This window comes from Anopheles moucheti, chromosome 3, assembly GCF_943734755.1.
Source record: "Anopheles moucheti chromosome 3, idAnoMoucSN_F20_07, whole genome shotgun sequence".
NCBI lineage: Eukaryota > Metazoa > Arthropoda > Insecta > Diptera > Culicidae > Anopheles > Anopheles moucheti.
Window position 1 is genome coordinate 69,718,596 of NC_069141.1, and position 59,127 is coordinate 69,777,722.

At 45.2% G+C, this 59,127-nt stretch overlaps 7 protein-coding genes across 7 annotated transcripts; 3 read left to right on the forward strand and 4 right to left on the reverse strand.

Moving 5' to 3' along the window:
- Nucleotides 1–19,282: 19,282 nt before the first annotated feature.
- Nucleotides 19,283–21,041, reverse strand: LOC128305309 (uncharacterized). The gene is made up of 3 exons (XM_053042690.1): nucleotides 20,997–21,041; nucleotides 19,580–20,857; nucleotides 19,283–19,492 (listed from the first exon to the last, which is right to left on the reverse strand). The coding sequence occupies exons 1-3, from the start codon at nucleotides 21,039–21,041 to the stop codon at nucleotides 19,283–19,285; spliced, it is 1,533 nt and encodes a 510-aa protein (XP_052898650.1).
- Nucleotides 21,042–22,120: 1,079 nt separating this feature from the next.
- Nucleotides 22,121–23,804, reverse strand: LOC128305119 (uncharacterized). Its single transcript, XM_053042423.1, has 3 exons — nucleotides 23,766–23,804; nucleotides 22,432–23,703; nucleotides 22,121–22,324 (listed from the first exon to the last, which is right to left on the reverse strand). The coding sequence occupies exons 1-3, from the start codon at nucleotides 23,799–23,801 to the stop codon at nucleotides 22,121–22,123; spliced, it is 1,512 nt and encodes a 503-aa protein (XP_052898383.1). The 5' UTR covers nucleotides 23,802–23,804.
- A 1,211-nt stretch (nucleotides 23,805–25,015) lies between these two features.
- LOC128305143 (uncharacterized) lies at nucleotides 25,016–26,714 on the forward strand. Its single transcript, XM_053042458.1, has 3 exons — nucleotides 25,016–25,060; nucleotides 25,141–26,406; nucleotides 26,502–26,714. Exons 1-3 carry the CDS (start codon nucleotides 25,016–25,018, stop codon nucleotides 26,712–26,714), a joined length of 1,524 nt encoding a protein of 507 aa, XP_052898418.1.
- A 607-nt stretch (nucleotides 26,715–27,321) lies between these two features.
- Nucleotides 27,322–29,015, forward strand: LOC128305073 (uncharacterized). Its single transcript, XM_053042362.1, has 3 exons — nucleotides 27,322–27,369; nucleotides 27,443–28,732; nucleotides 28,806–29,015. The coding sequence occupies exons 1-3, from the start codon at nucleotides 27,322–27,324 to the stop codon at nucleotides 29,013–29,015; spliced, it is 1,548 nt and encodes a 515-aa protein (XP_052898322.1).
- A 5,822-nt stretch (nucleotides 29,016–34,837) lies between these two features.
- LOC128302956 (uncharacterized) lies at nucleotides 34,838–35,628 on the reverse strand. The gene is made up of 2 exons (XM_053039808.1): nucleotides 35,587–35,628; nucleotides 34,838–35,527 (listed from the first exon to the last, which is right to left on the reverse strand). The coding sequence occupies exons 1-2, from the start codon at nucleotides 35,626–35,628 to the stop codon at nucleotides 34,838–34,840; spliced, it is 732 nt and encodes a 243-aa protein (XP_052895768.1).
- Nucleotides 35,629–37,946: 2,318 nt separating this feature from the next.
- LOC128302957 (uncharacterized) lies at nucleotides 37,947–39,601 on the reverse strand. Its single transcript, XM_053039809.1, has 3 exons — nucleotides 39,554–39,601; nucleotides 38,222–39,478; nucleotides 37,947–38,144 (listed from the first exon to the last, which is right to left on the reverse strand). The coding sequence occupies exons 1-3, from the start codon at nucleotides 39,599–39,601 to the stop codon at nucleotides 37,947–37,949; spliced, it is 1,503 nt and encodes a 500-aa protein (XP_052895769.1).
- An 11,537-nt stretch (nucleotides 39,602–51,138) lies between these two features.
- Nucleotides 51,139–52,739, forward strand: LOC128302958 (uncharacterized). Its single transcript, XM_053039810.1, has 3 exons — nucleotides 51,139–51,183; nucleotides 51,255–52,478; nucleotides 52,548–52,739. The coding sequence occupies exons 1-3, from the start codon at nucleotides 51,139–51,141 to the stop codon at nucleotides 52,737–52,739; spliced, it is 1,461 nt and encodes a 486-aa protein (XP_052895770.1).
- Nucleotides 52,740–59,127: the final 6,388 nt, after the last annotated feature.

Genomic DNA, 59,127 nt, shown 5'->3' on the forward strand with positions numbered 1-59,127 from the left:
AACCCCGAAAGTCAAACACACACGGTTCGGCACATTCAAATCGGCGCACCGGTGTGTTCGTGTTACCGGACGAAGAAGCAAAACGAAACGAAAAAAAAACCACGAAACCCAGAAGAAATGGCTCCATCACGTGCTGGTTTCGGTAGATTGCCACCCGTACCGTGGTAGGGGGGGGGGTGCCGCTGCCGAACGGTGGAGGCCTCCAAAAAGATGAGTCGCGATCACTTACCCCTGGCGATGCTTTCTGTTCCAGCTGGACCTTCGGTCATCAACGCGTTTTTTTTTGTTGTGAGTTGTGCTTTTCGGGAATACTTGAATTTGATTCTCTTTTTACTCCTGTTTCGCTTGGTGTGAAAGATGAGAACGATGAACGACAACTATTCAGATTAAAGATGGAGTCATACGCAGGGGTAAAGCTTCGTCACACAACGGAGACACTCGTCCGAAAGCCAAGGTGTTTGTCACATTGCTAAGAGGCTAAGATCGATTACAGTTTCAACGGTTTTTCTGGATAAGCCCCGCGAATGTGCGATTCGCCCGGTACAAACCCCCTTCTAATTTGACCTCCAAAACGGCACGCATCTTCTTCCCATGGCCGGGAGCGGCCACTTTCTAGCCGAAACAAAATGTGTGAAAACACAGAGACAGGCCACACATTTGACTCCGCCCGGACGGTACGGTCGAACGGAATTCCAGATCACCTCTCAGGAACACTGGGCGGCGCGAGCTGAGGATCGGCTCCCGGTACGGGGACGTAAAAACGTGAATCAAATGCGCTAAATAATATGCTCCGTGCGCAATGCTCGGTAGCGCATACCAAACCGGGCAGGGGTAGTGGGCAAAATGTGAGCAAAATGGCAACGAAACGCAGGTAAATGTTACGCGTCGACTTGGTCGAGAGTATGGCTTTAAAATCTGTGAACCACCTGTACTTACGCTGCAAGCGTTGAGATGAGAAAATCCGGAAGGAAAACATGATGAGTGTAGTGTGGCCAAACAGGAAGCATTGATTAAATGTAACGATGGGTGCTAATAAGGGTGAACCGATTTTCCATTGAATTTTCATTCATTCCATCAGTAAGCTGTTAGTGTGTACCTTGAACAAAGCGCCTAAATGTATACAATATTTATATTTATATCATCCTGTACCTTATTTAATGCTTACAGTGCAATAATCTGTTTATACTTATCATGAACGCAGCGTTACTAAATCGTTAGCATAGGCAACATACATGGCAACACAAAGGCGATCGGTTTACATCGTGCAGGCATGAAGCAAGCAGTGTTTGGGAGTAATTTTCCTATCCACCCTCTCTGATTTGCACCCCCGATTCGCCCCCTCCCTCCTGACTGCGGTTTTTGGGTGGCTTAGCTTAAGTTGAAGGAACTGTAAATTAATTTAAATTATAAAACCCGCAAACGCGCTAACGCTGCGGATGTGGTTTTGGGGTTAGGCGTTGTGTAAGGTGTGTGTGTGTTCTTCGATCCGATTCTTTCGATGTTCCATCAGCAACACCCCTAAACAAAGGGTGCCGCTGTACGAGACGATCATCATCGTCGGCTGCCCCACGCTCTCTCTCTCTTTCTCTCTCGTTCTCTCTCCACCCCAAACTGCCTCCCCCATGTTCCAACACTCGAATGGAAACTGTCTCAACGCCCGAGCGACCTTCATGGCGGCGGGATGTGCGTCTTTTTGTTGGTTGAGGTTACTATCCAAAAAAAAAACCGCAAAAGAGAAAATTCTCCACACGTACACACACACACACACACAAACACACAGTGTGGTCAGTGGATTTAGGAAAAAAAAAGAAATGACGAAGAGGACAGGTAGCTATAGGGGCAGAAGAATGGATTCCGACGAGCACTGCGCAAGCAACAGTTCGGTTGGCTAACAGGGAGAAGATCAGTTAAATTGAGTACGCACCTTTTCTACGCCGGCCGACTCGATCGCCCGATCGCCGCAGCCCTCCACCGCAGCCTACGGAAGCTGGCTGGAAAAGTATAGCGCGCGCTTCCGATCGTGCATGGTTTAGTTTTGTTGCTATATTCGTACTAGCTTTTTTTTTTGTTCCACCTTTTATTCCCATTTGTTTGCCTTCCGCCTTCAACACCCTCCCCCCCCCCACTTCGGGGGTGGCAAAGGGGGCAAACGGGGGGTTTGTAAGGTTTTAATCTTGCGACTTAGCGAACGGTTTGGCGGCTGAAGATTACCGAGGGCCGGCACGTTCGCACGCCTTACAGAGCGCACCAAACAAACGCGCTACTCGTATTTGCCTCACGTTTTTTTCAATCTTTCCAAACACCTTCGCCGCGGTGGCGCGTCGGTACGATCCTGGGATGTATAGGCGGGCGATTGTGATCGTGGCGGGCCGCGGATGGTTTTCGGGGCGATGTTTTGCTGCTCGAAATTTGATTTCTGCTTTGTGTGTAAAGCGCCGAGCAAATCTATACACAAAAAAACACACCGCCGACACACACACACACACTGTACGGGTCGGCGACCTCGGACAATAAGAGCAAGGGGGTATATAGTTGGTGGTGTAATTTACATTAGCTAACTACAAACGGAGCTTTGTTGGCTAATTTTAATTTTGATCGGAAATAATTTAGAAATAAATACGAGTTTTCGAAATACACCACGGAAATGTATAATAAATAGAAGATGTAACAGGTGGGCTGATAATTGTTTGGCCTATGACAGTAAAACACTTTTTTTTGGCCAAATTATTTTTTTGTTTTCAACATACGTCCCCCTTCAAGGGCGATACACCGATTTTAGCGGTCTTTAAATTTTTCGATACCCTTTTTGTAGTAGTATTTGTCCTTTGCCTCAAAAAAGGCCTTTGGTTCGGCGAACAGCTCTTTATCCGACGAAAATTTCTTCTCAGAGGACATCCTTCTCCTTCTCGATCCTTCTCTCAGAGGATCTCCTCAGAGGGATCTGAGAAATGGAGTTAGTCACTGGGAGCCAGATCTATGAAATACGGTGGGTGGCGAAGCAATTCGTGGCCTAATTCATGCATTTTTGCCATTATTTTCAATGATTTGTGGCACGGTGCGTTGTCTTGACGAAACAAAACTTTTTTTTCCTGCAAATGTGGCCGTTTTTTGGCGATTTCGTCCTTCAAACGCTCCGATAACTTGGTTTAGTCGTCGCTGTTAATGGTCTTTACTTTTTCGAGATAGTCGATGAAGATTATTCCTTGCGAATCCCAATAAACTGACGCCATAACCTTGCCCACTGATCGTTGCGTTTTCCCCGCTTTGGAGCAAGTTCATCGCGTCCAGTCCACTCGGATGACTGTCTATTTGACTTTGGAGTGAAATGGAGAAGCCAACACTCGTCCATGGTAACATATCGACGAAAAAACTCGGATTTATTTCGCTTAAACAGCTCCAAACACTGCTCCGAATCATCAAATCGTTGTTGTTTTCGGTCAAATGTGAGCTCACGCGGCAGCCATTTTGCACAGAGCTATCTCATATCCAAATACTCGTGAACGATATGTCCAACACATTCCTTAGACATCTTTAGGGTGTCAGCTATCTCGAGCAACTTCACATTACGGTTGCTTTTAATAATTTTAAGGATTTTGGTAATGTTTTCTTCTGTAACCACCTCTTTTGGGCTTCCACTGTGTTCACCGTCCTTAGGGCTCATTTCACCATTTTTAAATTTAGCATACCAATATTTGATGGTTGATTTTGGTAAAGCAGTGTCCAAAGACTCTTCATCAAACCAACTTTTGCCTTCTACTGTATTTTTCCCCTTCAAAAACTAATATTTTATCCTCACGCGAAATTTCTTCATTTCCTTGATTACTCATAGCACAAAAGTTGCATCATGCAAAATGATCTAGCCTACTAGGTTATGGCCCGAGTGCTGTCAAATTTGAACAGAATTCGTTTGAAGGTTAGTACAAACTAAATATGATATGAATATAAATCTTTTAGCGCGAAAAATGTGTTAGGCCAAACAATTATCAGCCCTCCTGTTAAGGGATTTATCAAGAACTAATGATTATCACAGTATTTAACAATGTGAGATCTTGCCTAATATATCATGATAGTCTCATCACTCCTTCAGTAAGTAATTTTCTTAGCATCCCATATGTCTTTGTATGAACCTCTGCATGAGGTTTGTTTTCTTAATAACCGATTCCAGTGGACCAGACCAGTCGAAACGATAATGTTGGACATGTCAATGTATACAAAAGTATATCAGAATATGTTTTCTACCATATTGTAAACCCTTGCCTTGATATATCTCCTTTATAAAGGTTTATGGACCTCGGAACGGTATTGGAAGTCGGAACTTTAGCGCCAAACGCCTTTAAACATGCAGAATGGCTCTTTTAGTCATTGATCAATCAATACTTCTTATTCTTTATCGGCACAACAACTTCAATCGGCCCCAATCAGTACTAGTGTTGGTTAAAATGCAATTTTCCCTTTAGTTGCTCCGGAGATACTCCCGCACAACCTGGAACTCAGCTCTGAAACAACTCTGGAACATTTAACGGAAAGAATCTTACCGTAATAAAAAACTACGCGGTAGACAGTAACAATCGCCAAGAAAACTGAGGATAATAATGCAGAAATCGTATTCTTCTACTTGTTTATCGGCACAACGAACTCAAGAGATCTAGGTCTGTATTTTTTCTCTTTCTATGACTTCATTTACTTGCGTACAAGGATCCGGATGGGATTTTGGACCGGTTGTGTCGTGTGAAAACTGGCGCCACTACCAATAAATCACCGAATTGTCCTAATAATGCTAAAATACTAATGGAACGTTATGCAAACTTTAGTTTTGATTAGAGCTAGAAGATTGTCAATATATCCAAGAAACACTGAGGAAATAACCCAAGAATACTGACCTTCCATTGAAAAACCTTTTGAAATCTCAAGGAAGCCTCCGTAATACTGTAATGAAAAAAATGGAAAGAAAGCTCATAAATAACTTGTGCAAAATTCGTTGGAAAGCTGCAAAAACTGTGAAATTATTATTTGAAAACTGTTTAAAAATCAGTGCAACACTGCGAAAGATATTCGGTGATCCGCTGTTAACTCCCAGTGTCGACTCCGGAATACTCCAAAGTTAGCACCGGAGACAACACTGGAGCCTACTCCGGTGTTAGCTACAGGTCATGCCCGATTTAGATCCGGGGTGGACTCCGATGTAATCCGAAATCAAATTTGGAATTAACTCCGGTATTGACCCCTCATTTTTCGGAGTTGAACTGGAGCGGATTTTCGTTTTCGGAGTCGGAATGGATTGATGAATTTACGCCGTAGTTCTCATCCTTTATCCTTGTGTATTTTAAGGATTAATTCTTATTACCCAAGTGACCTGATGACGTAATAAACTTCATACTTTTTAGGGTTTGAATATTTAAAAAATACATCCTTATTGGTGTGTGCTGCCTAGACAAAGTGTAGTAAATTAGTTTAAAAAATAATTAGATTTTAAGTTTCTTTCTACTACTGTCACTGTATTCGAGGTTTCTTTACAATAAGTAAATGTAAATGCATGTGATTCAGCAATAGCCATAAATTGATGTTCTCTTTCTTCAGTAACTGCATAATTTTAGTAAACGAGACTTATATAGACATGAACGGCTCTTAAATATCACTCCTCTCGGCCTCTTCATTCACTCATCTGGATCGCCCTACGGACGATCGTACTCTACCACGATTCACTGACAAATTGCACTCGCAGACAAATCATCCGTCGGTCGGAAGTTATTTCCACCGCTGCCCAACAATAACCCATCCACAGTAATCTCCACATTAGAGCAACGTTTCATGTGGTCCAAAGTTTGGCTAACCTGCCGCCGCAACTTCGGCAACCCAACGCGGCACGCGGAGATGGATGGAAGGTCGGCCATTTTTCGGCCATGTTTTGCTATACGTTAGTGTTTTGGGGCAAGTTGCTGCTGGTCCATCGTTAACCATTTTTCTTCCACTATGCACACCGTATGCGGATGTAGCGCCGGTGTGCGAAGGTGAATGGTGTGCCGGAGTGACGGTCAGCTCAAATCGCGAAATGAAAAACTATCCAACGGCAACGGGTTTCACCAGTGGGATTTTGGTTTTTGGGGTGGTTAAGATTCCGGGCGGTCGAGCCAATCATTAACCGGGGCATCGGGTTGGGTGGAAAACAGATTTCCATCACGTTTTACTATTCGCGTTTTCCAGCCCATCTTAAGCGCTGGTAATAATGTGCGAGTTGGAGGGAAGAGCAAAATAAAGCGAACGAATGAAGCTAGGGAACGCTCGATGGAGGGAAACATCCAACGAAACGCCCGACCAATGCTGACCCCCATTTGTCAATCGGTGTGTTTTTCTACCACGTTCACGCATTCCGCCCAACGCTTCGCCCCATTCCGACCAACCCACAACGCGGAGGAAAAAAAAAATCTCGCGTTCTGAGCCGACAAAAAGGGCTTTCCTTCGTGCGTTTCCGCTGCTACCGTTGTCACCAGCCCCGGTTCGTAAACAAAGAACCCGGCGTGAATGGGATGGAAAGTGGGAAACGATAGGACAGGCGGGGAAGGGAAAGGACGCAAACTAATCGCGTGGTGGCGCGGTGTAAAGTGACTAGAAAGCAACCAACAACAGCCACCAACCGCAAAGGCCAGGCCTCATGGCGGTGTTGTATCGAAAAATGGGTGACCAAAAATAGACATCGATCTTTGCTGCCATTCCCTTCCGTTTTCTTCGGTAGCTCTATAAATATAGCGCTTCATCTATGTTTCTCCCCCACCCCTCTCATCCCCCACCCCTCGCCTCCTTCCCTCGCCCAATCCCCTCAACCAGCCCGACCCGAACCCGTACCGGTCACGGACGACGCACGCTGGAGGAAAAAAAACTCACTGCTAGTGAGATGGCATGGTGAGAAAAAAGATTCTCAAGCTCACTCGATCACTTCTGGTTCCGTGCACCCGGTGAACCATGCTCCAGACACAGCTACGCACACAAATGATTTCCACAGCAAATAAACAATCCGTATATTTAGAATTGGTTTTCACCCGAATGGTTCCTTTTGCTGGTTGCAACCGCGGTTTTGCGATGAGATATATGTGAAGGGCCACTACAAGACGTAATGGTTCTTATAGGAAGCGGGAATGGAAGGTTTTAATGGCTACTTGATAGCTTCTGACCGCGGAAGCCGTTTTGTTTCGAACGTTTGTCTAATGATGTGTATAATAATAAAATCGTACCTATTTTATTTTATTTTAAAACGATGACAAACGTTACTAACACATAGTAAAAATCGGTTTCTAATGATGAATTATTATGTTCATTGGGAATTCTGACAGCTTAAAATGCAATGCTGAGTCCAACAATGAAACGTTAAAAGGAGAGCAAAGACCATGCTGTAAAACATGTTTTTAAGATGTGTAAATTCTAGTTTTAATAAAACGCAACGGTCTCAAAAAATGTCTAAATTTGTAACTAAAATATAATAACTCAAGCTTTTAACTCGCAGTATTAAACTCTCTCATGCAAACGTGATGTGCACTTAGCGTTTGACAGTTGTTATTGTTAGTCAATGAACAAATAATTTTACAACCGGTATCATGATTGTATTGAATATTATGGTAAAGTTTTTTTTTATGATAACTGTGAAATAATTAAAATTTTACTTACATATGCTATATATTATTATCTTATATAAGTATACGTAAACGTAACGCAGCAAATCCGACCAAATAATCCACATGTAGCTTCCCTAACGAACAACCCCGCGTATTGATCACAGCCTGCATCTTCCCCAACATTTTCCAAACTTCGTACCGTTTAATCGATATTCTTAAAATATCTTCCCGCAGGCAGTGGTGAAGAAAATTATAACGCCAACACTTACCCACATTTTCCAGCCGCGGTCACATTCCCGCGTACACGCGTGTACTAAATTAAATGAAGATCGTTAGACGTACTTGCGACTTGTGCAGCGTACCGATTTTCCCGGAATCCACCCACCGCCATGTGTTTAGATCACGGGGAGAGGGGAAAAGGGGCGAAAATCCCAGCGCAAGAACCCACCGCTCCGACCGATCGCTGTTTAAGTACGTTTGAAAACACACTCCACGCCAGCCATGCTATCTCCAGCGCGCACTGGTGCGAAGAAGCGCCTTTGGGAGAAATGCCATCCGATGGAAAGTGTTGGAACAACGGATGACGCTCGAGAGGCGAAAAAGAGCCGGAAAATAACGCAGCGAAAAGAGAAAGTGATGGAGTGATTCAATTACGGTAAGGGATCGCGGCTACGTTCAGTCATTGTTGGATGGGAACTATTTTTAAATTACGAATCCGTAACCATCGTGAACGGATATTTGATTTGAGGGCACGAACGAGCGTTCGGCGGAGGTTTGGGTTTTTTTGTTGTTGTAAGGAATGTGCAGAATATTCGTAGTAATTTGATGCGTGTATTGACTGGGGTTAACAAAATACCGACCCTCACTTTACGCGCGACGTCGAGAGGAGAGACTATTTTCAATATCGTATCTATCGCGCATGTTATGAGTAAGTTCACGTCTCTGTTTTTAAATGATGCTTTACTTTAATGCAAGCTAAAATACAAAAAATCAAATATTATTTCCATTCTTTCATGTGTGTGATTCCTGCGCAGAATACTTCCATATACTACTTACTTGACAACTTGACTTGCTTGCACTAAAATCACTTAGTACAAATACATGGCAGGTTAGGACACATGAAATTAAGTTTCAGTCTTTAAATAAAGTGTCTCTACTTGACAACACACTTGCTTGTACTAAAATTACTTAGTACAAATACAAGGCAGGTTAGGAAATTTCGAATTGAGTCTCAGTCTCTAAATAAAAGTAAAGCGTTACTATGTTCGATCTTTTATGTGTGTGTTTTCTGCACAAAATTTTGGAGTATACTGCTTACTTGACAACAAATTAGCTTGTACTAAAATTACTTACTACAAATACATGGTAGGTGAGGAAAAATGGAATTAAGTCTCAGACACTAAATATAAGTAAAGAAATACTATGCTCGTTCTTCAATGTGAGTGTATTTTATGCACAGAATACTTACGTATACTTCTTACTTGACAACAACCTTGCTTGTACTAAAATTACTTAGTACAAATACATGGCAGATTAGGAAATATAAGTTGGAGTCTAAGCTAATTCCGTGCAAGGTAATTAAAAGTAAAGAAATCCTCATTCATCTCTGTTCGGTTTTCTGACGGGTCAAACATACCATAACATATTGCTTTAAAAGTTATTATAAAAAAGAATAAATTCTATCGTTATGTTCATTATTTTACATTCAATAGAGCTAATAAACTCCTGTTGTAGCACCTTACAATTTCAATCTATTAGCCCAATTAAATGTTGATTACTTAAACACCTTTCAACAATCAAGTCCGTTTTCCCGCTTTTTTCCTATCAAATTAATTTATCTTAATTTCCATTCAATTACCAACCATTGCAATTAGAAAATAATGCTCTCGGTGCGGGCATTACAGTTGCAATCGAAATTGGTCAGCACGTTCAAAATCAATAGTAAGTGGGGCATTTTCCAGCATTATGCTTGCAGATCATATTTCCGAGCCACGGACAGACAAGGCATCGGGAAGCTGGCATTCCGGAAATAAATTTCTGGTGGCAAAGAATCGTAAAGGAAAGGGAGAAAATTGTACATTTCGAACATTTTCCAACACTCTTACACACACACGGATAAAATGACATCCAATTATGCTACCAAACCAAATTCAACGAGGCCGATGACACCGTGGAAAACCCAGCTATCTATGCTCTCCCTTCCCAAGCTCATAAACGGCTGAGGGTTGTCAACTCTCGAGGTCTCGTAAATAACTTGTTAACATGCGTGGCGGCGTTGGCGTGTCGTTACACTTTCACTCTTCCAGCCGGTCCCCGTTCCTGCTGGCGCTGGCTTAATGTAAGCCCGCAGCAGGATCATCGATCTTCGTTCGGTGTTCGTGGGTGACGGTTCCGAAAGGCGAAGCGGATCACTTGCAGTACTCGAACGAGTTGAACGAATTGGGGACCTCACAAAACGTGTCCCGGTCGTGTAGGTGCAGATAGCTTCTTATCAGCGTTAGCGTTGGTGCCATCCTCCGAGATCGTGCGTCGGTCCTTAAGATCTCGCTAGTGGGACAAATGAGTTGAGGCTGGCTATCTAAATTGAGAACCAGCCCCGATCCCGAGTGGAATACGATAAATACCCTCACCTGGAGCTGACACATGGCGCTTTGCTACGTTGGTGCGCGTGTGAGCAACATATTTATTGCGCCGAAAATGTTTCCACCACGCGTGTGTGGACCTTGCGGAGCGCATCATTCTTATTATACCAATTTATTCGCCTCTTAACATGTGCACTCTCCACCGCATCTTGCCGTCACACCGGAACCACGGTGCGCCCAAGAAAAGGGCGCATGTATTTATGAGTACGATTGTGCTGCGTGAAGGATGTATGGTAGTTTTTGCGTTTTCCGTTTTGTGTTCCCTTCTTCGTTCCATTTCGGTCACTCGCTTACGCCTGAAAACGCACTGCCGATGCGTTACGGCGAACCGATGTGCGCTTCCATGTCGCCCGTTTTTCGTCTGCCTGCACACAAACCGATGTTCGAGCCCTTCCGAGAAATGCGTTGCACTCAAGTTGCAAGCTGCGCTCGGCTGCAAGGCGCATGGCGGATGCTATCGGAAAGGGGGCAGATAAACCCACACACACAGACAGGCGCCCGCTAAAAGGGCCTGTCCACATTAGGGTCTGCGATTGTGGAACCGTTTCGGTGTGCGATGGCTGATCGGGCTACCCCGGCTAACCCCTGCGGAAACCATCGGACGATCATCATCATTCCTACATCCTGCCGCGAAGGAATACCGTGTGAAGAAGGCTACGGGAAATACACGCTTGTCGTCGTATATGCAACAGGTTGGTGCTGCGAATGAAGATGCGAACGGATTTTTATTGCTGCAATCATTCTGATCAGTCCAATGAGCGGCAATGATGGCAATGGATGGATGTGTGTTATAAGCAAAACGGGATAGCGGGGAAAAATGTTAATATTGGTTTAATAATTTTAATAATAACCGATCATGGATAAATTGGAAAATTTTATATTTTTTTTTTGTTATTATTCAGTACCACAATGTAACCAAAAGTTTAAAATTTCAGTTGCATTCTACAATTATTTTCTAAATTACAGCAAAAACAATCACAATTAGGTAAGATACGAATAAATATAACTATAAATAAATGAATAAATAAATAAAAAACGAAAAAAAGCAATCAAAAAATTGTGAGAACAATGAAAGAAAAAACATAAAAATAAATAAATAAATTAGGTAAATACTTATCAAAATTTGTACTTAAATATAGATAATAAAAAATGAAAAACAAGATTTAGAGTACAACAAAAATAGGCTAAAGGCCCGAAAATGTGAGCTCATACAACAAAACAATCAAACAAATTTATCAACCAAACAATAAATTAAGCTTCATGAACACAGCATAATGTTAAAGTCAAAGCAGATAATTTAATCAATAAAATATAAATAAAAAAAAACACAACATATATGTAGCAAAACAGCAATGACGAATAAAGTTAGTAAAATGATTTAAAAGACTAAAAATAGAAATAAGAAGAGAAAAATAGATCAGCGCTTGTATCGCTTGTGGTCGCCATTTTTCACCACCATTGTGTCACCACGACATTTGCTTAAGAATGTATTATAAAACTAGACTATACTTAGCTGCACTTAGGAAAAAAAATTCCACTGTGAACAGAACGTATAAATGCAATGATCCTACACGCACTAGCAGGTCGGGGTGAAAAAAAAACAGTCTACAGGGATATAATAACAATTTATTTGCATGAACAAAAATTAAACACACACAAAACGAAACAAAGCAAAGAAAGGGACAATGAAAAGCCGATGTTAATGGTACAGTGCGCCAACACACGTAAGCTAACAGGGTTAGGAGGGGGGGTTGGGTTTATCTGTCCGGCCTCTGCTTCATCCCTTGTCCCATAGGCCGGGGAAGAGGGGGGGGGAGGGTTTCGGTTTTGGCTTCTTGGTTTTCTCGCGAATGATTGAGCCCAGTGGAAGCTGTCGAACCGGTGGGTCCCCCCATCGCACACCCATGCGAAAAATCGTGGCTTTCAAGTTCCGTATCGGTACCGCGTCCGAAACCGAAGACGAACACGATGAGAGAGTGATGCGCTTTTCAAACGTGCCCGTTTTTCCATCCATATTCTGCCCCATCTCATTCGCATTTCCCAGCGGCTATGTTTCCCGCGCCGAGCCTGCCGTCAATTTCTCCCCACCACCAGCGGCGCGCCCCGCCCCCCCAAATGAAATCTGTGGCGTCTCCACCGACCTTCCCGGCGATCTCCCGGCGATCCGCCGGCTGCCGTCCCAAAACCGGATGGCGTAAACGCGTATGCTAAAGATGAGCCCGCGGCCCCAAATGGCGCAACTGTGCCAATATGATGGCGTTTGGTTGCTGTTTTTCAACATGCCGTTTCTTTACTGTCTTACCTTCCATCGTCCGATGCTCCGTTCCCTTTTCCTCCCTTGCCCTTGCCCTTGTGTCTTCCCTTGCGGTATGCGGTGGTTGTTGTTTTCCGTTGTTACTGTTTTGTTTCTGTATCTTTCCATTTCCATTTCGTCGCTTCGTATTGTTTCTTCTCGTTTTTGTTTTGTTTTGTTTTGTTTTTTGTTTTGTGTATGTTCCTGGTTGTTGTTGCTTAATACGCTTGGCTTTTTTTTTTACTCTAGTCTTGTTTTGTTACCTCCTCATCAACTCATCAACCGGCCCATTTTGATTCGTTTACTTTTCGGTTTAGGCCGCTCCGACTGACCGCTTCTGCAGTTTCGTTTGGTGTAGGCTCTTTTTTTTCTGTTGTTGTTGCTGTGCTTTTTTTTTCCTGTTGTATCCCACTCACCAACTCATCCCTGCTGCCTTCAAGTTGTGCGGTTTGCCTTGGCTGTGTGCATTGCGCTCGCTCTCCCCCATTCGGCCCCGCCCCTCCTAGTGGCCACTTTCGGGGCCACTGCACATGGAATACATATTTTATGCTTCACATTTTATTTGCCTTCGACTGCCGTACGGGGCCGAGATGTAAGCTACGCCGGTTGGTCTCATCGTTCGGCATGGCATCTGCTGCTGGCTGCCCCTTAGGAATCTTTCACCGTGTGCCGGTGCCGGGACGAAACTGGAGCGAGAAAGACGCTACGCCGTGTGAGCTTTAGCTGTTCCCTTTAGAACAAACTGCACCCCGAAAACCCTTTGGCAGGTGAATCGACTTGCTGCCTGACGGGGTGGAGAAGAAGGTGTGTGGGTAGAAACGAAGCTAAAAACCATCAACAGACAGCGCGAGTGTGCGAGCCCACGAGCAGGCAAATAAAATGGTACGAGTATGTTAAAAGTATATAAATTTAAATGACGTTGGTCGGTGGTGGTGAAAAGAACGTCAAAACGGTTGACAGCGCTATCTGTCCTGGGTCGGTTCTAACCGTTGCAGATATTTCGGTAAAGTCTGGTTTCATTTGCTTATTAACATCTAAAATTATGGGCTAATAATTCGTTTAACCGATCCAGTTTACTTCTGTTAAAGTTGATAAACCATTTTGCTTATAAATTCCTTTACACTTTGTCCTTACAACGGAAACAAATAATAATCTACAAAGAGAACACAATGTTTTATTGCTAGATATGTGCCATCCGCACTACCATGGTGCACTAGGCATGCACTAGCTTTATACACCAGCTAAATCACACATCCACACCTTCACGGCGATCAAACGGAAAATCAAAAACAAAAACACAACAGCAAACCACAGCACCACTCAGCGGCAGCGGTGCAAGAAATCGAATAAATTTATTGCGCTACGCCGCGATCTTTCACCAGCCATTTATCATTTCACCGGCGGCCCGGGCTATTTTTTTGGGAAGAGTCGCACGAAGCCACAAGCTCTCCGTTTGACCTTAAGCGACAAACCTGCACCCTAAATAAGATCGCAGTGCCGTGCGTGCGGGGTTTGCCAACTGGCCGAAAACAGCGCTTGGCCTGCGATCAAATCACACAAATCGACCATTCCGGCCGGTCTCGGTAACAAACGGCGGCCCGGGGGAAACCCATCGCGACCACATGGAAATGCGAAACAGCGAGATAAACGCTCAGCGCCGGTGCGAAAAACTCGCGGCCCGATCTTGATGGTGGTGTGGTTTTTTTTTTTTTTGGTCTTTTCAATTCATCTTTCCGTGGAACATCGGTGGAAGGGACGGGACGTTTCACGGGTGTTCATCATTTGTCTTTCTAACGCCACCGGAACAACAAAAAAAAAAAACAACAAAACGCGACCCAAGTAGAAAGGCGTGATTAGGAAGTGGACTGTAAACTTTCGACACGACTTTATACCGGCTGTGCCACCGCGGAAACGTGAGAGTCAGCGGTCAGCTTTGATTGTTTGTGCGATTGTTGTAAGTGTATGGAATTGTTTTGTGCGTGTCGGATTGTTTAGATTAAATTTGGTTGCGAATGTAATAGCGTTGGGTAAGTGTCTATCGCTGCAAAGAAGAATTTGACAGACAGTCGTGAAAGTTGGACATACCGTCGGAAAGGAAAGCTTTTTCGCAACTACTTCTACTACTGTTTCACTAAGAATTAAGATATGATTGTAAATTTATCAATTCAACTCAAAGCACCATGAATCAAAGAAGCTCAAAGCTTCAGAGGATCAAGTACTCATCGCACCAACCGAACCCTTTTTGAAACGAATAATTAGCCATTTTAAGAAATTCCAGCAGCAGAATAGTAGAATAGCAGTAGAGACAATGCCACAATGTTTGACAATGGAATGTTGACGCTACAACATGTACTGATACTCTCGGATAAGTGCGAGTCAAGTGTTCCTGAATATACAGATACAATTTTAGTTACGGACAAGTTTGGTAAAGTGATGGTACTACAAAGAAACGGTTGAATGTTGACCGAATACCAACAAAATCTTGTGACGCAGAGGGAATCCAATGCACCCAGTGCTGGTGAGTCCCGTAAGTTCGACGACTCCGACCTCAATGTACAGCAATATCATGTCGAATCTACCTGAATTTACTCGTAGCAGAGTCCGATTCGAACTGGAGGTGCGGAGTCCCTGATGCTATTCTGCACCTACCGAAATAAATCAAATTTCATCGAATTATTACTGAGGTATGGACTAATGAAGCGATGCCTAGTGTTTGGAATCTTGGTCATCATCTACCACATATAACAAGAAGGGAGGTAAGTTCCCGCCTACAAGATATTCTCCCTTATACTGCAAGATCGGTTTGTCCCAATCATTGAAAAGGTAATTGGAAACTACTAGAGGGAATTCCGCAGCAGAAAATCAACCATCGATGAGATCTTCACCATGTGGCAGATCTTGGAACTTCACTCCTTCCATCTGTTCATCGATTTCAAGGCCGCATACGACAGCATAGACATCCCGGTCAAACTTACCAAACTAGTACGAATGACCAACGTCACATGCCAGGTGATGGTGATTGGAAAACTCTCAGGGCCCTTTGCTGCCATCAAGGATCTGCACCAAGAAGATGGCTCCAAGAATGAAGATCAGGAGACTGACATTTTCGTCTGGTTAGACCGGACATTTCCCTCTGGCTAGGCCGCAAGCACGGAGCGGCGATGACGGCCTTTCCCGGTGTCTTCAGGAGAACGTTCCAGCACTACATCCGGACAGGCTACTTCCCGGACGAATGGAAGAGGCAACGGTTAGTGCTGTTCTCCAAGACGGGGAAACCACCCGGGGAACCGTCGTCGTACCGGCCAATCTGCCTACTGAGCGTCCTCGGGAAAGTACTGGAGCGACTCATTCAGCGCAGACTCACGGAGCATCTTGATGCGACGGGTGGTCTGTCTGACGCCCAGTACGGATTTCGAAAGGGACGCTCTACGATGGACGCCATCAACAGGGTGCTCGCCAACGGAAAGATCGCGCTCGACAAGAAGGGCAAGGGCGACCGACTGTGTGCGATGGTGACAATCGACGTGAAGAACGCCTTCAACACGGCCAACTGGACAGCGATCGGAGAGGCTCTGCAGCGAAGGAACACGCCATCGTACCTCCTGGCGATGCTGCGGAACTACTTCGAGAATCGCACGCTCCACTACGAGACGGACGAAGGATTGGTCTCGCTACCAGTGTCGGCGGGCGTGCCTCAGGGTTCGGTTCTAGGGCCAACACTGTGGAACGTCATGTACGACGACCTTCTCCGTCTGGAGCTGTTCGGGAAGCGTGCGGACATCATCGGGTTTGCTGACGACGTGACGTTCACCCACGTTGGACGGGACACGCAGGACATCAGCGCCCTTGCTACGAGGAACCTGGAGACGATCGAGCGTTGGATGGGAGGAGTGGGATTGCAGCTGGCCCATCACAAGACCGGCTACATGATCTTCTGCACCCATCACACCCCGCAGATAGGCCAACTACGAGCGGGGACACACACGATCGAATCCACGGAGACGCTCAAGTACCTCGGGGTTGAGCTCTGCCGCAAACAGCACCACGGTCGACATCTAGAGGAGGTTTGCAACAAGGCGACTCGTATCACGAACGTCTTGACCGCCCTGATGCCGAACAAGTGTGGCCCAAAAAGCAGCAGAAGGAGACCCCTGGTGAACGTCGGGAATAGCATTGTCCGCTACGCTGCGCCAGCGTGGGGACGGAAGCTTCTACAGAGGAACTCTCACCGCACCACAGTCCAGAGGTCGCATCGCACCGGAGTGCTTCGAGTGGCCAGCGCATTCCAAACGGTTTCATACGACGCCGCCTGCGTGGTTGCAAGCACCATCCCGTTAGTTCTCCTCCTAGAGGAGGACATCCGCTGCCACGACGAAAAGGCAGCGAGGGGAGGTCCAGCACCAGACATACGGAAGCGGCAGCGAGAAGAGACCATGGAGCGCTGGCAACGCCAGTGGACAGCCGGCGCAGAACAGCAGAGTCCGCCAGGTTTGAAGACAAGGAGGCTGATCCCGAACATCAGTTCATGGGTTGGCCGCAAGCACGGGGAAATAGATTTCTATCTTACCCAAGTCCTAACGGGACACGGGTTCCTGCGGAGCTACTTCGTCAACAAAGGTATCCTGGAGGGCTCGCCTAACTGCCCGGTGTGTGAGCATGACGTGGAAGACGTCGACCACGTGATGTTCCATTGTCCACGGTTCGCCAGAGCACAACACGAGATGCAGCAACAGAGCCACACCCGCTTGACGATGGACAACCTTGCCACGGAAATGTGTGCCAGCCGCAGTACATGGGAAGCAGTCCGGACGGCCGCACGGACAATCTTCAAAAGCCTCCAAGTGAGGTGGAATGAGGAGAGTCCGCCGACGGCCAGAAGACGACGGCAGCAGCGACGAAGGAACGCGGATCAACGGAGGCAGCAATAGCGGCTCCCCGCCACCAACAACACCAGGACAACGGAAAACAGAAGCAGCAGCGGTAGCGACGAGTAACCAGAGCAGCAGCAGGAGCTAGGACCCACCCGAGAGTGGCGGCCACGGACGGGTGGATTCTGAACAACAGCAGCAGCAGCAGACGGAAGACACGAAGCGGCAGCAGCAGCGAGGACAACCAGGAAGGACGACGCAGCAGTGCGCAACAGCAAGGGTGCTACGCACACACGACCCCGCATGGAGTACTACGCACATCAGCGCATCGGCAGGGTTCGGATCAGGTCGAGGAGTGGTTTAGTGCGGTCGCATCGGTTGCTTGACTCGCTTCACGGGTCAAGCTTCATGATGAATCCCACATAACCCATCTCGAGGGGCGGTGTCTAGCCGCGATATGCCCCTCTAGGTGGGTACCTTTTGAAGGTTCCCTCCCCGTTAACAAAAAAAAAAAAAAAAAAAAAGGCCGCAAGCACGGGGAAGTAGAATTCTTCCTAATCCAGTTATTTACGGGCATTGCGAGGTCATGCCAGGGCACTAATTCCTATATCCCGAAATTAGCGGACCTGGAGAAGCCTACACTGTTCATCGGATGGTTTGTGGTTTACCAGCGCTGTATCTACTCTCCTCTTACATGCTCGTCTTTTGAAGATTCCTTCCACGTTAAAAAAGGGTCCGCTCCAAGAAGATGGGCCAGCTCGTCTACTCATCAACCTAGTTCTAGAGTGAGTCATCCGCGACTCGGAGGTGGAAACTGCTGGGATCGTTTTAAATTAAAGAATTAAAGAGAGGATCGTAACAAGCAACGGAATACAGAGAGCGAAAGGAGAAAATCAAACAAGTGAGTCGAGGAATTAAACGCACGCAGCAAAGGTTTGTTGTGACCATCTGAGGTATGGCGTAAATTGATAAATAAAGGGAGACGAATACGTATCATACGGTAAGGGACATAAAACAGAATCAAGCACAGCAAAGACGGAGCATAAAAATGATCGAACAACTTTGAAGCATTAAATAGGAGTTGGGAATGGTGGCGGCGAGCCTCGCTAGTTTCAAGTCCAAGCTGCTGACACCTAAACACATACTCTGGCAACGTGGAAGAGGATCCCACCAAGAAATCTGCGAACAGCGAATCTGCTGAAAGATCTCTGGACCCGCTCGTTGCGGTCAACGCGAACTCGAGCCGTAGGAGACCAGATTACTGAACAATACTCTAGCAAAGATCTGAGCAACTCGCTTTATCTACTGATCGGAGTAGCCTATGCTTTTTTCCACCTATGGAAACCAATGAACCTACTCCATAAGATACAGGTTGTACAGGGACTAAAAAAATCATCATCCAGCGTTGATAATGCTTTTAGTGATGATCAAAAAGAAACCGTTTCCGTGGCAGTACAGTTAAAGTCTTCATTTGTTGCTATGACCTTATACACACATTTAATAACCTTGTGATCGGTTGTTACCACCCTGTAGATATACAAATTTTGAATCGTATCCTCAGAATCTCATATCCAATATCAGTACAGTGATTCTAAGAACAACTTAAGGTTTAGGCATATTGTAACAGATGGTTTTGCAGCTGTCACACGTGTACGTGTTGTTCTTCTTCTATCACTAACAACGCGAGTTCTAGAAATTCGTTAGGCAAAATACTTTGCGAGCAATGACAAATTTTCTTGTTACATTTTTTTTTTCTAGCTGCGATAGAGTCGTTTGCAGTAGGTTCGTTGCATTTATTCAAGCTATTTCTCTGGCACCAATTGTTATGTAGGTCTGCCATTGCAGGATGGTAGGGCGTGTGGACATGTGACACGCTTAATCCGTACCTTTAGGACCACTGTTGGAACAAATAGTGAGTCCTTCGGTGATTGTCGCCACCTGCGTAACGGACGTGTCCAGGTTGACCAGGTTGAAGCAGATAAGCAGACGGTTCTCGACGGCGACGGCCTCGTCCGAGGCGATCGTGAACACTAAATCAATCTTGGTCTTGGTAGCTGCGAACAAATCGTTGTAGAAAGCGGTCAGCTGAGGAAGAGAAAACGAAACGAAATTCAGAATAAAACCAAACAGCAACGATTTGATGCAGTGCGTGCAGTGGATTGTGTGACTTACCGATGCGATACAAGCGCTAGTATTGGCGGTATCACCGGCGATTGAAAGATTGTTGCATACGCCAACCTGCGATACAATATCTTCGTAGTCGTAAGCCAATTGTTCGATGATCAGTGTAAGCGTGGACTGCAAGTGCTGAAGACGTGCGGTTTCCTTATCCACACACATCCAACTGGCATCGAAGGACAGATCAAACAGACCCTTGACCAAATCCTTGTACTTGTTGTAGCAGTAGCGACCGTACTCATCATTGCCCATCAGCGTGTCGATCAGCTTATTCACCAGCGGGTTATCGGTCACAGTGACAGCGTTCTTAAGCGAAGTGATCAGGTCCGCAAGAGCTGTTTCAATGTGGGTGAAGGCAGTCGCCATCGCGGTAGTTCCACTACCAAGGCTGGAGGTTCCGAAATATCCTTTCAGGAGAGATATTTTTGCCTTCAGATCAGTAAGCCCCGATGCGGCCATAAGAGGGGTCATGCCGCTTACAGTTGATTGAATGCCACCGACGTCAGAATCGGCTGTGGCAAACTTTCCGGACACCGCAGTTTTGATTGCGTCGGTATACGTTTTGATTTCACCTTTGAAACTGTTGGTAACCGCGCTAACATCACTGTTCATAGCGGTCTTCAAAGCGTTCACGTAAGTGTCCGCTTCGCTAAGGTTCTCGAGAGTGATCGTCAGGATGTACTTCACCAGTGGCAGGTATGTGCGCAGTTTGGTGGCGGAATTCAACACGTCGTACATTATTTTCAGTGTAACGTACTGACGCAACGTAGCCGTGCTGACCATAGCACCGCCATCGGCAGACGCGGCAGCCGAGATGGCCGATTTAACGGTATTGGTTTTCGTTTTCAGGTCCGACAAACCGGCAGTAATGCGGGTGAACGCATCGGTCAGCTCATCCGAGATGCCGGTGTAAGTAAGATCGGAAAGGGCCGATGAAATGGCGGCACCATCACCAGCGATGTAGGTAACGGCATCGTCAATTGCTGTGAGGAGCGGTGCAAAAGCACCATTGATGTTGCCATCGGTAGCAGCTAGTAAGCTTTCGTAGCCAGCGGTAATAGCTTTCGTCTTAGTATCAAAATCGTTGATAACGGCTACAATCTTCGTCTTGGTAGTATCGAGTTTGGTCATGCCGGAAGTTAAAGTGGGCACAACAAGCGCCTTGATTTCATTCGAAATCGTGTTTACAGCGCCTTTCACTGTGGTTAATTTGCCGCTCGCCGGAATGCTGTTTGTCAGACCAAATTCTGGTTTTGGCTCAGCAGAGAGTCCCTGCGTGTGAAGGGAAGGATGAAACCAGAAATTAGCAAACCCACGTACGCACCTCCCCCAGCGCTATCGCTTTATCAGCTTTGTCCGGGGGGGCAAAAGGTTGCGCGTGTACTTGCTGACGTGGCCAACCAGTACTTACCTGCAGTAAGCAGACGATACCGAACGCTAACACTAGCCGATTCATTTCGTAGACGTTCTCTGCTAAGCAAGAGGACAAGAAACTGATTGCATCCCGTCTGCCCACTGCACTTATATACACGCTGGTTGTGTTTTGTTCCTCCGCACCGCAGCAGCACTTCCAGCAGCACCGTACGACAGTACGGTTTTGGCACAGCAGCAGCTGTTTAAACTAAGCCAATCTCGGGCGGGTACGTTTGAAATTTTCCATCACCGTGGCTGCGAGAGAGCCCACGTTTTAAGCAGAAAAGCTGGTTGTTTTCTTCATCTTGACGCTGTCCTGCTGTCTTGAAAGTTCACAGTGACGAAGTTTGCGAAGGGGTCTAGACTAATTTGTCACACCGTTTTTACAGCATTACTCTAGCGTTGCTGATTGATTGGTTTTGCATAGCGAAGGGAACCACGCAGTTCAATATAAATCAGGATTAAAAGCAAGAAATCCTGGAAATCCTCCTGACCGGAGATTCATTTACATTCTTTAAATAATGTCAGTAACGTAGCCTATATCACGACCAACCATAGTCCTACGAACTCCAGCACCAATTAAGGACATTGACGATCAACACTGGGTTGAAATCATAATCTATCGAATAATTTATTCATAATCATAGTAATAGTGCCGATATATTACGCCTTTTTCAGATCATAGAATTAAATTTTCAACGAATTTTAAATTTTCCTACATTCAATCTTATTTCGGGCTTGGTTCGATATCAGGTCACATAATATTTCGCCACGTCTCTGATAGGGATACAAACAGACACAGCAAACAGAACAGCATTCGGAGCGCGAAAAAAGAAACGCTCGACAGTCCTGCTGTTCAAATATGTCTAGCTGGGAGACAGCTCTCCGGTGGCAGCACCGAAGCTCTTAGCGCGAATTTCACACGCACACAGCAGCGAATCGCAGCACAGTTAGTGCGTCCTAAGTCTACCCTTTTTCCCTATCCCAACACATATCCACCAGACCACCGAACGATCTACTTGCGTCTTGGTTATTCTTCTTTATCATTATTAACGCACACACGGAACAGCAGTTTACGCGCTTGGTTTGGTTTAGTATTGCATTTATTTTATTGTAACAAGGCTATTTGTTTGGACCTTTGGCAGCACACTGCTTGATGTCGTCCTGCAGATCGGAAATGTATCCATCCGAAATGGAGCGCCTGGACAGACCGATGCAAATCTTTAGCCGCTGTTTGCTCGCATTCACCTCGCTGGTTGTGAGCTCGAACAGCAAACTGTACTTGTCGGCGAAGTAGTCTCCCAGCGGTTTGTATGATTGTGAAATCTGTAACGAGCGTGAGTGACGACCCAGTGGGAGGGAAGTTTAGACTAGAATCGTAAACAAAAACAAAAAAAAAACAGAACTCCTGGAATCTCCCCCAAGCTGCTTACCCGGGTGACACAGGCGGTCCGGTCGGTTTCGTCCTGCAGCTCGTTGCAGATGGTTAGCCAGTCGAGGATGTCCTCAAAATCTAATGCATCGACATCGAGAATGGACTGGGCGGCTGTGGCGAGGTTTGCTAGCCGTGGTATCTCCCTGTCGATGCAGACCATCGATTCGTCGAGCAGATAGCTGATGAGGTAACTCACCGGTGCGTTGTACTTGTGAAAACAGTAGCGTGAGTACGGTCCACTATAGATGAGGGTTTGTATGAGTGTCGCAATCAATTTACTGTCGGCGAGGGAGATTACTTCTGGGTCGGTTATCGAGACCATGCTCTTGACACCGTCGAGATAGCCCTGCAGCTGAGTAGCCACGGCGATCACATCCTTGTCCGGATCTCCCAAAGTGGTGGTAAATTTGCTCAGCATCGCAGTGATCTCTGTTCCCAGTGCCGTCACATCGTTTATCGGCAGTGCGAGGGTACCGTCCTGCACGGTCTTGTAGGATGCAGCGAGAGCTTTTACGCCCGACTTTACCGTAGCGTAGAACCCTTCCTTTGCAGCATCGAGCGAGTCTAGCACCAGCTTTACCATGTCGTCCAGCGAAGCCACGGTGGCGGCGTAGGTCTTGAGGTAGTTGTCCGCTTCCACCGCATCCTCGATGGAGGTGTTGAGCGTGTATCGTACCACTGGAAGATAGGCACGTAAGTTCCGCACCGTCTGTACCATGTTGTACACCTTTTTCACCGTGATGTGCTTTACGAGAATGGTCGTCGAAATGGTGGTCGCGGAACCAGCCTCCGCCACAGCAGCAAGAATGGCCGACTTCAGCGTGCCTATCTGCGTCTGCAGTGTCTGCAAAGCGGTTACTATCCGCCCGAAGCTATCCGTCAGCCGGTCTGGTACATTCTCTCCGACGATAGCGGACAGGCTGGATTTGGTCGCCGGTAGCAGCTGTGCGATATGGTCAAGCGCATCTTGAATGCTCTTTAGCACTGCCTCAAACAGTGCGGTTGGATCTCCGGTGCTGCTTTGCGTGAGGGTCGACAGAGCGTTCGCGATGCTGGTACCGTCCTGCGACACGACGGTGCCGGTTTGTTGCAGTTTTTGCACCATGCTCGGTAAACCGAACACCGTTTGCGTGATGGTTGCGGGCACTAGCTGTGATGCGGCCAGTGTGTCCAGGTAGGTGGATGCTGCGCTCACACTGGACAACACTCGCGCCGTACCGACGACGCTGGTGGATAATCCATAGTCGGGGCTGGCGCGGGCCAGCGAACACTGGAAGGTATTGTCAAAGGTCCTATCAACTCGCCCAGAATATGCAATGCGTCTCGTCCTACCTGTAGGAGTAGTAGCAGAAGAGCGACACGATCCATACCGTACTGTGGCGTCGTTCGTTCGTAGTGCTCGTAATGATGGCTGTTTCAATGCTTTACCCAATACTAGCTATGCTTCGTACACAACTGAATTACGGTGGTGATGCTGTTACACTTGAAATGATCTCACACGCGGCACCGCGTAAACCTGCATGCGACACTCAGTTCATCTGTTTAAATAACGCAATTTTTTTTCCCGACAATTTTTTTAGCAACAACCAAGCCGGGTAGTGATTTTAGGAGATATATTGTGTCGATATAAAATTAATTCGATTGCATAGTGAAAATTGTTCACAAAATTTAGAAACACAACAGTAAGGGAAATTTAGCTTTTGTTCATGTTAGTAGTCATCATCTCTGATAGCGGGACCGATAAGCTTAAGTAATATTAACTCTTAAGTCCAGATCTAGTCTAGTGGAGAACTATCTGAACTTTTGAAGGGCGGGTTTAGTGCCGCTAACATTCATTGATTCATTCGTTCTAGTGTCAAATTTAACAAATCCCCTCACATTCCAATAATGGTGATTAAATTCTTACGTCCTTGAGGGTATTGCTATGGTTCTAATTTCTAGTGCGTACTGGAATTCGAATTGTCTGGTGCGTTACGAACCATCACGAAACCAAAAGCAACAAACCAACACATAAACCCTGTTTTTGCAATTCGTTGTTATTTTATCTTCCTTGCTAATATCTCCTTGCTACGCTTCGCGCAACAGGTATTTGTACAGATTTATTGATTTGCGTAGCACGCAGCAATATAGCTCCACACGAGAAAGAACCTGAGCAGATTTCATAATATTACTGCTTGCAATCCTTATCCGAAAAAGTGCTTGGACACGAGCGAAATTGAGTGAACATTCTATGTATAACAGGCAACTTTTGTTTTTCCTGCCCACCATTGCCTATTTTCATGCGAAACTAACAACATCGCTGTGTGTTGTGTGTCGCTCGGTTCCATGAAATCGTTTTTTTCTTTTCCAGTGTCAGGACCGTTCAACCTCGCCGGCGCACTGTGTACACAGCCTGTTTGGACATGTGGTCGCCCGATCGCGTGCCCGTCACAATTCTCCGAATTGGGCTCCGTCGGCGGATGACATGGCATTGAATGTATTGCGGGCCGCAGTAGCACAACGTACGATCGTTCTCCTATTGTCATATTTCCAGCTAGCGCATCTCAAGCTAGTCATCCGGTCATAGTCAAGCGTAGATTAGGATGGGATATTCGATAGCAGCTTTGTGCGTGCTGGTACTGCTACAGGTAAGGCTAGGCACACCATCCTAGAAGATACGTTTCACCAGACATGTACCAAAAGCACCTTCTACCTTGCTTCATCCCAGTACACCGCGGCGGAACCACGTCCCGAGTTTGCACTCGGCGTAACCGTGCAGGGGTCCAGCAGGGTCGGGATCGCCGCGAACGATGCGAAAACCTTCATTGCTGGTGTGAAAAAGTCCGCCGTAGACTATGTCGTTCGGTCGGAGTTACCGCTACTTCCCAGTGTGCTGACGGTCGTGAAGGATGTGGCGACCCAGTTCCAAACATTGGCAACTGCGCTCGTCACCAGCATCACTACCCTTGCGAGCGATTCCAGCGGCAACGTCGATACCGTGTTCGGCGCGGCAATTGATGCGGTCGATAATACGATTACATTTGCAGACGTAACGTTACCGGGGCTGACTAACCCGCTCGTACAGCTGATCGGGAAGCCACTGGTCGAAAAATTCCAGGACAGTTTACAGCACATCAGCAAAGCACTGGTGCCGATGAAATCGCGCCTCAAGGATCTCAAAACTGGTGCTCAGAATGCGGTTATTGAGGCTGGTAGTACCACCAATATAGCGACGGACATCATCGTCAAGAATCTTAAGCGTTCGGTAGTAGCGCAGCTCGTTTACGCGCTTCAGCTGCTACGCGCTACTGTCCCAGTGCTGAAGTACACCGTTGACAGTACGGTTGAGGATATCGCCATTGCCGACCAGTACATGCTGGATCTTTCCGCCAAGGTGGACAGTACCATTGGCGAAAAGTCGAGTGTCGCCGCTAGTCTGGACGAGATTATTGCGTCGATCGATAAAACCATCACCGACACGATGAAGGCCATCGGTACCGATCTGGGAAAACTGAGCGGGAGTTATGCCACCCTTATTAACCTCGGCACCGCTGCCAGCGCGGGCAAGTTAGCATCGACACTGGCCAAGTTTTCCGCCAACTTAGTCGCACTCGGTTCCAAAGATCCCACCATCATAACCATATTGAACAGCATGAAGGATGCGGTGCTCGACGTGTACGATGTTACCGCACCGCTGTTCTACATCTACGACAGCTATCTGGTGAACGCGCTGATAACAACGCTCGTCGCAAACGGCAACTACTCGCAGTACTGCTTCTACAAGTACAAGGACTATCTGTTCGCCATGCTGGAAACAATCGCGATCGAAGCAGGCGAATGTGTCGACAAGGAGGTGATACGGCTGGAATACTTCCGCAAAACGATCGAACTGATGCTGGAGCTGCTGTTTTTCGACTTTGAAGACATCTCCGGTGATTTGGTGACGTGCAATAAAATTGTTGATACGGCCAACTTGGAAGAGTGTGTCGCTTCGGTAAGTGCAATGTGATGGGTTTACACTATTATGGGGCTGGGTTTTACTACATTTTTTATACCATCCTCTCTCTCTCTCTCTCTCTCGATCATCAGATGGCAGCGATCTACACAAAGCTGGAGTCAGCATTTGGCGAAATGTTTGCGCTCGGGTACGATGTCGTTAGCCACGAGATTAAGGCCACCAACAACAGGTTGAAGATTTGCATGCGTTTGTCTCAGTCTTCGCTCGGAAACACGGAAATTCCAATGCTGATGGCAAAGATTGCCGACTGTGACGAATTCGGCCCATTGCAACAGAACGATTAAGCAAGTAGTGGGGAAATAAAGCTAACTTTACAGTGATAGTTGATTGTTTCATTCCACGATGGGACGGAAGGTTTAGCGTTATGATTTGCGATAACGGCTCAAGCAACATTTCCATCAGAACAATAAAAAGCTGACGCACACACATTGATTGTACGCTCATTTTATTTGCCTATACCGATCGCCTGCAGGGAGCAAGCAAGTGGCCGAACACATTCGTGCGGTTCAGTTATGGTGGTTTTTGCAATCACCCGACTCACCGATAAAGCATCCATCCGCACCTGCAACCTTCACAGCAGACGGCCAGAACTGATATGTGAGTGAGTGAAGTGAGAAGGGAAAAATCTGCACTGCAAATCTCGGACTAAGCGACGTTCTGCATGTCTGGTTTCGGGACTCTTTGCACAGCTGGAACGCGACACGGAACGAACAGACATACGTCGCACACTGCGCACAACACTTTTCCAGCTGGATCAGCATCGGTTACCACGTATCAGTATTCACCAGCCAATTGGTGGTGAGATTTGGACAGATTTGCCCCATACTGGTAGTTCTAGTTGAAGTTGGTGTTGCCCATTTATCGCTCCGGAAGACGAACTGTGGTATCGCAATGATGCGCCTGCTAGCGTTAGCGCTGTGCGTGCAGAGTCTAGTGCAGGTGGACACGACCATGAGCGGGATATGATGCTGTACCACAACTTATACGCGTGTCACTACTTTCTGTTCCGTAGATTCTGCCGATGGCTATGGCGAAACCTGACTTTGGCATCAGCCTTACGATCACGAGCAGTGGCAAGGTGTCGACGGCCGTCGATGCGGCACAATCCGTGCTGGAAGCGGTGGACGACAATACACCGTTTACCGCTGAGGCCAACTACAAAGCACTGCAACCATTGGCGAATGTTATGGATAAGATCGCATCGGTGACAGTGGACCTGGGCGGTGAGCTGGTGCCACTCGTTACGAGCCTAGTGTCCGATATGTCCGGCGATGTGTCTACAGTGTTCACCGCCGTGTTTACGAAGATCACTGACGTTAAAACTGCGATCAGTACGCAGCTTCCAACGGATATTGCAGAGATAAAAAATATCTTCAAAACTCACTTCAACAGCCAAGGTCTCGACTACATACCCAAGCAGCTAACCGATGGTTTCAACCGGATCGTGCAAGGATTGGATGATCTCAAGGCGAAACTGCAGGCGCTCAAGAAGGCAATCGATGATGCCGCTACCGAGGCTGGTGGTGTAGCGTCACTGACGGATTCGCTAGTGAAGAAATTCGTCAAACCAGCGTTCGTGTACAATGTCGTGTTTTCCATCAACCAGCTGAAGGCTTACCTGCCGTTAGTGAAGTTCACGATCGACAGCACACTCGAGAACATTAATCTAGCCGACGATTACCTGCTGCTGGTGTTCCAAGCTATGCAACAGTCGGGCGATATTACAACAACGGCGATTACGTCCGTAAAAACCGTAACGGACGCGATATCGGCCCAGGTTAAAACCGACCTTAACATGTACTCCGATGATTTTGCCACTGTGAAGACCGACATTGACGCACTCACACAAATTCCCAACTCGCCAGATATTGGCAAGGTGAAAGATGCGGTGGGCAGCTTTAGTACGGCATTTGGAACACTCACCCCCACGCGCTATCCGGCGATGGAAGCACAACTGAAGAAGCTCATCGATACGATTTCGAAAGCCCTTGCCGTGAATTCCAATCCCGGCCAGATATCGTCCGATCTGCTCGATAGTCTCATTCTAACTGTGATTGAGAATGGCAAATACGCACAGTTCTGTTTTAACAAGTATTTCGGGCTGGTGTTTGGGTTCGTTACCTCCCTCGCGGACAGCGCCGGATTGTGCTTTGACAAAGAGATTCCACGCCTAAAGGTTCTGCAAGACACCTTATCGATTGCTAAGGAGCAACTGTGGACGGATTTCTCGTCTATGTCCGGGGAATTGATATTGTGCGATATGTTAACACCCTCATCGAAGCTGAACGAATGTGTTCTCGCGGTAAGTGCCATTTGAACACCAGATTGCGCATTGTTTGCAAGTGTGCTGACACATCTGTCGAATTCCCACACAGGTTTCCGGGTTCTACAACGATATCGCCACACAGTTCGGGCTTAAGATGCAGTTTTTGTTTGATTTGATTGAATCAGAGACGGTGGCAAGCGCAAATCGGTTCCTCATTTGTGTTGAGCTGGTTAAGATGAATCTGGTGGAGATCACCGAAACGACCCTAACCAACGAAATCCGAAGCTGTGCTAAGGATGGTCCAACGGCGGATGACTAAACCAACCAATAATGATTATCAACAGTACTTTAAAGAGATATACGAATCTGAAAATAAAGTATCACACTACTTAACGATCTCGATAAAAGCGTCATATAGTGAGAAAAGCTTGACGTGTTTCAACTCCGTTCTCAAGTTTTAGTTTAACTCCAGACTGAATTATTACTATTAACAAAATTGTCCGCCGAAAGTGGTTTAACAAATCAAAATAACAACAAGTTATTTTAAATAACTAATAGCAAGAAAAGGTACAGGATTATAATAAAGGATTATGAGGAAATAGAGGAAAATTCACGGAGACGAACACGAAAGTGGGACAGAGCAACATTTTCGGCGAATAGATGGTAATTGTTGTTGTAAGCCCACAGAGCTCAAAAAAGAGGGTCGTTCAAGCCGTAGTTGGTGTGGCCCTGAATATCCCACAGGAGAGTGGAGAATCTATCGCGAAGGTGACGGGGATCAAAATATTAAACGCTTAGGAAGCATCAAACTGTTACACGAGTGAATTTACGCTAAACACTCTCCACTCTGGCCATCGCAGTAGATCGCGGGGAGACCAGACTACAGCTGCGTATTCCAGGGTAGATCGAACTCAACAACAGTAATGGGACTTCAGGCAGAGGGGACCAGTCAATGTCAGACGAAAGCCGTACCTTTACCTTGACCCAGTGATTTGTTAACTTTGCTGATAACATAATCAACATGGGAGTGAGAGTGTCTCGTCAAGCCAAGATCCTTTACAAACGATACACGACGTATAACTGTATCACACAGAGTCTACCTGGACGGAATTAAAACAGATCTGGTAAACGTTATCTCACAACACTTATCGGGACAGAGGAATAGGACCATTCTTGTGACACCAGACAGGTTTGAAGAGTACTACAGCCAGCAGACGAGGTTACAAGAAGGAAAATGTTGATATCATCTGCGAAGAGCAGGAATCCTTCGGGAAGAAGGATGGAGATGCAGTCGTTGACAAATAAGAGAAACAGAAGAGGACTGAGAACACTTCCTTGAGGAATTCTAGAGGAACCTACACAGGAATCGTACAGGCACGACAAAACTCAGATTTTACTGGGGATTGCAGGAACCCTCATTGAAGGATCTAACAAAGATACGTGACAATTATTACACCTTTTGATACAGGGCTCTCCTGCTGTATATGAGTGGCATCTTTTCGTCTGTAATGCACTATCGTTCCTAGTTGCAAACTATACTCCGGCGCTCCACCGGTAATGCTTGAGTTATTCATCGACAACCATCAGCTCGATTCAGCATCCTTGATTTCCTTTATTTCAGTGATACATTTTGGGCAGGAAAATGATCCAAACGGATTATAAATAAAATTTACTTATTTTAAGCCACTCTAGTAGGACTGATAGGAAACACCTGCAAGTATTGCTGTACACGTTTTACTATTTATTTAAAATTAAAATCATTACAACAATACATCATTGATAGCGCGTTCGGTTCGCCAAACCTCAAGCTCAAACTACTAGACAATCAGTAAACACACACCAGTAAAACAAAAATGATAGTAAGCGAGTGTCTGCTGCCACCGTCGGCAGCTAGCAAAAAGAGTTGCAGCTATTGCAAAAACATAACAGAGAACGAGAAAGTAACAGTACCATTACCAAAACATTACCATCACCGTCGTGCAACAATAGTTTAGTGGTGCCGTGACCAGGATATAATGCCAAACATAAATTAATATAATCTAAATCGTTGATATAAAACAGTCATTGTTTTATTTCCACAACATTGGTTCATTTAATTGTAAAGTAAATGTAAAAGTAAGATGTAAAGTAATACATTATTCCGAATAGCAAATAAGCACCAAAAAGGTGTTAATGCTGTGAGCATCATTGAAAAAAAATCATAAAGAAGGACTCTATTTGGTCTGCTGGAAAAATAAAAACCATCTTCCATGATTATTTCTCAACTGGGAGGAAGTCACTTATCATTTAACTGGTTCGAATTCAATTGGCAAACGGTCATATTTAATCAACAGTTGGTTTCAACTTTATTATTCACAGCCCTCCATCCCCCCCCCCCCCCCCCCCTCCCATTTGAAAGTACCGGCAGGCGGGTTCGATTATTCCCCGTGCGCGCGCTATTTATCGCCAATTCAAATTTGTACCCACGGTGCAGCGATAGTACACCGTGCAAGCGTTGGTCAAAGATACACCCGAGCGGACTGGTTGCCACCTCTGCCGGTACACTCGCTTAGCAAGAAACAGTTTATATGATTTACAGATTATTAATAGACAATCATTTGAAGCCGTCGTCGCTAGCGATCGTGCGACCATCCACGTCTAAGGAGATCCTCAGCAGCGTCCTCCGTTTCCCCCACGGTGTACTGCCCGATTTGGAAAAATGGTACGTCGCCGAGTCTTTACGAAACATCGACCCCCATCCGGCGCCTGGTGCGCCCTCCCGTGCCCACCCGACTGTGCACCGGAATATCAACGCAAGTAGTGCGGCATCAGGGCCGCTATAAATACCCTCCCCCAAAGCATTGGTGGGCATCAAAACGAGACCGACTCTTCCTGCGATCGACCGCACTGGTTGCGCGAGGTTGGATTCCTCCTGGGAGGATGCCAGGCGGTCGATGCGTCGCCGTCTCGGAGCTGCCACTGCTGCCGAAGGTGGCGCAGTCGGGTGGCTATTATTAACGTTATTATGTTGAGAAATGTTTAAATTTAAAATATTATTTTCAACCCAAACGTACGTAATCAGATATTGCCAGCACTCGAATCGAAACCGCGCAATTGGCGGATACGGTCGCTGCACCACGCATTCCAGGTTCCGTTGTCCCTTGCGATCGTTACATCCAGCGAAATGGTGGAGCATGGAAGCCAACAAAAAAACAAAAACGAAAATACAGGAAGGATGACACAGTGGGTGCAGATAGGGTGAAGGTGGTTGCACCATTTAGCACACATCAGCAAAGTGGAAGTGATCGGAACACAACCACAGCGCACCGGTGGAGACGAAACGTGAAAGATGAGTTAATTAAATGGTGAATTATTTTGCGCGTTCGGCATCGACGCTGGGTAGACGCAAGCCAAAGATTTGTGCGCACATTGCTGAATCGCTTACCGGCACACAAACACACGCGTGAGGTACGTACGTCCGATCGCATGTGGTTGTGCAGCATCGTTGGGTGGGGAAAAGTGTAACGAGGCCAAAAATTGCCACCAGTACCGAGGCAATAAATCACCGCCGAGAGTGGTTCCTTTTATGGCACAAGCGATTAAAGGGATGATTAAGCAGGGTGGAAGTTTCATTTTAAGTTAGTAGCAGCAATCAAAAAGTATATAACATTCAACATTTTACTACTAGCATAAGAATGGTCTCGCCAAACATTTAAAATTTCGAACATGATTGTAAAATGATAATGATAAATGATACTCTTTATTAACACAAGACGTTATAGATGCGAGGTGTTCAATTTGGTCGTTGTTCATTACTTACAACAGTTATAACCTCTAAACGTCATCTCAATGCGTTGTTAGCTTATTTCCAACTTGCCAAAATCCACCACAAAGCTTACAAGAATTCTAAACAGCTGGTGCCGTGACCAGGATTCAGAAACTGTTCGGTGATCTTATGTGCAATATTGAGTGTTAATGTTTGCAACAGGAATCACAATTTCATTTTTCAAAAGAATTCTCCAACTAGCAAAATAGAACCTGCGTAATTTAGGCTTTCTGAGGTCGCTGCATCACTTCGTAGCGCCACGTGCAGTTGTCCAACTGACAGGCGAGGAAGCAAAACTGACTGACAACTAGCCACCATGGAACGGCCACCAATACGCCACGATTGTCGTAACTTAATAAACGCCATCGCACTCCGAACGGGTTGCCAGTACGCGGACTGTTCACAACGGTCAACCCGACTTGTGGGTGAAACCCGTCCCGGCCTCAGGTCTAACGCCACGAGCAACCAGCAAAGATCCAGCGCAGCAACGTACTAGTCGGGCATGATTTTAATTCGATTTGACGTGACATTGATTAACGTGTCAGAAGCCGCAGCGAGCTGGTGGAGATTGTAAGCATGGTGACCGTCGGGATGTCATCGATCTGGGCTGCTGCTGGTCGGTAAGTTATTCTGGTCTAACATTTAAAGAGCGCACTGTACAGTAGAGAGCCACGAATTTCAATATTAATTTATCACCTAAACATCACACGGAAAATTGCAAATAATTCATTGCGGAAATGTGATACGTCAACTCTTTAATCGTGTCAACTTGTCAATGTTTTATCGTAATCAAGAGCATGTAAAAAACATATCCTTAAGCATCTCTTGTATACTGAAGTTTATAACTGCACCAACGCTCTCTCTCTCTCTCTCTCTTTCTGCCCTGGGTGGCTTCCACTGAAATGTGTGATCCATCGGTCACGTGTCGCTGACGATGATGGCCATTTAACTTACAACCATCGTACTTTGCTTGCCGCGGTGTAAACACGACGATTTTTACTACCCTTCCGAAAGATGGGCGGCACACGAAACGGGACCACCGTGTGGGCAATGACGAACCGGCTCATTAGTGTCACTCAGCCGATTCGAAGAGGCCGAGATGCACTCGAGAAAGCGAGAGAGCGAAAGAATAATAGGGAGCGAAAAAAAAAAATCTTGCGAGTGAACTCTATTAAAACAAAACACATAAACACACTCACAGCGCCCCGGTACGATGCAACGGTTCATGTGCATCGGTGATAAACGAGCGAAAAACTGCATACAAAAGTGCATCGAAGCAAGAGCAAAAAAAAAAAAACAACGCAACACACACGTGCACTTTTTGCGTTTATTCTTCGGGTTCGATTGCTACAATTAGATTTAATTCGACAACATCAACGTTAATCGGTGCGATCTGCGTTAACCGGTGCTGGGGCGGAAGATGCTCAACAGGCAGGAAATTTCCATCCCCCATTCAGCAGCCTGTTAGCAAACACGCTGCACGTGCATTATGAGCTCGTTAGCGTAAGTGATAATTTCATTCTATTTATTTCGTTTTTATTCTGTTGCCGTTGTCGTTCACCGTTCTATCATGTCTGACAGCTTGCACCACAAAACTTAGTGCTGCCGCACTTTCTCCACGTGTTTTTAAGGTGTAGGAAAACAGGAAAGACAACAACCGGGGCGAGGTTTCATATCCCCGGAGGGGGGGTTTAACGCTCAAGGTCGCTCGATGGAGACGCATGGTTGTTGTACGGCTGAAGGTCAAACGGTGCGATAAATGTCCAAGTGGTGTGGGGCACGTGAGTCTCGTCAGTTTTACTTGGGTACTGTGGGTGAACGAGCCGGGATAGTAATTACACGCGACACGCGGTGCTTCTTCAGTTGTGAAAAGTCACGTCAGGGCAATGTCAAGGCATTGTGCCCGTTGGTCGATAAGTGTTAGGAACGATTTCATTCACCGTTTAATGGAGCAGCTTTTACGTTTGAAATGATGTTTTAATTTTTTTTGCAACTTAAAAATTCATTTTGCTCTACAATTCGTTGACTGAACTCAAAACAAAAAAGGGTGCCCCGTAGATCGAACACATCGGTCGGAGTTAGAATCTCATCCGGATCGAAGCTGAATATCTGGTCCAAAATTGGTCCAAAATTCTAGTTAACCATGCTGAGACCTATCAAAACGAGTAATTCTTCTAATTTCCAGTATTTTATTTGAGGCAATCTTGTAAAACCACGACCAAACTAAATAAAAGACATAGTTAACGATATAAATTCAGATAATAATCTCTATTATTGAAAAAAGAAGTATATTATCTGATTAGAAAATTCAAATCGAAATTATGTTTTACAAAACATCAGCCAAATCTGTGCAACAGCTTCGAAACCTTGCTATTTACGCCGAGAACAAAATCGTCCGCTGTTTTCAACCTTTCGATAGTGCTATTGATCGAGTCGATAATCGATGGAAGGCAAACCTTCACCGCAGTAACGGCACGTGCAACATCATGCACTGTTTTGAAGCTTACGTACTTTCGAAGAACCTCCGCAGACAAACGGACCGTGCCTGTTTCCTTTACCGCAGCCATTATCGCACCTTGCAGCAATGTTACGCTCGCACTCAATTGATTCAATCCACGGCGAACACAGTCGAAACCATCTTTGAGCCGATCCGGTACGTCATGGTTGATCAGGCTTTCCAACCCACTTAGCTCCAGCGGAAGTTTGCTGTGGATGTAGTCCTGCGTTTCGGTTATGCCATCGACGACAGGTTTGAAGCTATCCGCTATATCACCCGATGCGTCACGGACCAGAGCAAGCAAGGGTACAACGATGGAACGATCAATGCTTGCAGTGAATCTGGCGAACGTTCCCAGTTGGACCAGGGTCGCTTGAAGTTTCCCATAGTTTGACGTCAGGGAGGTGTTTAAACGATTCGTGGCCGTTTGTAGCAGTGTGCTAGCTTGATCGGACACATCGATCACTTGTGAGCTGCCCGCTACCGCTCCGGGAAGACCAAAGTCCGGTACTGGACCGGAGAACGCTCCCTAAAGATAGGTAAACATTTCAAATATGACACAGGCAGCGCAACTTTCGAGCGACTCACCTCGACAACAAGAAGTGCCAATACGGAATAGGTTAAAAACATTGTTGAACCAATCCATCCACTGCTACATATCTGCTACAAAACATCCAAGCTAGAAGGTGAACTCACCTTAGCAGACGCTACATCAACGGCAGCCACACACTGTTTGTGTATTTTTCCGCAGCAATTGTTTAAACATTTGCTCACAAAAACACACGAAAAAGAAAGCAAACTCGGATACGAAATCGTGCAGCGCTATGTTTTCGTGGTGCTCGGTTTACAATAATATGTAGGTATAGTTTCAAACTGATCGTAATGCTCAAAAATTCTTTAAATGATCGTACACTTGGACATGGAGAAGACCATCGAGTACTTTGCAGCTCAGAATCTTCCGTCGCAAAGGAGAAGTCGTTAAATGAAGGAGTAACAAAGAGAAAACAGTTTCGGTCGCGTTGGCCTTCTCGTCACCTTTGTGACATTTTCTGACCGCAATGTTGTTCAGCTACCATTATCGTTTTGTACAAACGTCCGCAAGCAACCGATGGAGCACGTGATGGTGAGCCATTGCTTATCCACCGGAGACAGGAAGAGTTGTTCGCTGCGGAAGCTGTCAAACACGGGTGGTAGGAAATGAGACGATGTCGATCTACCCAAAAGGCGACAAGCGACAGGCGGTCAAGGTTAAGATGATGCTCCAAACCTATCGGATCATGTACCTCAAGCCGATCGGGAAACGATCGACGTGTGGCGCAGTCGATGCTCCGTTCTACCATCACACCAAAAAGCCCATGTAACCCAATCTTGCCGATTTAGTGTCCCCGCATTAAAATTTGTTTCGAATGAAGATTGATTGCTTCGAGCCGGGGCCACAACGGTGTCACCCTGTGTCACACAACGATTGTGTTGTTTGCATTACTGGTGACGGTGTGTGGAATGGAAATGAATACTTGGGCAACTTTTTTTAAGTCACTTAACTTAACCAAAACAAAAACCAACTTTCAGTGTTGATCTTTGATGTCGTGTCCGTTGGTGGAATATTTGCCATGTGAGGAATCCAGGTAATTGAAACGCGATGCTATAATTAAATATAACATGCTATAATAGTTAACCTAATGTACTTAAATCTATCCAACATTTTTAAATTATTATTAGTTTAATCATGATTTATTACTATTACTGTTTTTATTAAATTATAATTATCAGATTGCGAACTGTTCCTCGTAGTAATGAAGCTCGTGATCTTGGAGTGTTTCTCAATAAGCGACTGACACTTCTACAACACTTCGATTTGACAATTTCTAAAGCTTTACGGGTACTAAGTTTTTTTAGGTAAGAAAGGTAAGATTTTAAGAATCGTTTTTGTTTGAAATCACTCTGCTCTGTTCGATAGTTCGTCCCTTCATTGAGTCTCCTTGTACAGTCTGGTCACCGTGGCAAAAAGATAGGATATTGAGAATTGAAGCTATTCAGCGGAAATTTACAAAAATGCAATATATTATCGACTACCTTGGTCAAGTAAGGTCACCTGTCCTGACTACCAAACTAGAATGTTTGCTTTTTGGACTGGAGAACCTTTAGAACATAGAAGTAGGACGGCACAGTGCACATTTCTCCATAAGACTATCATAGGAAGTATTGACTTCCTAGCGCCAGGTAGACAGTTGAGATCCACTACAAATAGCGCTAATGGCCGTATAATTCAAATGATTAAGATATACAATAACTTAAATAATTTAATTGATTTGAATATGACGGTTGATTTGAACCTGCCCGGCCGCCCCTCGTTGCCGATCAGTCCGATTATAGGAAGATCCGCCACCGCATGCATCTATTAGCAGTGCGACATTCATGAAGCTTGTGTAGTTTGACTGAGGTTCAAAGTATACACACTGAATGTCGGATCTTCGTTTTAAATGTTTGTCACACCTTCGTTGTTATCTTTCCTTCGTTACCTTTACAAGTGTTTCCAGAATGTTTGAACATTTTGTGTCGGCGAAACTTACTTACAAAGCAATAAAATCAACGCATTTGATCATCCTCTCTGTTTGTTCGGAGACGCAACCTTGAACAGATTGACGTAGAATTTTGGGAATTTTCGGAAAGGGAGAGTACAAACGAACCCGTAATTTTTGCACTGCACAATTGGAATAAATTCGCTTTAATCTCGAACTTCAGCGACGTAATCTGCAGTGATGACCTTTTGATCACTACCTCTACAAGTATCGGATGTTGAATGTATAATATTTGTCATATTATAACAGTTGTGGTAATTGCAGGATATTTTCAATTTTAAATGTTATTTTATTTATTTATATATTTTTTTCTTTATAAAATGTCTATTAGTCGTACCCTGGAAGCATCTGGTTGCATGATGATAACATTTACGGTCCATTCTGAGCACAGCGCTGAATGTCGGTCTTCAGGGATTGTCCCTCGCCGTCCACAATCTCGTACTGCAGCACCCGCACACAAGCCAATAGTCGATTTCTACTAGCACGAGCCTCCGTCGAACCGATAGAGTACATGTTAAACAATGTGGTTCGGAAGTTACTTGCTACTCCAAGGTAATAACCAGCGACCTGAAACAAAGGAAAGTAGATAACAGTGATAACAGTGCACCGCAACGCTAACCCACAACATCGCCTCGCAGACTAACCATATCGACACAGTCATTACGCGAGGAAGCGTTTGACGTAGAATTGCATACGCTCAGCTCGGCGGTGAAGTCATCCAGATCGTACATTAGCAGCGGAACCGTTGCAAGCAATGTGGCGCGCAATTGCTGAAGTCGCATCACTTCCTTACTAACGCAAGCTTCCACGCCTAGCAGACCGGTGTTGGCGAGTCCAAATACTAGCTCCTCGTACTTGTAGAAGCAGTACCGTGCGTACGGACCGTTGGCAACGAGTGTACGCACCAGGGCGGCTACTACCTCCGAGTTGTTCACCGTCGGTGTGCCTGCATTAGGCACCAGCGCATTCTGCAACTGTTGGGCAATGTCCGCCAGCGATGAGGTCAACGATGACGCGAGCCCATTAAACTGTCCCAGCGTGGTGTTGAAGGAGGACAACACTTGTACCACCTTGCCGTATGCCATCAGTGAGCCTATGTTGTTCAATGCTGACACTTCGCTCTGGACGGTGTTAAACCGGGTAACTAGCGTAAAAGCGCCGTTGTTCACTGCAGTGCCAACGGAGCTGGTAGCAGCAGTTACCAGATTTACGTATTGCAACGGTTCCTGCACGTTCTGGGCTTCCCCAGAAAGGCGTACCACGTACTGATCGGCTAGCGCAATGTTTTCTACCGTTCTGGTGAGCACGTACGTTACCAGCGGGAGGTAGGCCCTCACAGTGCGCAACTCGTATACTACCGCATACACCAGCTTCGGTCGAATGGACGTGGGAGAGCACACGTTGACCTCCCCACTGTTCAGGCCGAGAACCGCTGAAACCGCGCTTTGAAGTGCTTCCAGGGCTCTGGCCAACAGTAGCAGACCGTTACCAAGACGCCCCAAAGATTCAGCAAGCTGCGACGGTAGGGAGCCACTCCTTACTATGGAACCCATCTGCACGTTGATCGCATTTAAGCGAGTGGATAAGAAATTGCGGAAAGACACAATTTCTCCAAGCACGGTATTGAACAGGCTCACATCTGCCGAGGCTCTCGAGGGTGCAAGTGACACCAGAGGGTTCAATACATTTCCCAGCAGTGTGGTGACCGTCTCGCCGACTTCCTGTGTGAGCTGAAGCAGGTCCGACAGTCCCGGAAAGGTGGAGTTGAGTGTGATTTGCAGGTTGGCTTGGATGTCCGTAACGGTGGACTGGGTTGCAACGATCGCGGTCCCAAGTCGTCCCGTGCCATATACTGTAGCTTGGAGTGCGAAATCAGGACGTGGCTCCCCAGACACGGAACACTAGGTTACAAGCAAGAATGATTACAAACATACCTGTCTATGGTGGACAATGGAAGGGAAAAGATGGTCTAATACCTGTAGCAGGCAGATCACACCCAGCGATAATACCCAAGTTCCAAGCATCGTTGCAAGCGGTTGTTGACACACTGTCTGACAGAGTAGAGGGCGCTCAGCTTAACTTCTTTTATAATAGATTTCGATTCTAGCTTTCACCCTTCCATAATCCCCGTCCAGTCCCTAGGTTTGGTGGACAAACAAAAACGCACCGTGCAGCGAGAGTAATGCACCTATGCAAACGCTACAAATATCACTCCAAACGCCACCAACGCGTCTGCAGGATTGGGCAAACAAAGAAAAACAATAGCTTATCTCCGGCATGTAGTATGTACAATTGGAAAAGTCGGTTACTATTACTTCACATGTGTACTATTTAGCCTGTCGTTATGCAATGCAGTTGTGACCTTAATTGCCAGACAGTTGTACTGCTTTCGTTACCTTTTCATCATTTTGGTTCTGATATTAGTTTTAGAGTGCAATGAAAGGTGTTAAACAGTGCAGCGCCGATTATCCGGGTGTCTGATTATTCGTGCAGCTCTGAAATGACAGTTCCAAAGGAACTTTGACATATCCCGACAACACCGTTGACAGAAGAATTGAAAGACCCAATTGTATATGATAAAATGAGCTCAAATGCTTAAAGCAAATTATACCTCAAAAAGCTCTACCTGTGACACATTATGCACAAATTTTAACAAAAAACAGAAATATGTGCCAATTATCCGTGTTATCCTAATTATCTCTAATTTATCTCTAATTCTTAGGAACTCCTCCTTATATTGAAGGAGCACGAATATCTTAATGATCAGTAGTCCTGTTTATAAAACATTACAGGGTTTTAAATAAATAAAGTATTTCTAATTTGATAAATGCAATAAATATTTCTTCAGATCAAAGCAAACATCGTTTAGTTGTCAAAATTCTTCTCAGAGTGCGTTTATACTCCTAGGGTCGTACTTGGCTGATACCATCGTTCGAGTGTTGTGGTAAGCTATGCTGCGATTGTGATATCATGTGCTTGCATTGAAGAATGCCTGCTGCTAGGGTTGTGATATGCTTGATATCTTGCTTGATACTTCAACAAAATTTACCTTTACTGTAAACATTCCAATTTCTAGAGTTCCAAAAACTGGGACAAGAATTGTATTTCATCTTCGAGTCTCCTTAAGCTAACCTTAAACTCAGAATTAACTCAGGTAGCCACTTGCCTATCCATGAGTGTATGTTAATCCACCTTCATCTTGGCATGTTCGGTCGTACGGCAACAGACGCATCTTTTTAGCACATTTTAACAAACTTCTTCGCCCTTACAACGGAAAGATCAATAGAAAAGTTCACCAGCCAAACGATAGCAGACGTAGGTCAATTTTAGCACTTGCTCCGTTCACCTTCGATACCATCGCATGCAATTTTGATCCAATCGAGACAAACTTCACGACCTCCCGATTGGCCAAATGTTCACCAACCGCCACACACTCCACCAGTCCACCCATCATGTCGCTACGGCGCCCCGGGGTTCACGTAAAGCAGGTCGAGCTACTCCTTTTTGTGCTCTCGATTCTTCCAGCCATTTATTCAGCTCGCGTTAAATTGGCATTGACGATTCGGTCCCATCAACTTCGCATCATCGCAGCGTTGCTGGGTGGTCCGCTATCGATTATTTATTTATGCTTCATCTTTTAGCATAAGCGTCGCATCGTTCGTATCGACCCGGTTCGGCTTTCTTTATCACCTTGGCTAATTTCCTCTGCACACCATTATTAACCTCGTTTTTCTTCGTTGTTGGATTTGTTTTTTTGGGGGGGAGAGTCCAGCGTTAAGTGGACCGAGCATCAGCGAAACGTGCCGGTGGGTTCTATCTTGCTACACCGCGCTTTCGGTGCGCTTTATCTTCTTACGTTTTGTGATGCAGGTTACTGTTCACATTCGGTTGCTTTCGTCTGGTAAGAGCGATGGTGTTATAGAACCCACAACATGGAGACTGATCATTGATTATCATTGACCCAATGGCATATTATTAATGACGCAATAAAGCAAACACAATATTGGAAAACATACTAGAATTACCTACAAACAGAAGAACTACTACGATGAAGAGTCTTGGGTTGATCATACTCATAACTATTTACAAAAATCTGGAAAGCCATCTTGTAAATGCTTTACATGATAACTCCGGTCATTAAGCCATGAAGGAGAAGAGAGCAATAGATGGCAAATCCAGTCTCCAGCTCATCACCTTAATGGTTAGTTGTCATCATTATTAGTTGTATTTATTGAGAAGGTTAAGAATAGGAGGCTAATGAATTTAAAATTCCCTGAGTAGTATTGAATAATTTAAAATATTCCATTAAAATTCAATTACAATTGTTGCTGTTTCTGGCAGGTGGTTTAATAATGTACGAATAAACGTGTGTGCAGGTAAACCAAGAGCTATAATTTTTTAGGTGTTTTGCTATTGCAAACGTGATAAACATACAAAAGATGAGCACATTGTGCTCTTTTCTAACATTGTAGTTCAATTGGTATTGGTTGGATGCCATCAGAAGACGGTAAAAAAAGCCTCGTACAACGGACGTTCGCTAGAAGATTAGTCAAAAACACATTTTGAAAACAAAATTCAGTCATGAGTTGATGTTGTTACTTCACTTTTAGTTTATATTTAAAGTGTTTTAAATATTGCACTAAGGAAAATATTTATGTTTTGTAGTTAAAATGCGAAACCACAATAAAAATGTCCGCATGGTCTACCTTTTTTCCCACCGTGCGTTGCTTTCACGGGATGTGGCGAGAGAGAGAGCTTTTTTTCTGCAGGACAAAAAAAAAGCCATCCAGCAGTTGATGGGAGAAACGATGGAAAGTCGAAAACTTTGACCGTGTCCGTGTCCGCTCGGGTACTGCAGACAAAGCGGACTGCGTACCGAATGCAGTCCGATGCAGCGGGAGTGAAAGGAGAAGTAAAAAGGAGTAAAAGTGCCAGAAAATAAAGCCACTGCATCGTTTACTAGTCTCCTTTTAAACAACCATAGACACAAACACACACACGCGTAAACACACCCCATGTACATGGCTCCATGTCGTTGAACGGAAGCTCACGGGGGAATTTTCCAATCCTCCATCGCTGCCCGAAAGCAACAGCTACCGCTCGGTGCGAATTCCAATCTGGATGCACTTTGCATCCTGCAGGCAACGTGCAGTGACGGCTAAGCAGGTTAAAGATGAATGCTACTGCTGCACGGCTGCTAGCCCGTACGGTTAAAAAGGGTTCACGATTAGCTCTAGCCGAACCATCGCACAAGCGTCGAGTTCCGAGCACACCACAAGCATGGCAAAGTTCGAACGAACTACGGCTGATGCTGCTGGCACGGTGCATCTTATTCCGTCCCGTACCGGTGTGCTGCATAGTACGGGGCGTAACGATCCCGGCAGGAAGACGGCAGACAAAGTTCGTCCACCAGAAGCGCCTGCCAACGGGCCACGGCATGAGTAAAGGTACCCAATACCCGGACCGAGACCATGCACCGAGTTCCTGGGATGGGAGCATGAAACTTACAGCACTGTGTAAGCATACAGGGCTGTAACTCCGGTCGCTGGTCCAGGGGACGGGAAAATAATAAATCGAGCTTCGAAAGCGGGCGAGACATACGGTGGGCACATCCGCCGTGAGTAATGTGGCTGCAGGAAGAGCTACAACATCGATGCAGGAGTGTGTTAGACCAGGGGTGATAGTATTGGGAGGTGTTATCATCATTGTAGAAGCAATAGCACTACACATTGTCTAACTGGTTGTGCTTTTCTTGTAATGTTTAATATTGCTTTGTTTGGACTAGCGTTACTTAAAAAAAAAATTCATCAAAAATTTAAAAAAATTACGTATAATTCATTTATTTATAGCATTTCACAAAAGTTATTATATTTTACAATGATTTCTATTTGTTTTTTTTTATTTTTAACTTAGTGTATAATCAAATCGAATACACCATGAAATATCATCAATCGAAGTTAAGGGATTTATTAAATTACTAATTAATTAATTTTTTATTTTCAATAACTTTTAACAGTTCAGTACGGTATTAAATACAATTACATATAATTCATTTATAGCATTGGTTGAAATTTATTTGTGTTAAAAGCATAAATTTTTCACAAAAGTTATTATATTTTTATAATGTTTTCTATTTGTTTTTAGTTTTAACAAATTATAGTACAATCAAATCGTTTACATCATGACATATCATAAATCGAAGTAAAAGGATTTATTTAATTATTCTAAGTTATTTATTTTTTTATTTTTTTATTCTAAGTTTAGAATGCATTAAAGAACAACTTAAAACTAAAGTAAAAACGCTTGGCCAAAGCTAACAAAGGAGAAGTATTATGAGATTGACTTGAAACCCAAATGGACAATACGATAAGAAACAAGCAAATATAGCGCAACTAAAAAAAAAACAAAATACACTGCAAAAGAACAAATACACTGTTTTCATTATGAAAAACGAATTACACAGACAAAAAAACAAATTTGCAATAACAGAAAGTAACCACAACGCACAGGTGACAGAATTAAACTTTAAAGCAAATACCCATCATCAGCCCAGCCGCAGCAGCCGGCCGAGATTTTCGGTTTGTGTTTATTAATTCCAATAACAAAACCTCTCCTAAATCATACGCAAATAAATAAACAAATAGCAAACGCTTTGCGTATCATCCACCTGGAGCGACCGCTCCCGCCCCCGCTGGTCGCCCGGTGAAAAGCGTAAACCATTCTCACGGGACTGTTATTTCAAGCCCATCATCCACTGTACCTTCTACCGAAGGCAATAGCAATGCTGCCATCGAATATTCACTAAGCACATATATGCATATGTTTGCCTCCCGTGTCCAATTTCCGCCCTTCGAGTACTCCCTCGCCCTCTTACTCTTTCGAGTGAGAGAGAAACACACACACACACATGGAGCTTGAATTGAACCATCTTTTGGGAAGGCTTAACTTCTTCCATTCCCTTCAGCATCATCGCCGACTCACACAACGTACGAGTCCTTGATGGAGCGTCACCGAACCAACGTCTCGCACGCAGCCACACCGGGGTACCATATTCACAAACAAAACGCCCACACAGTGTTGCACATCAGCACGAATGCTTTCTCCCTTGTTTTGGGTGACAGCATGGTAGGCAAACTTTTTCAACCCAAACCCGGACCAGTTGGGTCCGGTGGTGGTGGCGTTTTTTTTTTTTTTTTTTTATTTGGCAGCCAGACGTACAGTAACGTAGCTGGAAAGGCATGGCTCACAACGCGCTTCGGTTGTTGGTGGTTTCAACTTCACCTGTGCAGTGGAAAGAACAAAAAAAAAACTCCAAACCTTCATATTAGGCACCATCCATCGTCAAGTACCAGGCACCTCCATCGTGCCAACTGTGGAAGCTTTTTTGCTCAACGGCATTTTACACAGTTTCCCTTTCAAACGCAGTACTCTCTTTCGTTCGACCAGTTGCCAAATCATTTCATTTCTTTGTCACTCCTTCAAACATTGCCTCTCGCTCTCCCACTCTCACACACTTTATTTTATTCACCCTCTCTCTCTCTCGGTCTCTCGCTTTCTCTCTCTCGCTTTCTCTGTCTAACTTCATTCGTCCTAAAAAGTAAACAAAAAAAATCAGCTTACTCTAAAGCTCTGTTGTGAGCTCCGTAAAAGCACCACACATTATCATATCATGCAAAACTTTTCATTTCTGCTGCGCTGTATTCATACCCTTCCCGCACAGCACAGCTGTTGTCCCTTCCGGTGGCATGCAAGAAACAAACCCGATTACACGCCAAACGAGGATACTTTTGCGTGTGACAGAGAAAATAGATGCGAAAAAGAGATAGGGATAGAGAAAGAGAGAGAGAGAGAGAGATTGGAAAAGTAATAGGAAAAAAGCGACGATGACTACGACTAGACTAACCATCTACAGCAACTGACTGCTACTGCCACATCGACAACCTACACCGCCACGTCTCATCGGTCCCTGCCAGCGTAGGGGTGAGATCACAGGAAGGAAAACAAACGGTTCGGTATCCTCGTTCTCGTTCTCGCACAATAAACTCCAAAGTCTCTAGTAGAACTCATCAAATCGTGCTGAGCAACTGTGCCGCAATCTCAACAGCAAAAGTTGCCAAAATGAGACAACGATATGAAGACCCACATCGAGGGCAAGGAAATAGCAAAGAGCACTGACCCCCACACCATTTTCATCCACCGCGGAACGACCGGTTCTTGTGAAAGCTTCCACCATTTTTTTTTTTGCACAAGCGACAAAAACCACACATACACACACATACGTAAGTAGAGTAGTACCAGATTGAAGAAAAAAAAAGCAAACCGGGCCCCGTCCTTCCATTCCCTTTCAGCACCGGCACAATCCGTAAGGCAATGGTTACGGGAAAGGCGAACAATTTTTGTTTGAATAAATTTTAAACTCCATCCTCTCCACCAAGCTCACCCTTAACTTCCTTCCTTTCTTGCTGTGTATGCTGTGCTATCGTAACGGGAAGGAAGCAAAGCAAGAAAAAGGAAACAAATGCACCGAAAAAAAGGTTCACCGTTTGAGTAGTTCGTTTTCCGAATGATTTTCCACCACCCACACCACCCGGATCACCACCGGAACAATGTGCACTGTGGTCTCGTTCGTTCGGCAGAGCCTTTTGAACAGCTTTTCAGGGACGAGGGTCCTGATACCAACGATACGGCCGTACACGTGACATGGGAAAACTGTCCTAAAGCCTTGGTGGATAGGGTGGAAGGGAATACGGACACGAACGCCACAGGACGGATGGTACATTTCGATGAAAGTTGTATCTGGAGGCGCACGGTGCAAACACTGCACAGGGTTTTATGGCTAAAATTTACGCAACGTGATTTAAATTTAATTAAAACAACTTATTCACATGGAAGTTATTTCAACAATTCATTAAGTATGCGTGCATTGCCACTAACGAGTTAAAGATACGAGCAGAATTGAGACGATTTATTTACATTTATTCATAACAGTATCGGACGAATCGGAATCAGATTCATCTATTTATGGCGATTCATGATTCCTCAGAGGTTTATGAATCTTCAAAGTGTAATAGGGAAATCTGGTTGAACCTCTTTGAACTGAATTAATGAGTCTGAATCTCTAATTGGACGAATCAAGAATCATCAAACATTGATGGAGTCAAATTAATTCTCAATGATTACGATGAATCTACCAAGAATCCTTTGAGAATCCTTTCGACACACAATTTGTATGACTCTTTTTAAAAGACTACTCCATTAATCAATGTACTGGAGAACTTTTATTTAGTCTCATTTTATTAATTTCCTAAAATAAAACTGACATTTAACTTAAAAAGAAGCAACACGCCCAGTGTGCTCAACGCCTCTTCAATAATAAACCATGTGTCCTTTACTTGCTACGGTTTCGAACAAAATAACTCCAACAAACAAAACAACACACAAACACACACTCATAACCGGCCTGGAAACGTTGCCCTGTCTGTACAGCAAAAGCTTTTCCCGATGGAGCAACATGGTAGCGATCGTACGAGTAAAGCGATGAACGGGAAACTGTCTTCCGCTCTCTCTCTCTCTCTCTCTCTCTCTCTCTCTCTCTCCCTCTCTCTTTCTCCGCATCCCGAGACCTTTCCCGTCTGTTTAATCCTTCAAACCAGGACCTGAAATCCCGCGTGCACCTTCCCCGTTTCACACACAGATACACTCCCCCAGTTCAACCACTAACGCGTTAGCAGCATTCATATGTGTCATGTGTGAAGGTGCTACAAGGTAGAAAAAGCGGCTATCACGGCAAATGTGTTCACCACCCCCTAAAGTCGCAATGAAGAACTTCTGGAAAAGGCTAGCAGCAGCAACAACAAAACAGGGGGGGGGAAAAAACCGAAACACACAAACACAACGAGATGCAGGGAAACTAATCTGGTAAATAACAACGGGATGCGAAACGTGTTTGAAGCATGGTGCATGGCGGGTTTGCTCATTGTAGCATTGGTTTGTGGCAGTGGTTAGTGTCTATCTGTTTTCTTCAAACCGAACAAAACTTCTTCTATGTGATAGTTACGTAAACCATTGTTTAAAAATTATCAAAATGTAAACCACTTTCCACTTTAACTCTGCTCTTTCTCTTCCATAGTTACTGTCTGCTGTCTTAGTTGACACATGATCCTGGTCACGGCACCAAAGTAGTTATGGCTTTTCTCACTCGTTCTTTCTGATTTACGTAAAAGAAACGCAGGAAAAGGATGTGAAAAAAGTGTGTCTGATCTAACTACCCTTGACTCCCATCCTTTCCCTTTGTCCTGCCCTATCCGCTCACAAGGATCCGCTCACAAGGAGGACCACGTTTATGATTATGTCCTTTGCGTCGCGCATTCGCAAAGATAAGCAGCAAAAATTGTACAATCATTAGCAAATGTGCGTTATTTCACAACCTTAATTCAGTATGCTAAGCACGAAACGTACGAAGTAAGATAGAATGAAAAGTTTTAAACAATTCTACTTAGCACGACCCCAAAATATAAAATGTGAGAACAAGAGCAATGCAATCGATGCGAGACCTCGAGATGAATTCTTCCAAATTTTCGATTCTAAAAACTAACTTTAGCATATTTTGACGCTGTATGGACTTTGGATTCTTTGAAATATGTTTCGTTATTTTAAAATAGAAAATTAATGTACAGAAAATTGCCAAACATCCATTTGATTCTGCACTATCTAAACAAATTAGCTCCATTTGATATACTTTTCATCGTATTTTCAATTCTAACAATCCTAAACCGGAGCCTAAACCAAGGAACATGAAGATAGCAAACCATGCTCGCACAATTCGCCGAAAATTAGTTACCATTTGTCGGTCTTTCTTTGCTTGAACAAAGTATCAAACAAAAAAAAATCCCGTTCTTATCCCTGCTGTCAGCATGCCGTGCCCTACGCCTGCCGTCAAAACTTCACGCAATCCACGACAGATTGAATACATTTTGCTCCCTACTAATCACTAACAGTTTATCAAAACCCTTCCCAAACACGACCTCGGCCATCTTTGCCGTTTTTGCCATCCCCTTGCCGCGTCGTACGACGGTATGCTGGCAAGGGCGATACCCAGGGAGTCAAATTTAATCTTCTCACTCTTCACTCAATCTCATCAATTTCGGCGAGTGCGCTCGGGCGCCCGCGGGCTAAGTTCAGTAAGTTTCGCCATTGAAAGCGGCGTAAAATCGACGCATAAGCTTCGCTCGCTGTTGAACCCTCGGTATGATGGGAAATGTGCTAGCACGCCTCGCCTTACCCATCCGCGCCCGTGCCCCGTACCAACCATTCGATTATTAGAAGATATAATAAATAAAAACCGATTTGCGCACGGAAGGCCAGGGAACCGGGTGTGCGTTGTTGCGGTGGAATGTGCGGTTCACAAAACAACCGAAACAGCAGGAAAAGTCAAGCAGCCCCGGATGCAGAAACACCGACTAATGTCAACCCCGCACGATGGCACGGGCGTTATGAGGCGGCCTGGAGTCGGCGAGATCGGGCGTCGGGCGTTTTCTAAGAAAAGCGGAACAAGTTACAGCCGAAAAGTGGCCTGCGGGCGATGATGAAAAGTGTGTAGCGGGAGAAACATTGGTGGGCATTTGGATGGGAGAAAAAAAAAGCGCGTAGATAAATATGCTCTAAGCGCTGGCCGTTTTCGGCTTACCCGGAGCTTCGTACGGAGAATAAATTCCAGCACGAGCAAAGAGCAATTCAGGCGCAAAACGAGTTTCTTCCCGGTGGGTGCAGGCTCCAGCGTGTTCCATCCAACACGAGCAACCCGCACTGCCGTAATGTTACATGGCCAACGTAATCAGTATCACCAACACCGTTTCAATCTGCTCAACAGCAACGCAAGGATGCGCCCCTACTAACGCTCCACGCATATCCGTCCTGCCAGTTCAAGGGATCCCATGGCAGACTCCCCATCTCACTCATCACTCCCGGTGCTCACAGATCGGTAAACTGACTGTTGCTTTTCCTACCGAATGGGGCAAATCAGGAGTGCGGAAAAGTGTTTAGAATAATAAATAAAATTTTAAATATAAAATATAAACATCGTGCAAATATTATCTGTTACAGATAATTTGCTTTGTAGCAAGTTATTGCAGAGCTTCATTGAATTCCTTAATATAAGGTATAAAAGTTACTTAACCATTCAGCCCCTGTTCAGAAATGCTATATAAAAAAGTATTTATTTTATTACTTAATTATTTTTCTTTATTGAAAATATTAAGATTATCAAATTTATCAACTCATATCCTTTCAACACACAAACGTTCGTGCATACAAATGAATGCCTCCAGGGCACGAAGAGTTTCCCGTACTACACTGCATACAAACACATCGCTACTTATATTCTCTATCGAATCACGCGACGGTAGAGAAATTTGCAACCTCAGCAGCGATGAGATCCACACGAATAAATGGCGAAATGCCCATACACACACACACACACACAAAATGGTGCCACAATTTTCCCGTTCCCAACGCCACGCACGGGGGTGATGAGTTTTCCTCCAAGAAGCAGTATCCCTTTTTATTGTTTCCTTTCACGTTTGCCCCATGGAATGATGATCCGCTTGTCGCGTTTCACCGCGCCGAGAGATACTTTCACTCTCACGCCATTGCCGTTCGGTGCTGTCACCCCCCCCCCCCCCCCCCCTTTTGTACCGGTGCTCCACCAACACATACAACCCGGCGTTACGGCGGACGGAAACGATGGAGCCCTGTTTTCAACGGACGATTTATATGCTCATAAAAGGGAAGCGAATCGTGACCAGCCCGGCAAAGGACAAACATACACACAGACACACACACACAGAGAGACAGGCGACGACACTGGCTGCAACGGTTCGGGTTACGGAATGGGTGATATCTGACGGCATCAACGGTATCCACTTTCAAATTGATTAGGTAAATAGTAAGTGACGATTAGAGGGGAAATGGAACGAACCATGTCCTTGGAGTGATGGATGGGGGGAGAGATCACCCAACAAGGGACCGACAGGGATTGGGCAGGAAATAGATACAGGAGATAAACATCTAATAGGCCAGCAGGCCACCTAGGGTGTGCGTTGTGCCCGGAAAATAGACATCGACCGTGAGCATCTTTTTCTACGGAATGGTTTTATCAAGCGCAACATATAAGCTGTTCCTTTTTGAAGCTTTACTGGCATGTACATCAGCAATTCAACCCCGCGAGTAGTGCTTTCTTTGCTGAGTGTCAGAATTTCGACAAAGCATTTCGAATTTCTTATTTGCATAAGTTGCATGTGGCAAAGTACAGACCAAGCTCCCCAAGAAGTACCATGATACAATTGTACAAACAGGTTACCAATTCTGAAATCACTATCGTCTTTATTGTCGAACCGAGCTCCGACGCTCGCTCAATTGAGCAATGAGCTGCACCGCTGGACGCAATATTTAATCAACTGCAAGACCCACAACACGCAAGCTTTCCCACCGCGAGAAGCTTTAAAACTACCTGTAACGCGGTGCACTAGCCCGCAGACATAGTTTGGAACTGGTGTCAAACGAAATGGGATCGCTGAGTTACATTTGCTGGGTGTTCTGTCTCGTACAGGTAGGCACGCACATAAGGTGGTTGCTGTTTCGATTATTGCTTCCCTGTCAAACGTCTAACGTCTTCCACAGATCGTCACCGTCAGTGGCCGACCGGACTTTGCCACTACCTTCCAGTTCCCCACGACGCCCAGCATCCGCCGATATTCCACTGACATTTCAAGCCTGTTTGCCTCCATGGACGATGGGTTAGACTTCATGATGTCCGGAGCAATAGCCAACGGTGACTCACAGCGCGAAGTGTTGGCAGTATTCGCCGAGTACTTTGGATTAAACGGAAGAACCGTAACGGATCAGTTGCAAGCGTCAGCTGCCAGCACCACCAGCATGGGCACCACATTGACCATGGTCTTGTTGGCGTATAATGATTTAGTCGACTATTTCAATAACCACGCAAATGCTTTCCTTTCCGATGCTGCTGGAAATTTTGGAATTTTCGTAGCAAAAGAATTTTACAGCGGTTTGGTACGTCTAGAGACGAGCCTGCCGAAAATGCGATCAGCAATAGAAGCGCTCAATAACAGTCTCCAGAATGCCTCCTCAGCAGCGGATGTGCCGAGCGACGTGTTGCGAACATTGGTTGAAGCTCTGAAACTGTTAAAGGCAGATCTACCGCTGCTGGTTTACTCGTTCCAGCGGATCCGTGACAACCTTCGCACCGCCGATGAATACATGGTGTTCTACAACCTGGACAAGGACGCTCTCTCGGATGACTTTGAGAAGCTAGCGATTATCTTCAACATCGATCTGTCCAACTTCGGGACTGCAGTAGGCAACATGTATTCCTCCGTCGAGCAAACGTTCAACAATACCGGAGCCCGGCTGGACACCGACCTCACCGGTACGGTCCAAAGCCAGACCAACTTTATGCAGCTACAAACCGACCTAAAGTCCTTCACGAGCGATCGGTCAATGTTCGTGAGGCGCCTGAAGGATGCTGTAATGCTTGGCGCCATGGGAAACCGGCAATCGGTGCTGGAGAAAGTTAGAAACACGTACTACTTCAGCGAAACATTCTCGCTCGACGCGCCGGCTATGCAACTGGCGACGCAATTGATCGCATCGAAAATCTTTGACGTATCGTGCTACAACCGATACGTTGAACTTGTGTCGGATCTGCCCACCCTCGGGCGTCTTCGGTTAAGCGAATGCCTCAATACAGAGCAGCCAAGGTTACGGAGACTAAGACAAATGATCGAAACGTATGGCACTTTGGTATCGTACGATGTTGAGGATCTTTGGTCCCATTTGAAACCCTGCAGGAGTGAGTTTGCCGAGGGTGGTTGTCTGTCGGAGGTAAGCGCACGCATTACCAGCGAGGCATTCCAACAGGCACGTTAATTCTTTCGCCTTCACCTTTCACAGATCGCCGGACACTACACGCGACTTCTGGCAGCGCGTAACAGCAACGATGCGACCAGGGCAGGAAACTTCTTCACATCTGCTTTGACTGCCAGCTTGAACAGAATCGAACTTTGTTTCACCAGGACCAACGTCTTCACGTTCCAAAACTTGGTGCCCACTCTCATGCGAGACATCCAACGCTGTGTTGCTTGATACCTGAAATGACGTGACCGAATCGATTGCAACATCTAAAAGGATTAATAAAATATCTCCTTTTTATTATTATCTTATACATATGGAATGGCTTTAGGAGTCTTTGAAATATTCGTACAACGAAACCGGAACTCTACTTCGCCTAAGCTGCCCAATTCGTTAGCAGTATAGAACGCTCTGTTGATATTGTCAGTATTGATCTCCTTTCGTTGATCACAACAGTTAAGAGGTGATTGAGTCGTCGAATTTCTGGTGCATTCTCAAGGTGTTATTCGAAGTTGCAATTGTTACAATAGTATAAAACTCCTTCCGATCTGAGCAATTTTACAACGTGTAGACGCCGTCGATGATAGGAGTTTAAGACACCAACTGAAAAGTTGGGACTTGATTCCAGATAACAATTTAGCGCATTGGATACCCTATTGGACACTCGATATTTTAATAATTCTAACCACCTGTTGCTATTGTAGAACATTGTATCACTCCACACTCGTACTAGTTTTATCGGTTCTAATCGGCACGAGGTTCTGACACTCTCATCCCTCCTGTAATACCTGACATAGTGCACTAGAGCTTTCTAGACATTAAGATGTTGTGGTTAAGTCTCTGAGGATATCCTCCCAGACACGTGTACTAAAGCCTATATCTAGACTAAAACGATCACCCTTGATCATCTTTTTAACTTTACATTCCTCGTACTCTTAAAAACATCAAAACAGTAAAGTTTTATTTAACTCCATCACGTCGTTTTCTAGTCAAAAATCTTTATTTATAATAGTTTGTTTGTTTTAAATACGAAATAATATGCATTGCACCAATCAGACCATCTCGGTAAGCGGCACACCGGATGGTCCATTATCGTTGCAATTTTCAATATCGCGTACTAGCTGTTCAATGTTTGCATAAAACACGGTGACGGCTGTTTGAAATGCGCACAGCTGCAGACGATCGGCGCTGGACTTGGTTTCGGCCAACGAATACTCGTCGATCAAATCCAGCTTATTTTGCATTTGCTTCGCAAGCTGCTTGAACAGCACCGTTACCTCGTCTCCACATTCGCTTGGGTCTATAACCGTTGTGCAGAGCTGCAACTGATCTACGAGATCCTCCACATCGAACACGAGCGTCTGGAACATGCTGACCAGGGTGGTCTGCAGCGTGCGTAGCCGTGTCAATTCTTCCCGGAAGCAAACGTCGATCCCGTCCGTAAGACGCGGGTTAAGCAGCTCCACTAGCTGGGCGAACATGTTGTGGCAGTACATCGAGTATGGCCGCATGATGAGGGTCTCATCGGCAAGCAGCAAACCGACCGCGTAGATAACGTTGAAGTTATCTACTACCTCCTCCACAAAACTGCTGAAAGCCGCTAGATCGTTAAAGCGTTGCCTTACCACGCCCATAACCCGATCGAATTCGGTTGTCGTCAGGTCCGCCACCGATTGTACGGCCATTTGCAGCGGACAGGCTAGTCGGCAATCACACAGGGTTTGTAGATAGGGTTCCGCCAGCATCGCGAACCCGCTCACTTGCCCTTGCACGCAGCTGGCCACCAGCAAGGATGCGTTCGCTATCACGCCCACCTGGGTTTGGAATCGGCTTACTTCGTTCACCACTGCCATCGCACCGAGCTGCGAAACGTCCGCAAGCCGGCTAAGAAACGCATCCACCACTCGAATATTCTCACCGGTCGCGCTGATCGTGTAGTTCAGTGGGAGCAAGTTCGCACGTAATACGTGTACGGTACGGTTTAGGTGGTTCATGACCGCCACATCTATGTTGGCAGGATCGTCGGATGTTTGAAGGGTGGCGACCAACTGTAGCAATGCCCCAAGCAGATTCCCCACTGCGGAACCGATGGCGTTGAACGAGTCTTCCAGCTGTGCTGTTAGTGATTGCCCCGCAATAGTATCAATTTCTGCAAGAAATCCCTCCACGTCGTTGGCTTGAAATGCGTTCAGGTGGGACAGAGCGACAAATACTGGTTCAAAGGTACTAGCCACGTTGCTGGTGCTGGTAGTGGCGGCGTTTAAGGCCGTCGCAAAGGCAGTGCCCATAGATGTCAGGTTCTGGGCGAGGAAGGTGAACTGTTCCTTTAACAGTACCAACCTCTCGTAGGACGATTCGAGCGCAAAGTCCATATGCGCCGATAGCTCCGCAAACCGCTTCCCTATGCTGACGGCCGCACCCTGAACAGCCACACTGCCGTCGATCGATACAGCAACTCCAAAGTCCGGTGCGGCTGTAACGTGCGCCCCCTGGCGGAGAAAGCGGTACATCTCAGCACAGAAATTAAGTTATCAAATTGCCATATTGCACCAACCTGCAGCACGCATGCAGCAAACACTAGCAGTCCGCTTACTTGCACCATGTTCATCAGCTCAGCACGATCGCGTAGGAACAACTAACTGCAGTAGGCTGCCGGAACATTGCTTTTCTCTGCTTTAAGAAGTCTGTTGAGCTGTTCTCATCAATGAAACCCGTTCGTACAGACGTGATTAGGTAAGTTCCATTTGTCCAACTGACGCCTCTCGTTGGTATCTGCCCTACACAAATATTTGCTAGGCTCGAAATAGGCCAAACAATCACATTCGTTGGGGCTATTACCTCACCTCGGTCTGTTTTTTTTTTTTTTTATAGACCACAAATAGCATAGATTTGTCTTATCATAACATCGATTAATATGCTAAAGATGTTATCTCTTGAAATCTTGAAAGCATACATTACACACGACGGAATTACCAATTGTGGCGTCTTCCGACCAAAAAAGTTAAAAAGGGAACGTTTGATTATTTTCCTCCAAAGTTCCACCACATTGGCCAACGCTTGCTGCGATGAGCAAACCGCCCTCTCTTTTAATTGTTTTCATGCAGTAAAGTATGATGCCGCCGATGCGGCTTCTTTGTTGCATTTTGCCTTACCGCGCCCGAAACTGCACGAGCACTCGCTCGCCCCACGTAGTAGTAACAGCGCAGTTCGGTAAAAAATGAAACACCCACAATAGGTTTGCAAATGAATTACAGTGCCATCATAAATAGCCGTGTTTAGTCTGGTCCGGGGAAGCGATGCAGCTTCCCAGGGCGCCCTTGGACGGATCGGAGCTGGGGAAAAAGAACAACGGCGTTTCCAGCGTCGGTTTTTCGGGACACTTTAATTGCGTTTCGGTTGTGAAAATTGCGGCATCGAAAGAGTGTGTGTGTGTGTGTGTGGGCAAACATGTGGAAGGTAGTTGTAGTACCGCGGACCGCCACATCGCCGATTCGGAAAACCACGCTGGTAATGAGTTGTGATGGTTTAAAAATAAATGCGATTTGTTTACATCGATACAGTTGTAGATGGTGGTGATGGGGCAACACCGCCAAGGACTAGCGGTTTTGTATTTTACTGCTGAGTTTTCTTCACGAAAAGACTACTCGGACTGTACACGGTAACGGTAGGTGAAAATTTTAGAAAAAAACATGCGAAGAGAATTAATTAAATGATTGGTTTTAAAGCATCTCTTTAATAACTACCGAGTATCCAGAATTTTTTGGATAATTTCCCAATGTTTCTTGACTGCGTATCGACTATTTTTGAATCTCTACCGAGATTTGTTTACTGAGTTCCATACATGTATGAAACCATCTCGGAGGTTTTGAGCTTAAACTGTCCTACAAGCCTGGTCCAGATGGAATTCCCGAATCTCTATTGAAAAAATGTTGCGGTTGCTTGGCCTTGCGTCACTTGAAGATCGCCATTCTATTAACCAACCCTCATTTGTTGCCGCACTTCTGCTTGATTGCATGGGGATGCCCCAGTTCTACTCTCCAATATCCCACCTTATGGTCCCTCCCACTACCTTCGTAACCGTCTCCCAATCTGTATAGCCCTACGTCGATTAGCGGCGGGCTTTAAAGATCCCCTCCTTTTGGGCATCAATATGTTTAACTCCTCATCCCGTCATTTTCAATATGGTCAGCACAAACGTGGAGTCGATCCGTAAGACCTATAAGATTCTAACTATTATCCCTTGAAACCTTGATCCTCCTTCAAGATCATGGTCTCGGCAATATTGGAAACTAAAGTCGTAGAACATTATTCCTACTTATTTCCTTTTTTAAACTTTTAACACTCATGTGCTAGTTTTGTAGTATTTCATATTGAAATAATGATTACTTTAAAACATTTTTAAAATCGTGTTTTTCAACATAATATTTATACACCTGGCCAGAAGTAGGCGGTGGGCTAAGATTTTTTCAACGTAAAATTTGCTCCGTAAATTAGCATTAAAAAATGTATGAGAAACCGTCAGAAAAAAAAATCGAACCGGTTCCAAAAAAAAAGCTGCAAAACTGTCAAAAAATGGTGAGATATCCTGTATGTTCAAATCGCTATTGTTTCATGTTTCATGTTGCAACGTTTATCACAACACACCCCTATCAGCTGCGGGGATCATAGATCTAACGTGAAAAATTAATATTTAAGCAGTTGGTTCCGTTGCGGAATCGCACCGAACACGTCCCGCTGCTACCATTCACGCCCCCGTAAACCCACGGCGGAATAAACCAACAAACCCACTTATGTCTTCCTTGTGCACGCACATCCGGAACGCATCTCGCTGTTTGGTTTCCCTCTCTCGTACAATTTTGTACGTTACTATTATGTAACGCCTGGGCGGTGAACTGTAATCTTATGATCAACCTGTAACGTTTCGCCAATAATTTAACCTCATTCGGCGGTGCCAGCCGCAGCAGGAGGAAGATGCTAATGATTTATTGTACCTCAGGGGTACTTCCTTCACTTCCTGGCAAAAGAAAACTCCTTCCCACTCTTGGAAAATGAAACATTCTTGCCCCGTTGTTGTTAGGCGTTTATCACCCAATGTGGTGGTGGAATATTTCACCGGTTAAATGAGTTTTGAAGTGTTGCGTGGTAGAGAATCAACTCCCCCGACAAGAACGAAACAACAAGAACCATCATTAAGCAGTACCATCCCCTAACCCGATCATGCCATTTTGCCGTGGTGCCCATATTGATTTTTCGCTCACACAAATCCTTTTCCGAATCTCGCACTCGAGCGCTCGGCATACGGAACGCAGCAAACGAGTGAAGATGCCAATTTTGCTCGGTGAACAGCAGGACACACCGACGCTGGAAAATTCATTGTCCTGCTACCCTGGTACGGTGTTCGACACGACTGAGGGAAAGTTCTCTCCCACTTTCGAGCTGGAGCCACGCTGGGGTCGTTTTCTCCTCTTGCTGTCCTGTCCTGAGCACCGTGCTGAGTTGCTCGGTTGACGGAGAAATGGCAAACGTATGGCAACACGAGCTGTTCAAGTTGTTTGCTAAATTGGGGAAAATGAATCTCATCTTACGATCTAAGGAGTGATGTTCTGTAAGGAGCAAACTATAGGGAGACCTTCCTGTCTTATCAGTTCTCCTTTTTAATCTATATACCTAACCGGAAAAAAAACATTGAAAGATTTTGCTGAACTACAAAACAATTTAATTTAAAGCATTTGAGAGAAATGTCACTGTAATTGATACTTTTGTTGCATGAATTGCATACCTTTAGGCGCAATTGATTATTAAATTTGCAATTCAAAATTTTAAGCACTAAACTTAAATTATTACATTATTATTATATTAATATAATGATTATTACTATTATTATATTAATTACGCAGTAATAGTAAAGCATTTAAGAGAAATGTCACTGTAATTGATACTTTTGTTGCATGAATTGCATACCTTTAGGCGCAATTGATTATTAAATTTGCAATTCAAAATTTTAAGCAGCAAACCTAAATTATTATATTATTATTATATTAATATTATTATTAATACTATTATTATATTAATTACGCAGTAAATGTAAAGCATTTAAGAGGAATGTCACTGTAATTGATACTTTTGTTGCATGAATTGCATACCTTTAGGCGCAACAGATTGTGAAATATGCAATTCTTAATTTAAAGCAGTAATTGACTAATTTCAAAGTTGTGTTTAAGACTTATCGAATGAGACATGTTTGCTAAATATGTATGAAACAATGTTCAACTGCATAAGGTTTGGCGGTTCTCTACCAATACGCCATTCTATCCATCCATACAACATGAACGCATAAATTGTAAACTTATATCAGCCCAACACTGGCGCGGAGGCTCTTGAGAACTTATCTTCCACCGTTTTTCTCGTAAACTATAGTACCATTCCCACGGTCTTTGCCGTGCTAATCTGATGCATGAAATTAATTACCAACGGCATCGGATCGAACGCTTTGATTTTATACTCTCCCATGCACTGCTCGTGTGGGAATAGCTCTAGCACCAGGGAAATAGTTGCTCGAAGCTTTCATACTTGACGCGATTTCCCTCAAAAGTTCACCAAACAAACACCAGCATAGTCAGTA

Coding starts and splice junctions, on each gene's coding strand:
- LOC128305309 (XM_053042690.1), bottom strand. CDS start 21,041: ATGAATCGGCTAGTGTTAGCGTTCGGTATCGTCTGCTTACTGCAG. Junction 20,858..20,996: donor GTATCGTCTGCTTACTGCAG/GTAAGTACTGGT, acceptor CTTCACACGCAG/GGACTCTCTGCTGAGCCAAA. Junction 19,493..19,579: donor CTAGCGCTTGTATCGCATCG/GTAAGTCACACA, acceptor TCTCTTCCTCAG/CTGACCGCTTTCTACAACGA.
- LOC128305119 (XM_053042423.1), bottom strand. CDS start 23,801: ATGGATCGTGTCGCTCTTCTGCTACTACTCCTACAG. Junction 23,704..23,765: donor TTCTGCTACTACTCCTACAG/GTAGGACGAGAC, acceptor AATACCTTCCAG/TGTTCGCTGGCCCGCGCCAG. Junction 22,325..22,431: donor GGACCGCCTGTGTCACCCGG/GTAAGCAGCTTG, acceptor CGCTCGTTACAG/ATTTCACAATCATACAAACC.
- LOC128305143 (XM_053042458.1), top strand. CDS start 25,016: ATGGGATATTCGATAGCAGCTTTGTGCGTGCTGGTACTGCTACAG. Junction 25,061..25,140: donor GCGTGCTGGTACTGCTACAG/GTAAGGCTAGGC, acceptor GCTTCATCCCAG/TACACCGCGGCGGAACCACG. Junction 26,407..26,501: donor TGGAAGAGTGTGTCGCTTCG/GTAAGTGCAATG, acceptor CTCGATCATCAG/ATGGCAGCGATCTACACAAA.
- LOC128305073 (XM_053042362.1), top strand. CDS start 27,322: ATGATGCGCCTGCTAGCGTTAGCGCTGTGCGTGCAGAGTCTAGTGCAG. Junction 27,370..27,442: donor GCGTGCAGAGTCTAGTGCAG/GTGGACACGACC, acceptor TCTGTTCCGTAG/ATTCTGCCGATGGCTATGGC. Junction 28,733..28,805: donor TGAACGAATGTGTTCTCGCG/GTAAGTGCCATT, acceptor ATTCCCACACAG/GTTTCCGGGTTCTACAACGA.
- LOC128302956 (XM_053039808.1), bottom strand. CDS start 35,628: ATGTTTTTAACCTATTCCGTATTGGCACTTCTTGTTGTCGAG. Junction 35,528..35,586: donor TGGCACTTCTTGTTGTCGAG/GTGAGTCGCTCG, acceptor ACCTATCTTTAG/GGAGCGTTCTCCGGTCCAGT.
- LOC128302957 (XM_053039809.1), bottom strand. CDS start 39,601: ATGCTTGGAACTTGGGTATTATCGCTGGGTGTGATCTGCCTGCTACAG. Junction 39,479..39,553: donor GTGTGATCTGCCTGCTACAG/GTATTAGACCAT, acceptor CTTGTAACCTAG/TGTTCCGTGTCTGGGGAGCC. Junction 38,145..38,221: donor GTAATGACTGTGTCGATATG/GTTAGTCTGCGA, acceptor CCTTTGTTTCAG/GTCGCTGGTTATTACCTTGG.
- LOC128302958 (XM_053039810.1), top strand. CDS start 51,139: ATGGGATCGCTGAGTTACATTTGCTGGGTGTTCTGTCTCGTACAG. Junction 51,184..51,254: donor GGGTGTTCTGTCTCGTACAG/GTAGGCACGCAC, acceptor CGTCTTCCACAG/ATCGTCACCGTCAGTGGCCG. Junction 52,479..52,547: donor AGGGTGGTTGTCTGTCGGAG/GTAAGCGCACGC, acceptor CACCTTTCACAG/ATCGCCGGACACTACACGCG.